The sequence below is a fragment of the Aulostomus chinensis genome, chromosome 15, assembly GCF_037954235.1.
Source record: "Aulostomus chinensis isolate RoL2024-O1b breed Wild chromosome 15, RoL_Achi_v1.0, whole genome shotgun sequence".
In the NCBI taxonomy this organism is placed as follows: Eukaryota; Metazoa; Chordata; class Actinopteri; order Syngnathiformes; family Aulostomidae; genus Aulostomus; species Aulostomus chinensis.
In genome coordinates, this window is record NC_141334.1 from 7368732 (window position 1) to 7440820 (window position 72089).

At 40.1% G+C, this 72089-nt stretch overlaps 1 protein-coding gene across 1 annotated transcript; it reads right to left on the reverse strand.

Annotated features, from left to right (window-relative positions):
• Window positions 1-1543: 1543 nt before the first annotated feature.
• Window positions 1544-58916, reverse strand: gabrb2b (gamma-aminobutyric acid type A receptor subunit beta2b). The gene is made up of 10 exons (XM_086227123.1): window positions 58718-58916; window positions 58462-58559; window positions 57775-57842; window positions 32602-32822; window positions 23299-23381; window positions 13160-13297; window positions 11376-11528; window positions 8361-8605; window positions 7126-7266; window positions 1544-6904 (listed from the first exon to the last, which is right to left on the reverse strand). Exons 1-10 carry the CDS (start codon window positions 58798-58800, stop codon window positions 6557-6559), a joined length of 1578 nt encoding a protein of 525 aa, XP_086083249.1. The 5' UTR covers window positions 58801-58916; the 3' UTR covers window positions 1544-6556.
• Between the last annotated feature and the right edge of the window lie 13173 nt (window positions 58917-72089).

Sequence of the window (72089 nt, forward strand, 5' to 3'; positions counted from 1 at the left end):
CCGATGTCTTTGTTGTATTGCCAGGGTTGCCTACGGTTCTGCATCATGACTCATGTCGCCCGATCCAGAGCCACACAAAGTCTATTTCTAAACCACCTTGGCTCAATGTCAAGTCTCAGCATCACACAGCGCTTGCATGAAAAAGACAAGGCAGTGAAAAGCATTGGATGCAGATTCTTTTGATGAGGCAAGCTTACACTGTGCTATGTATGCATTTTTAGCTCTCACATGTAAAGCTGGAGATGGCAAATTCTCTGCCAACAAACATCTTCCAATTGAACTTTTGGACTGTTTCAGTACCCTGCCGAAGGGCAACACAATCTTCGCATCTCATTCATCCTGGCTCTTTTTTTTTTCAGAAACGATATTCTGTAAGATATTTTCCACGATGCAGTCATGTGGCAAGGCTTCATATCAGCAGTCAGCAGTGACAGCTGTCTTCCAGAAATAAACCACATTCTCTCATTAACAGCTTCCTAGGCTCTCGAGAATATCAGTGAAAGGATTTGAACCAGGCACACACTCAGGGCATGTTTGTATGCCTCTCCCACCACATGATTTGCAGGGTGGTGATCACACACGACACATTTAGAACCAAAAACAGACACAGTTGACGCTGATACAGAATTCTGTTATTTCTATTTTCTGAGCTGCCAATTGTTTCTGCATGATTTAGAGAAAGAGAACAAGGAGTGTGAAATCTATTTTGCAGTTGTGTTTCTTAGGTTTGAAATTAACACAGCATGAACATCAAGCTCAATGCCGTGGATTTCTACGAAGTAAAAAGGATTCGTTTTGGTCAAGTCTTCAGTCAAGTTGTGAAGCCTTAAGTTCATCTTGCATTCTCAAATGGGCCGTAAGCCTCCAAGAGAAGAGGAGACAGCATCTGGATTGTGTGAGGGACTGAAAGTAGGAAAATGATAAAATGAATTAAGAGCGAATAGAAAATAGGCAACCTTGAAGGAAGTAGGTAGAAATTACTGCTGTTTCACCGTCACTGTTTTGGTTACCTTCAGAAAGCACTAATGCAACCTAGCACACATTGCACAATCTTTTCTAGTATATTTGGATGTCTTGTTAAGATGTTTTTTACTTGCAGTTACTCAGAAGTTTTTTTCAGCTAAACAAAAAAAAAATTACCTGTTTTTAAATAATTTAGCCTAAAACCAAACACTTTCTTGCTTTTTTGTCATCACCCAGGTTTTGCTGAGATTATAAATGGACTTCCAAGCACTTATTCAGGAACTCTTGTTCACAGCTCGAGTTCTCAGCGTATTTTGTTATAAGCTACACCTTGCAGATCCTTACTTAAGGCAATGACCTCTACTGATAATAAACTACTTTCAATAAATCACTTTTACCTACGATGAAGGAAATTGGACAACTAAAAACTGATTGCACCATGAGATGATGAAATATATGGATGTATACATGCATCAAGTATACATCAGCATGGCTGGTTTGACACACGTCCTTCAAGTTTTCCTTTGTCTTGGTTACAAAAGAATACAAAAATGAAGACTCAGGGATGTAGAACTGTATACAATATTTATTGATGATGTATTCATTTCCATTGGTTTTTCATTGTAAAGACAGACACTGACTATTACAGGGCTTATCTTTGAGCAGGGTACAGCTCTGGGTTTCTGGGAATGTTCTTGTGAGTGGCACATACAAAGATTTTTTTTTCCGAGGTGGAAAGTGTTCGAGGGTAGGAAGGATTGATGCTGCTTGGAGTGAAGTCCAGGGCAGCAGGAGGCTAAGGCTTCTTCTGTGAGTGTGTGCAAACTTACACTGTTACCAAGTTGTGTTATTTAGGCTTTTAGGATATCAGTCCTTGTTCATGCTCTCCAGAGAAGACTCTGCTGTCTGATGAAAACCTTGCATTTCCAAAAAAAGAAAAAAAAATATCCAAGAATCAAGGAGGAAAAAAAAAAGACATTTCCAAACAATTTACAACAGTGTATTTCTAAACTTTATACAAGGGTTTCTGAAAAGAGCTCATGGGCATACATGTCATTACGTTTCCAGAGCCTCAAAGGGCAACATAATAATCCTGTATAGTATAAATGTGCCAAAATTGGATTTACAAGGTTCTGCTGAACAACAGTGATTGGAGGGTTTTTTCACAAGTATAAAAATATATGAAACAAAAATGCTGTGAAGCACAAATACATATTAAAAGTGTAGAACTTATGAAGCAGACCTTTCTCGCCAGTAACCATTGTGCTTTGGAAACACTTGGCCAACATACATTACACTCAAGTGCTCTGGGTGATACTACCTACAATAATCATTATTCTGATATAAATAAATATATTTATATTGGGTATATTGAGACTGTATAGCTGAGGTGAATTTTTTAAGACTTTTTTGTGTGTTTGTAGATTGAGTGTATGACAGAAATGTACCATACTGTTGGTCTTGTATACAGTATCATGGGATTAAACAGAAAACAAAGAGCCAACTACTTTCAGATAGAACAACTTGAACAAGTTCTTTAAATACAATTCTGGGTTTTTGTGAGTGTATTGTTGTCAGATGTGTGTTTTGTGCTGACCTGAGATGGTTATATTTTGGGCTGATACAGAGGCATTTCTGTCATTTTACCCTTGGTGGTTGTGTGTGGGTGTGTGGATTATGTATGTCGTCACCTTCTTAAAAATAATTGCCTAAGTCTTTTTTTTTTTAACTAAATCAACTCCTTATGATGTTTTGTCTCCAGTTTTTTGTGTTTTCTGAAAAACTTTTAGATTTGATTTAGGGGATTATTTTAAGAAGACGGCGATGTGCATGTTTTTCTATTCTTGTGTGAACCAACCCTTGACAAAACACTACACTGTGGGGACATTTTGGCCAGTCCTCAAAAATGTAACAGGCTGTTTGAAGGTTAAGACTTAGTTTTAGGGTCAGGTTGAATTAGTTCAGGGTTAGGGTTAGGCATTTAGTTGTGATGGTCAAGGCTGAAGGTAAGGAGCTATGCAGTGTCAATGACAGTCTTCACAAAGATAGAAATATATGTGTGTGTGTGTGTGTGTGCATGTGTTTAGAAATGTATATGTAAAAGATGCTGTATCGAGTTAATCATTGGTCCAAGAGATTCATATACTTTTGCTGACACATTACAGCAAATACGTGCTGCAAAGGAATATCAACTACATTCATGAATACATATAAAGTTTTGGCAAAACCAAAGAAGTGACAAAAAAAGCCCAAAGGAAACTAAAAGTGATCAAGTGACACTCTAAAATAGACTATTTACACTGTTGCACATCAGCCGTTGCATTCTCTTTACATTACAGTATAAATACTATTGAAAATGTGTGGTTTTTTTTTTAAATCTTTTCCCAGTAGAAAGCTCATTTGTATTTATTTACAGAGATAGTATGTTCCAGTGTATGTCTCATAATATTCTGTCTGATATATACATCCTTATTTCAATATGCTTTGGGGATACGATCCCAAATTAGTGTTCAAATCTTCCTAATCTATATAGATATATATGTCTAAGAAAAATGGACTTACAAAATAGGTACATTTGTATGGAAAAAAAAGTATATTCAACAACACGCCTTCCTCAAAACAAATGAAACTAAAGAACACATCTTACAATGTGCAATTTTTAAATAAATTGAACACTATATAAGATGAATATTTGTATTGATTAATGTGTAAACACCAGGTAAAAGTCCAAGGCTCAAAGCTCTATAGGCATAAACTGAACTGGACTTATTGTAAGGTAAAAATGTGCTCAGGATACAGTTGTCGGGCAGTGTTTTCGAGAATGCATGTTGTATAACTCTTACATACAATAAATGCTTTTTCAACAAGAAAACTAATACCATCATCACAATTTGCAACACCAATCTACATACATTTAAATGATAATGTTATTAGGTATTTATGTAGCTTGTGTGTGTGAATAAAGCACAAAAAATGAAATGCAACAATTCAGTGAGAAATGAGAAAGGGATTAAAACTGAATATTAAAGATTTTCTATATAATAGAGCATGCAGTATGTCATGGTTACTATTTAAGTCGACAGAATATTATTATGTGTTCTCACACACACAAACACGCACACACACAATCAAAATGAATGATCAACCAGGAGAAGTAGACCCTTGTTGTTGTCTGTGAATTCAAATGACTTATGTGAGTCAGAAGAGACAAAGGTCTATTTACACCTGCTGCTGACTTGGGATCTGTAACTGGAAAATTACATTTTTTCCAAGAGTTTTTTGCATTTCTGCTTTTGGACTGATTATTGAATTGTGATTTGAGTTCAATATGCAAACTATAAAGGGACTCAAAAGTGTACACCTTCTGTAAAGTCGATGGCACACTTGTGCTGCTATGTATGCAAAATTGCGACTGAAAGCTGTGAGAGAAGAAAAAGCCCGATCGGAATCGTTTTCTCTCCTGTCTTCAAGACTTTAAAAAAGAAGTTTTTGTGAGTGACTTTTTTTCCCAATTTATTTTTTTCCCCCCATGAGGTAAAATCTCCACGTTTACTTTGAGAGTGGAAACTTCCACAAAGGTCCATGCCTTATTTCCTGAGAAATTAATGAAATGGACAATAATGACCACACATTAGTATGTAATGACATTTTTAACGCGGAATATAAAATCATCAGATTACGTTTTTCCTCAGTGTGACTTTTTGGGACCTTATACACATCAGGGTATATGTCCAATTGAAACATTTTATTTTGTGGCAGTTACAGATTTCATTCCCTAATTATTAATTTAAAATTAGGTAAAAAAAACAAAACAAAACAATACAATCCTGGATGTGGCTCTATTCCCATGGCACTGGCTCCATCCCTCCACAGAGCTTCATGAAAATCAGCCTGCTGGTTTTATGTCGGGATAACATCAAATCTGGGCCTTTAACAACCAAACACACTGGATCCTCCCACTTGGATTCCAAGACAGTGTGTATGAAACTTGTATGAGTGATGCTTGTTAGGTCTATAAGGAGGGATACATAGCAGGATATGGCACATTTGTTCTGCAGCCTCAGATGTATATGAGTTCATTTTTGTAAAAACTGGGGGGGAAAAAATTCAATTAACTGTTTTATCAGTCTATATTGGTGTTTTTTTAGTCACATTTACAACTAAACTTGATGGAACATAAGAATGGTCATGTTTATATCCATGAATATCATTTGATACAGTCCCATGAGCACCAGGCAGTAGAAGAACTATGATACAGCCTCTATGGCTTTTAAGATTGTGTGTGCAAAATGTTTTAAAAAATCTACCTTGTTTAACTGCAGTCAGTACAGTTAATACAATAGTATTGTCTGTAAATATTCTGCCATTGTCTGCAACAATTTCATTTCCTAAGTTAATGTTATATGCCCTTTTGGTCATCAACCCATTTGTTATTGTGGGACAAAAAATAAGTTCTTATGAATATGATGATCGGACTTTGTTATTAGACACAAAATGGCAAAAAATGAAATGATATTTCAAAAAAATATACACAATATTCAAACAATAATGCCAGTAGCTGATTTGTGTGCTTTTTTTTGTAGTCCTTTTCCCTCTCTGTAAAGTTAATTCTTTCTTGAACCAAAAGCCAGTTTTCATTTTTATACTGATCTTTTAAACATGTATGAAAGAATCAAAACAGAGAGCTGAAAAGGTACAATGTGCATTAGCTTAAGTCAACTCGTCCCTTCAGACACAGTCCTACTAACAGGCTTACCACATACATGTGACATAAGGTGAAATTTTAAAAAGTTAAAATGTTTTACAACAGTATAATCATAACTGAGGCCATTTATGCTTCGTATGTACTTCTTACATGTTTAACTTCCCCACCTTCTTTAACTCTTTAATTAGTGTGACAGTGGGAGGAAAAAAAAAAATTAAAATGCCACTGACAGATGTCTGGGCATCGATTTTAAGGTAGAAAAAGACTGATTTGAGACTTCTACATTATCGTTAAATTGTAAAATGTAAACTGCAGCCCTGCAGCGTGAAATTAATTCTATTAGTAATAAATTGTTTCTCAATTTTATCTTAAAAAACTTGACCTGAATAGTCTCAGTAAAAGTAAATGGTACTTCATTGCTTAATTCAATATCTATGTCTCTATGTGTATGTAACTAATATTTGGAATTCTGGTTCATATATATACATATAGATCTATATCTATATATCGATATAGATATATCGATATATAGATATAGATCTATATCTATATATCGATATAGATATATCGATATATAGATATCGATCTCAACATAACAAAAACATAAAAATATGCAAAGAAACACAACTCACAAAATGTGTAAAATCAAAACAAATACTTAGGAACAGGCACCTTATATGTTTGTAATCTCTCCTCTATAAGGTTTTTACGTGTTAACCAGCAAAATGTGGTACTCCAAGATATGATGGATTCAGTCCTGAATATTAAGTCCGATGTTACAAGATCACAAAAAAATAAAACAAACCAGATATAAACAAGATATGCGAAACATATTTTGCTGTTTGTTTTTGTTGTTGTTGTTTTTTTATCTGATGTCCTTTTTTTATTTTAATTGACATAGTAAAGCCAATAAACGATGTTGAAGAAGGAAAAGACAGTTGGGAAGATCATTCTTGACCATTTGTCTATAGAGTTTACATCAGTCAAGTCAGGTATGGTGATCTTTAGCTGTGAGGCGCGCCGCCGTAGTCGGCTCTTCTTTTGAGTCATGTGGCGCTCCAGCGTGTTGTGACCAAAGTTGTGCCTGGCCAGCCCTGCTTTACGGTACTGCAGAGTGGAGCTGTCATATGTCAGCATGGTATTCCGTGGGTCATTGAGACCCAAAGCCAGCTCTGAAATTCCCATTTCATTCTTGAGATCTAGGGTGCCCAACAAGATGTTTTCATGTGGGTCCATCTGTCAGAGGGAAAGAGTGTCAACATAATGCTCCAGCAGTGATTCGCCAATAAAACACAGTTTGTCTTATTCATGTATTTGGTTCAATCTTATTGTTTCCAGTGGCCAAAAACACACCTCTTTCCTTTTGAATGTTAAATAAGCAATTGTTGCCAATCTTATAAGGTGCCAGTATGACAATATAGTATGAAAAAAGCTCCCTCATAATGACGTTTGTTTACCTTATTCTTTTGGTCGCCAAGTCCAATTGCTGCATCATCCACAAAGATAGGTTCCCACATTGAGTCATGACCATCCAGATCTCTTTGTTTCATTCTTGCATACAGAGTATCATCTCTGCCAACTACATTGCCCACCAGCCACTGCAAGCAAATAAAATCACCATGGTTATTTGAGCACGTGAAGAGTAGCGGGGGGAGAGTCAGTGGGTGGGTGTACAAATGAGAGTCCATGTGAATCACACACTTTAGCTCCTTGCTAAAGAATATTTGAAGATATATCAATTTCAATCCCATTTTACATCCCTCCATTTCCTCCATATTACACGTTTCTGCAGAGGTCTCTGCAGTCATTGTATTCAATAAATATCATCAGACATTTAAAAACTCGTTTCCACATACAGATGTCTGGCATCAGTTATTTCATATACAGCGTATAATACCCCCAGAAGGTGTTAGAAATACCCGCTGATTAGCACAGGGCAAAAGGCTAATTTTGTCTATTTACATCATCTAGACATGTGAAATATCACTCCTAGAACTGCACTGCTGACATAGATGCAGATCAAGTTATCTACCTGACTTGGAGCCTGTAGGCTCACTCATAGCCTTTTAGCTTGTTCTTGCTACAACACTGTCCACGGTCTACTCAAAACCAGAGGCAAACGTTACATTTTTATAACATGCCTGAGACAAATATCGCACTGAAAATTAATGTAGGGAGGAGCTTCACAAACTCTGGAGATCAGAGATTTGCATAAAAAACAAATGGACTTTAAAAAGTCTAATTGGACTTAAGGACACGAGTGCGGAAATGAGGCGTTATGGTGCCTCTTTCGTATCCCTGCTGAGTATTTGTTTTAAGTCAGCAAGGAACATAAAAGTTAAGACAGCTCTGACGATCCACATGGCTCTGAAACATTCTTTTCCCTCTGTTTCAGCTGGAAACACGTCTCATTTCAAACCGGGAGAGTACAAGCTCATTAGGCTGGTTTTTCTGTGCAATTCGAGTAACATTAGGTCGGTCCTTCATTTGAAGTGGTGACGTTTCTTTGCTTGTAATTATTCTGAGCTCCTCAGACAGCTTTATGAATAATTAAACATTTCACTGCAAAGTACAGCAAGTAAAGTATATGATTCCAAGAATTCAGAACAAAGACAACTGTTTTCTCTTGGGAGATCAGTCCTTTGTAAATTCAAATAAACCTTCTATAAATTACCGAGGAGCTCTACGCTACCTTGTTGGGATCCATCCTCATTTTTTCATTGTTGGCTATTGCGATCTTCTCAGCAGCCTTTTTCTGACGCTGGGGGCCACGTCCAAAGAAGATGTAGTTTACCAGCGCATACTCCAGCAGAGCCAGGAAGACGAAGACAAAACAGCCCATCAGGTACATGTCTATAGCCTTGACGTAGGGGATTTTGGGGAGGGTCTCTCTCAGATGGGTGTTAATGGTAGTCATGGTGAGCACCGTAGTAATACCTGGCGGGGGAAGACCAAAAGAGGTCAGAGTGGTGAGAATCAAAAACGTGTTTTCTAAAGAAAGTGATTCTTTAAAACCAGTGGTTCTCGATAGATCTGAGAAGTCAACCCCAAAATAATGGGGTTGGTGTCCCACCCACTTCCTGCACTTTCTGTCCAGATTAACTAATGACTTTCATTTTGGCTTTAGTGTTAATCCCACCTGTTGTATCAGGTCTGAATAGGTTAAGAAGAGGTCATGGATCACAGTTTTCTAGTACAGGCACCTTTTGACCCTCGTGCACTCAATAAAATCTAGGTGAAAACAAAAAATAGTGTAAAAAAAAACAAACTGTTTCTAATCTAAAAAAAAAAAATTTTATTTTGTCACACAAACATATGCAACCCCCAAGTTGAAAACCACTGCCTTAAACTACATATTCGCAGTTGAAATTACTTGCTGTTTTCTTCTTACCAGATTTTATTACATTAGATTTTATTAGGTATTGCATGTACTATCCACCTGACTGCACAGCATCTTTTTGATGGTCTTCATACCATGTCTCTGGGTTATTGAACCTGTCAAACTGAGGGGCTTAATTCAGTGACTTCCAGCTTCACTCTGAGAGACAAACAAAAAAGAGCTGCACCTGAGGTGGTGCAGGGATTTGAAATTCAAATGTCAACCTTGGTCTTGTTCATTAGCAGTGAACCAGGGCTGCTGAGACAAGTTGGAGACGGTTCCACAGGCCTCACTCTGCAACTGCAATATTGGACTGATGTGCATCCGTGTCTTGACTTTGAGAGTGACATGCTAACTCTTGATAACAGTGAGTAATTCCATTTAATCTCTTTTGTGTTTGTGTGTGTGTGTGTGTGTTTAATAATGCTCAGTCTTGAATGTAGTGGCTTACAATAGTGTGTATCAGTGTTATTATCTTTATGCAGGAATTATAAATTGCATGAGATGCCCGATTTTAAAGCTTAAATACGAGTTTACGTGCATGATTAAATAATTCTCAGCCCCCATGCATACCTCTCGTGAATCCACCCTCACGCACCTGTGTTTTACTTTGAACACACTTACACACACACACACACACACACACGGTGTGAAAAGATTTCTATTGAGAGTAAACAATTACTCAAATTATTATACATCTGTCACAAAGCTGTCAGGTGACCACTGCTCAAAATAGGATTCAGGCAATTTTCAAAAGCTGTTGCAGCAAAAGCTTAACAACAACAACAAAGGATTTTTGCAGCACAGTGGCCATGTGATTCAGCCATTACGGGTCCATTTAATGCCTAAAACCAGGTCACAGAGGAGTAGTTCCTGTATCTGGTGTAGATTGGGGGGGTGACCGAACATTTCCCAACTCTGTTAACCCACCTCCATTATAGAGCATTACCTTTTTTCCATTAAATCCCATGGATACCCCCGCCCCCCCCCCTACCGCTCACTAAATGCAGCTCAGTCTTCAATCAGCGAAATTGCCTTGTCGACTAACGTGAGGGATGGGTAGAAGGATGGATGAAGCTGGCTGGATGGAGTGGGGTAAAAAAGAAGACAGAGAGCTTCCCAGTACGCTAGACGTGCTGTAGAAACCTCCCAGGCTATACGGGTTTACATAATCGAGGATGACGGGAGAAAATTTGGGCTTCCAGAGAAGCACAGAGGCTCTCAAACAAGAGAGGAAACAAATCAACCTGGTCATCCATCATAATGCATCTGTGAGCTAAAGCTGAGCGCTTATAAGTCCTGGTGCATGTAGACTACTGCCGCATCATAACATGAACATAAAACATTATTGAGTTGGTGAATGCAATGCTTCCAATTAGCAAAACGGAAATGAGCATTAAGATACTTAGGAATTTGTATTTCAGTGTCACAAAGGTCATAGTAAACATTCTGGGACATTTTGCCTGTCAGTTCGTTGGTGTGCTGTCAGTCCATGATGTTTCTCCCAACAGAAACATCTCAATAACTCTGGGAAAGAGCCCCGTTACTCTTGATATAGTGACATTCATTGTCTCTAGAGGCAATGAGTGAATTGTGTTAAATCATTTTTCCTACAGCGCTGCTATGAGGGAAGTCGTGGTTTTAGAGTAAAACATCAGCTGAAGTTGCATTTATAGAGCATAGCAAGGCTCTTAGGAGGCCAGTTTAGACCAAAGTCTCACAACAAGACAGAGCAGTTGCAGGAAAGTTTCCTCAGTGTAAACGGTTTTTTTCCCAGCTCGGGAGAAACAATCTAAAGATGTCTCAGCACAAATTGCAGATTTGTCTTGTTTTTTTTATGAATTCTACTTTTCTCATTGCAATCTGTGAACTGGTCTTAAGGTTCCAATCTTATCACCAAATTTTTATGCTGAGCCGGTAGCTGATCGAAGTTTCTGCTTACTGAGTAAAATATGGCCACACTTACTTCACGGCCAAAAGTTTTTAAGAGTCATGCTAAAATCCTATTGTATTATGTTTTGTCAAAGTTAATGACACTCTCATCAATCCCAGATGCATTGTGTGCTAATTGGTGCTAATTAGCTTCTACAAACACGCTGAATTAAGATAGTTAACTTCACTCTTGTTAAACATCTACATGGCAATATTCAGCTTTAAAACACACTCACAGAGCTGCCGCCAGTGTTTCTTTCACTTGTGTCTATTTCAAATGAATGCTGTGAATGTAATGAGGGTAAAAAAAAAAAAACACTCATAGTTGTCCCTCTTCTTCATCAAGTGTCCCACTTTGGGTCAATGCGTCCCACCAATTTGTACTACAGGCCTCACCTAGAGCCACTCTGGCAGCCGAGGCATCATAGTTGATCCAGAAGGAGACCCAGGATAGAATGGTGATAAGAATTGAAGGCATGTACGTCTGCAGGATGAAGTAGCCGATGTTTCTCTTCAGCTTAAAACTCAGGGACAGGCGAGGGTAAGCACCTGCCGACAGCGGACAAAGAGAGGAATAAATTACAGTATTTGAGTGTGGAACTGTCTGTTATTTTCATGATGATTAACTTTTCTCCTTACAGTGTTACTTAGACATCAGCATGATCTAAATTCCATACATTTTTTTAGATGCTTTAGACCAAATTTATGCCATGTAGGCTTCACTCCTTCACAAGCTTTTGCTGCAGGTTTCCATGCAATTATTTGCTAGAACAATAATGAGGATGCCAGTCGCAGCCTGAAGACACTCTGATTCACTGCAGAAGAGCTTGGAACACTTCAGCCTTAACTGAATCGAAGCATCAATGTCCACAATTACCTGCTCTTCCTTTCCTTTTTTTGTTGCTTTTTTTTCCCCCTGAACTAGCCTGCAGCAGAGTTTTAGTGAGGGTAAATTGTGTCAGCATGCACTCTCTTTCGGGAACTACTGGATATATTTTGGCCGGGGGGGGGGGGGGGGGGGTCTATAACCAAGTTATAACTGAATGAGGGAATGTGCCACACGAGGAATTGCAATACATTTGAAAGGCATGAAGAAAGAGAAGAGGGGCAAAGGGTTGAGTATTAAGAGATGAAAACACCAACAACACATCAGGCCTAGGCCTTCTTCTGTCACTACTTTGATTGGCTGTTTCAGTTAGCTAATTTCCTCCTGCTCCACCGAGAGAATCTGATTTATAACTTCATGAGGTGAGGAAACACTGTAAAAGTCAGGATGAGGTGCAAGTATCTATTATTCATAAATGCAACAATGACATTGCCTATCCTTGTACTCAAACTTGACACTTGTATTGGATAAATGCCCAGGCACTTGTGCTGACGTTAGCATGTATGAGTGATCCCAGGGTCACGCTTTCCATTTTGCTATTGACATCCTGTTAAAAGGGAATCCCCACCCCCATCCCCCTTATCTCTGTATTAGCTAATACAATCAGGCAAATTTTAGGGATACACTTGAGTTGACTTCCTTGTATTCTAAACACAAAAACATACGCCTGATAGAGTTGCGTGGACCATAATGTAGACAGCACATCCCTGTCACCACTGGAGTCTACATTCTTATTGTAATAGTGTTACTCCCTTATTCCTCATAATAGCTACCCGAGAAACGGTATTCAGCAGAACCACTGCCCTGCTTACAGCTGCTTGCTTGCATGACAAATTCATGAATATGAAAATGCTGAAGAGATTAATAATTCATTGTATCAGACAGCATTCTTTTGGAGTATTGCTTTTAAATAAGTCATAGTGTCTTTCTTCTCAGGGGGCAGCGTGTGATACGAATGTTTGTATACTGTATGTGTGGTATTACATTTACATCATATTTTGAATTTTGGGCAATTAGTGGATGCAATTTCTTATATCAATACGTGCAACCACTTATAATGAGTCAACATTTATGAACCGCCACACTGCCCTTTTTGCATATTAATAAGAGAGCTTACAACTCCAGGGCCCAGGAGATGATTAAATAACTTTTTAATATGTAAAGGCGAAGTATGATAATTATTTCAAGTTTTATTATATTTTACTGCATTGTAACGAACTAATGTTGGTGTAACACTCAGAAAACCATCAAGTATTTATGGTGTAATTCATTCCATTCAAGTTTAGAACATCACCTGTGGAGAAGACAACATTCTTTGAGATGAGTTTATGATCCACGATGGAGAACTGGGGCAGTTCAATCTTGTCCACCCCTGTCACAGCGTTGTCTCCTCCACGCCAGTAGAACTCAATGTCATCTGTAGTGTAGCCATCTGAGGTGAGATACAGAACACAGGAATGACTGAGGATTGTTGATGGCCTGCATGTATGTTTAGAATCATATAACATCTGGGTTTCAGTTGAGATCACGTTGTATGATCAGTTTTGCATGGTGCACTCATACTTCCATGCATCCGTACATCTACTAGCGGGCATTTCAGAGTCTCACATGACCTCCACTTCTCATTTGTAATCATCAAACTGCCCCAGCGAGGTAACATTATTGGTGAATTTTCATACACACTCACACTTTAATTAAAGAAGTTGTTTAAGGTATATGAGTTTTTAGGAAATCTGCACAAAAAAAAAGTACAAAACTAAACCAGTGAGAATTCGTGAACTTGTCACCTAGTTGCCAACATGTAGATGTAGATTCGATATTGAATTTTGCAGCACGAATTTATTTCACAAAACTCAAATTGTAGACTAAAAAAAAGCGGACAAAATACAACTTGCAATGAGCAGTGGTTCTACAGAATCAACCTCTTTGTGTGTGCATGCATACTTGAATGAAGGTCATGTGCAAACAAGTATTATAACACAATGATCCATTAAAAACTCACACATGACTCAGCTGCCCAGTGCAACCATCGGCTGCAGTAGGCCACAAAGCTGCACACAACAGCCAGACGCCGTGTACAAGCTAATGTCTTGATGCTGTATTCCTGACTGAATTATAGAAAAGCCTGTTAACCATAAATTATGAAATGCCGTTAAACATATAACGTTACTTGAGAAAACCCCCAGTCCCTATATATGGGATTAAATATATGAGGCAACTTTATTATGTTTAATCCCATGTGCTACTAAATTATTAACACCTAAGGCAAGAATGATTAAATAACGAAGCTTGGTCTTCATTTTTATCGCTAAAACCCAGCAGAATGACAAGAAAGAAGTCCATTAATATTAATCTGAAGCACAGCTACTCCCTCTTTTGCTCTCATTTTGGCCAAATCAGTGGAGACATGGACAGCAAAGCGGCCAGTGGCATGAGTAATAAATCATTGAGTAACATGGTACTCTGTAGTTACAGCTGAAGACAAGTGGTGATGAAAAAGGCAGAAAGAAAAGTACAAAATTTTCATTAGACCGTGAAACTTGGCCCTTGTATAAACCACCGCGTGCCGCCTGCTCTGGTGCAGATGAAATGTTGGCTAACCTCACAACAATTTTGCCCATTCTGAAAGTTCTTCTAATTGTACTGAAGTTTTTGGTTGTATTTTCATAAATTAACCAATGAGGAATGCCCCAAACAGGAGATTTCCCACCTTGATATACTTGAGAATGAATAAGTGGCACAGTGCTACATTTAATATATCTATTTTATGTACATTCTCAATATTCCATTTAAAATAACAGCAGGAAAATAATCAGTGTCTCAACATACAACATAATAATAACCATTTGTGCAACAATTGTTAAGACTGCCAGGGGGATTTGCAAGAATGTGTTCAATTGAGCAATTATTGTGATTTCATTTTTATGTCACACTTGGATCTAGAACGTCTTGAATGTATGTCTGTGTGACCATTACTTCCTTGAATGTTTCTGATGGGATTTAGCAGCTAAAATCATATTTCCTTTGTGTGTGTGTGTGTGTGTGTGTGGGGGGGGGGGGGGGTAGCAGTAGTGCTAGGCTGGATGATGAATGACATCCAGTTTGACAGAACCAGTTAGATGGAACTCCCACACTGTGCCATGTCTTAAAATACAGACCTTTATACCAAACCTCCTATTTCCTCTTTTTCCCTCTTGTATCATTTTCTCTCCCACACTTCTCTAACTTTTACCACCATATTTTCCATTTGATTACTCTCCTCTCCTCCTCTCAGTCTTCGATCGGTAAGGTCTGTCACAACTACCATTGTGTGTCCATGTATCTTTCAGTCTCCTACCTTGTCTCCCTCCTCCATATTCTGCTCTCCTTAATTAATACTTGTGTGACCTATTTAGTTGCAATGCATTATTAAAACAGACTCCTCAGTGGCTGCACTCAACACACTAACATTCTGACATTTCTTGTCCTTCTTCGGGAAAATAGTTAAAAAATAATTCTCACTCCATTCACATAATACCATCCATCCATTTTCCATCACTTATCCTGTGTAGGGTCACAGGGGGCTGGAGCCTATCCCAGCAGCCTTCAGGCGAGAGGCGGGGTTCACCCTGGACAGGTCACCAGTCCATCACAGGTCCAACACATAGAGACAGACAACCATTCACACTCACAGTCACACCTACGGTCAATTTAGAGTATCAATCAGCCTCGTCCCCTCTTGATGTCTTTGGACTGTGGGAGGAAGCTGGAGTACCAGAGAGAACCCACACAGGAACAGAGAGAACATGGAGACTCCACACAGACAGATCCATACTGGAGTCAGGGCTTGAACCCGGAACCTTCTTGCTGTGAGGCGACAGTGCTGACCACTGCACCACCGTACCGCCCTCACATAATAACATTGTTCAAAATATATGTACAGTGTGGTATGTGGCCGTTTTGCTTATCAGTAAAATCTCAAACTATTCCAAAAGACATATGTTGCCACTGGAGCCAGTGGCCTTGTCCAAGTACCATTGAGCAAGATACTGAACCCCTTATAGCTCCTGATGGCCCTGCGACAGACTGGCAACCAATCCAGGGTGAACCCCACCTCTTGCCCAATGTCAGCTGAGATAGGCTCCAACTCTAGCTACAGCTGGACAAATCAAACCCCACTTAGCTTAACCTTAAAAAGGTCTTTACTCCTCTACCTACAATTTGACAATGTACTTACAGATTTATGTCTCCCCAACATGAGATGTGGCAGGCACACACAGAAACATTTCAGTAAAAGAGCAGCTTGTGATGCATATTCATGATCGTAATGTACAGTGCATCATGTTTTGACTGGCGTCAGAGGCTTGTGTCGTAGGAAGTGCATGAGAGTATGAGAAAAAAAGGAAGAACAAACTGAAGAAAAGGGAGTACATGTGTTCTTGATGAAATATAGAAATAAGAAAAATAGAGGAAGCTTCTGGATTCCTCAATGGTATGAGATGCAAACACATTACTATGGGAAAAAAAAATCTTAAGGTGGTGTTGGATAAAATGAATTTTACACCAGCACAAAGGATTCTTCCATGGTTTCCTAAGTCTGGAAGTGTAGGCAGGCCAAAATAAATGAAATTGTTCCCGATAGTATCGCAACAGATAGCAATACAATACTAAAGCCATTTAACGGGGACTCTGGCGTATCTTCCTGACCAAATCTGACTCCAGGCCTTTTTTATCAAGCTTATGAAATGTCTCAGTTTTAATGGGCAAAGAAGGATTTTGGCTGGAGATGAATTACTGGCTGAGATCGAGCTTTGGGAAAAAACAAAATCAAGGACAACAAAAGGTTTTTATTTAGCTTCTTCTCCTACGCTGCAATGAAAATCCATATATCTGTGTAATAAATTAGATATGGAGCACAGTTAGTTGACACTGTTGTCAGTCCCTAACATCTAATTTTCTTCAGAATCTCATAAAAAGATTGTTTTTCAAATGACCTTTTAGAACAAGATTCGAATTTATGTGTGCTGTCAACATGCCGTTCACTGTCAGCAGTAACAATAGCTAATGCTAGCTAGCTCACCTCTATAATTCACGTCTGCCAAACAGATAACGCAAATGTTGTTAGTGGGTTTTTAAGATACTACCATTGTTCGTCTTTGTCATTGAAGAAAAAAGCCCTCCAAACATACAATGGTCCAGAAATATAGTTTTCTAGGGTGTTTGGTTGGCCATCTTTGTTTATCTAAGCTATGCGACTCAAGTTAGAATGCTTTTGCACAGATTTGTAGGTACAGTAATGCGCTGCATTACAAGTCCAATGCTGCCTTCAAAAATGTACATTCCTGGGGAAGACTGAACACATTTCAGCAGATATTTGAGGTTTGATCAGTTTTAAATGATCCTTCATGCCTCGCTGCTATTGACAAACTCCCGAGACATTAATCTGAACCATTTTGAATTCCCAACTTCAACTTCCATTGAAACCCTTCACCATTTGCAGTAGAAGCTTTTCCAGAGTTGACAGCGTGTTTTCCTGCTGCTTCCAAACACGTTTCAAATACGCATTAATTTCTGATGACTGATGAACGCATTTACAAACACACGCAAACATGCTTGCACATAACTGCACAAACGCTTTGCACTGACACACAAACGCCTTCGCATACAAACACATCACAGCAAACCACCTGAACTACTTCTCGCACTGAGGTGGCTTCTCCACTCTCGAATGTGTCTCAGATTAATTTTTGATTGCACACAGTTCAAAGTGACTTTAATGTTAATCCTGGTGTCCAATTAAAAAATGTCTTCAAACTTTTCCAGTACACAGGCAGTTGCAGCTGACTGCATGCCTGGACAGGGATGGAACATCTAACGATAAGATATAAATAAGCCATGCAAGCCCCAGACTAGAAACTACTCACAGCCAAGAGGAAGTGTGTGGCATCTAAAACAGGGCTCTGATGAGCAGAGATAGCAATGGCGAGTGAAAGTGGCTCTGTCCATATGATGTGGGTCGCTGGTGCAGAAAATATAGGTATTACTTGGTAGAAACACTGTAATGAAATGATCGTTCCATTGCAACAGCACAGTAACTGTGTGAAAGACCAGCCTTAATATGCTTTTCAGCCTCTTCTCAGTGAACGCCACTAACAGGGATACGTCCGTTTGTCTTGAATGCTCATTCACAGTTCTGAACGAATCAATGAATACAAGTTTGTCTCTATTTTCTTTCTGTCAGGGGTGTTTTGGCAGCTGTACTCACAGTATATTTCCTATTTCACTGTCTCCTGAGGAGCCATCTGCACTCACACAAGGTTCAAGCATCTGATCAAGAAGACAAATATGCTTAGCATTCTGTGTTTAACGGATGCGTGACCCCCCCCCCCCCCCCACACACACACACACACACACACACACACACACACAGACTCCTTATAATTTATTGACAAGGTGCACAGATGCTCTACATGTGAAGTCAATGTAACATCTTTTGCTGGAATCTGCTTTTGTGAGGGTAGGGCTGCTTTATAGAGCCTACCACTGTGCTGGCAGGGTATTCTGTCACAGTGACCCACACCATTCATGCTTTAACCCTTTTGAATAATAGAAGGAATGGTATTTCCTTGCACTGATGGGGAATCTCGTGTGGTGTACTACACGAGAGTAAGTCCTGAATTTCACATGCATAATAGAGATGCTGAGCAGGTGGCAACCTCCTAACGTAGGGTGACAGTGTGTGGCGTTCAGGGTTAAAAAAACAAACCTTTATCCATTATGTTAAACTTGAGGTTCTGGTGGTTCAGTATGGTATGAAAGCCAGTGGTCCAGCCTTTTTTATTTCTTTCATTATAATAGTAAAATAACCAAGACCATAAACAACAATAAAATATCATCAGTGCTTGCTATAGTGCATTCTATGTAATAGTTCCTCACTTCTAAACAGAACTCCACCTGAGCTTATTGTTGAATGGTTCTCCTGGGATGATGAATCTAATGGTATTGGAGCTTGATAATATATGTAAGCATTTATTACCCTGCAACATAACCAGACCATTAAATGCTTCATGTCACAGTTCAGAACAAATAGGTAGTTATATGGGTTGGAGGACTGTTGTCACACATCTGTGCTACGTCTGTGTCACATTTGTTAATGAGAGCCGATCCAATTCAACACAAAGCTACTGAGAGGATGACTTACCATTGCACAGGTGCTCTTAGTGTCAAGGTTTGCTTTCTTCTAATTCTTTAGTTTAAGAAATATACTGCATCCATTTTGGTATGTTGTTAAGACTGAGATAAAGGCTGACGGGGGTTTTGCAGCGCTCATATCCTTCCCTAGAATTTTTAAATTGCTGCCCCACCTTTGGGAATCAACACAATCAGTTGTGAACACCACCTCCATACGCAAAGGTCAGGAGTCCTCATACTCAAGAAAATGCAGTACTACAGGGTATGAAAAAAGGCTGCTCTCCCCTACTGGACTTTCACCGTATATATTTTGTTGGTCTGATTTCTTATGAGTCAGGTAATATCAATGACAGAACACAAGCTTATTGTTTGAGTGTGTAAACTGTCTCTTTTACTGTCTGGACTGAGATGTGGATGATCATCTGCCCTGTCACGGCTGGCGTTAGCGGTTGGGATCATGACCCACAAAATTATGAGAATTCGGGTCAGTTTGTGCCTGTTGGTAAACTATGATGAGTATGTTCAAAGTGTCATTGTGACCAACCCTTTGCTTCTTTTTTAAAGAAGATGGTAGTAAACAGTCTTTGGTATCACTTGTAAAACAGATCACAATGTTGTCCAGTGTTATTTATTTTTTCTTATTAATTGATTTGTGAATCTTATTTACAAGCTATTGGTTAAAACCCCCCCCCCCCCCCCCCCCCCCATCACTGGCCAACCAGGGTGAAGGATTTATTAGTCTCAAATCCATCGTGTTAACATTATTATCTTCGTTTAATTTTCCTCCTCAGTGTTTAGCTGTTATTCATGGCAAAATACACCACAAATGATGGTCTAACAGTTTAACCCATTCCCAGCGCACGCAAGGCTATTTGTGACTGGACATAAAATCATAAATAAGAATAAAATCTCACTGTTACAAAGGAGAATTCATTGGCAGCTGGTATAATGTACATAAATAGAACAGAATGTTTTACAATGGAAACTAGCCAGCGAATTATTAAATGTGTTGTTTTCTTAAGGTTCAGTGTATTCGTAATTTCCTGTATACAGGAATCAATCGAATCAGTCAAGAATATCGGGAAACAAGGAGAAAAAAATACATTATTGATGTGGTATTCCTGTACCTCGGTATGAAATCACATATTTGTGGGGAGGTCATTACGTACAGTTGCTCCATCTTAGATTGTACAAAAGAACCATGAAAAAACAGCATTAGCTTGTGTGACTTAAAACAATGCCAGCCATTTCATTTTTGCCTAAAATAAGAAGAAAAGGTCTGCATGAAGGAATGAAAGCCCGATTTTATAATTCAAAAGTTGCCGGACATTAAATTCATCTTGTCAGAGCTGATTTCATCACGCTCATCACTCAGTGGCTCATTACCAAGGATATTAGGAACTCCCTGGAAACAAGCCAACTGATGGAAAAGGACCAAAGAATCCGATTATGACAGTACACTGTGGGAAAGAAGAAATGTGAGACAACAACTAATGCAGGAACATGAGGTAGCAAGACGAACAGTCACAAAACCAAACAACCACCTGGATCAGATGAATCACTGAAGACGACACAGATTCAAAACAGCTGCTATTCAATCTAAAAATGCATATACTTGAGATGGAGGTGTGGACTTGTGCACCAGTGCGTGTGCAGTTACTACACACCAGACTGTCTTGGCAGGAAAAGACATGTAGCTAAATCAGAAGAGGAAGCATGTGCTTTGGGTGCCGATGCCCCTCCCTCCTCACACATGTATACCATCATTCTTGCAAAAATCATTAAAAAATAAAAGTTAAGGCGCTCCTCTCAACAAACAGCGCTACCTCACAGCTGCTTCAACATTTCCTGAATTTCTATCTGGTGTGTGACCTCAGGTGCAGCAATGGTGTTGCTGAATGTGAGAAATGAAGAAACATGTTTGCTTTTTTTTCCCCACAGAGGTGAGAAGAGTTTTGTTCACCCCCCCCCCCCACACACACACACACACAGAAAACTAACAGAAAAACTGAAAAAACAAAAGTGAAAAAAAACAACATAATGAATTTAGGTTACTGTGACTGTTTTTTTTTCACTCTTTTTTTGTTTTGATTTGTTTGCTTTTTTAACTTCCCTGAATTCATCATGAGTAAGCTAATTTTCAATTTGCACTCAAAACTTATTACAGTAACAAAGGCAGCGACAAGTCAAATTGCTATATTACTAGAATTGATTACCTTGCAAACCAGTTTCCATTCTATTCAAATTGGGTTTCATACTTTACACCAATTAATAAAAACCCAGAGGAAGGGAGGACAGCACATTTATCTCTTTTCTGTTGGGAATAAATACTGTGCAGGATATAGCCAAAAGCCATCTCATCAGCATTCTGAAATATTCAAGGAGAATAAAAAGAAAACAATTCATGACAAACATATGTTTTGACACGTTTTCATTGAGGTTAGTGAAACTGTCGGGATTGCATGCATTTATCTACCATGCCTCCATCTCGCCCCCAGATAGAAAGGGAAAGAAACCTCATGGGAAATCAAAGACAACCATTTTAACCAGAGAAATCTCCAGATAGGGGAAAGAAAAAGACCTTCCATGGAACAAGCGTGTGACTATTATTTGTCAATCTGTGTTGACAGTACTATTAAATGCATAAAGACCATCATGTAACACCATGATTCCAGAAACTGAGGAAGATGCACCTCATGGGTGTACGCACAGTCACATCACTGGCGATCTGTAGTGTCTCAGAAACATCCATCAAAAATACAGCAGTATTCCATGTCTTTAGAACCACTCCTTGTTTTCCTTTAATTGGATCAGACCCTGATCCATCTCACCCAACACACCCAATGGCACCAATGACTGGCCAATAAGAGTTGTAGGCGGGTCTTCTGCGGATGCAGCCCCCCATAGGTCCAAGTCATTTTCTCCTAGAAACGCAGGACTTTCCAACACTCAATCTGTTGCCTTAAATGCTGAAATGCAGGTTTCGGGGTGCCTGCCAGTGATGAGACTGTCTTTGATGAGCAGTTGATGCTAACTGCTTTGTCATCACTATAAAGGGGGGCACGTGTAGCTGCCTGAAGTCACGTTGTCAAACCTGTCAAACACAGGTTTAATTGGTTTGCCCCTTCTGGTTCCCTGAAGAATATTTCTTTTCACATTTATCTGCAACAGAGTTACTTAAGTTCTCCTTGCTGATAATATTTTTCTTTTTCATTTTCCTTCACATTTCTTGAGAGCAGCCCACCTCTTCAGCGCAGACGACCCACAATTTGTCACATAGGGAAGCGGGAGATAATCTGGGTTTTGAGCCACTGTTTTACATCAACAAACTATTTCCATGGGAAATGAAGTGTACATAGAATTTGGGGCAATCTAGAGTACAGATGGAGAGCCTGATGGGTGCATTATGAAGCAGAGAAAACACATACTTGTCCATTAGTGAAGTAGAGCCTTCATGCATTCCTCCAACCACACTCTCACAGACCACATTGTAACAAGATGCTGACAGACAAATGGTGGGCTGCGTCTCGGAACAGCACAGCTTGTTAAGTGGCTATGGACCAGGCTATGCCCATAGCATTCAATTGTAGAAAGTATTCTCCAAATCTATGTAGCTGTCAAATTTGGACCGGAGAGACAGTCGCTAGGGAATGTGACAATGGGTGCACTTGAATAATACATTTGTAATTGTGTGACGACAGAGATGAAGTGATGTTATTTGAAGAGTATAAATTATATCAGGGGTGATAACAGATTAGAACTCATTTATGCAGAAAGGGACTGAGTCTTCTGTCCTTCTCTGCATTAACATCACCCATATTTGTGCATGTTTCCTGAAAGCGCACAGCCCAAACGTTGTAGTTCCAGCAGAGGAGTGTTGAAAAAAATGGAAAACATGTAAGAGCAAACGCAGCTCACAGTGTTTATTAAGTAGGGTGAAACTGGGTCTACATTTACTGAGGGAATACTGAAAATTGGATGGGAAGGATTATGTTGAAATTTGGGTTAAATCCCTCTACTACAGTAGAGCACAATTTGTAGGAATTCACTGCAGTTCCAGTTATTCAAACTTCTTAATTGAAAATATATCAGTTCAGAAAGGTGCGGACGGAAAAGAAAAGGCGAATTATTTTATTTCATCTGCAGCTGAGACAAATGTGGATCTCACTGACAACATTTTGTTTTGTAATTCAACACTGAAAAGGTTAAAAATACCAATAAATAGCAGCGACTGATTTAGGAATTGAGGAAACAGTTACTCACAACTCTCTATCTCCAGAGTGCAGTTTTGCTCATCCAGTGGATACCTTCTAAGATCCATCATACAAGCAGCAGTCGTAGTGATCCTGAAAAGACACACAATAATATGTTCCATTCAGTACCAGTTTTGACTAATTTGTTTGTGCGTTTTGTTGTTTTCAGTAGGAGAATCATATTATTAGATCTGTTTTTGGTACACGTGGATGTTAATAACATTAACTGATAATGCAGCATGATCAGAACATAAACAACCCTGGATTGAGGCTGAACAGAGAGGTTTTCTTCAGTCATGACATTGAGAACCCCAAACCTTTAAGAGTCACTTCACCCAGCCGGTGTTTTCTGTCCATCCTGGTAGAAAACTTTAAGCCTGTTTTAACCTCTGACCACTCTCTCCAGCGTGGATGGCCTAAAAGCAATTTTCGGGAGGTTTTTAAGTTTCTTTTAAGAGGACCAAACCTCCAAAGCCTCTTTGGTTTTCCCTTGAGTGATAAGTGACAGCTGTCACACACATATTCACCATGGACCCTGCACTGGTCCCCCATGCCGCTGGGCCCGTGTCTTTACACCAGCACAGTGAAAGCTAGAGTAGAGAATCTGATGAATACTTACTATTCACTTAAACTTAATAGGCCTAATTACATAAAACTTAAGACTAAATTCAGGCTCCTGTGGGCGTTCGGGGTGGTGATGGTGGTGGTGGTGGTGTGGCTTTACGTGGGAACACTATGGAGGATTATAGTCCCACAGCTAATCCTTATGTCCCACTTTTAGCATTGTTAAATAATACTGTCCACTTCTGTCAGGCCACTACCTGGAATGCGAATCACTGGAGGGATCAAATATTCTGGGAGAGCAATGGGCCAGAGATAAACTATATGATATATATATACTGTAGGCATATATATAGGCATATATACACATATCATCTATCATCTTTCAGCCCTCTATTTGGAGAAGGAGAAATGCATGATGCATGAGTGGGCAATAGAAAGATGAAATCCTCAGTGATGAAAACAGGTGGAATATGTCATATGTCTAGTTTAAAGTGGGTGTATTCTAACATCGTATCTATAACATTTCAAATCAGCACTGCTGCTAGCATCAGTACTTTCCATCTTAAGAGCACTTCAAAAGTAAGACCAAGACGCGGCTTTACAATGCAAAATAACATTTCTTCAACACGTTTGTGATAACAAATATTACATAATATCTTATATCTTCACGTTTCAGTTTTACAATACATATGAACTTTACTCATTCTTGCAAACAACTTTATTTTACTAAAGGTTTCAAAAAAGTAGTAGAAATACATAAAAAATGTGATTTTGGAATGTATTTAATTCTTCAACGATAATTTTACATCTGAGAGGGAGCAGTAGAAGACGTTCAGCCAAAGCTCTATAAGAAAACAAACACTGATTTCAAGACACCAATGAAGTGTAATAGCCCACAAATGACTTTTGTATCATACACATAAACCAGTGAATGCTCCTCTCAGAATATTGTGTGAGTCAAGGGAATTGTTTTTATTGGGGTTGCTGGAATAAGCTTCTACCCTACGGGTATATATATCTCATTCTGACATTATTCATTAACTAAAGGTCTTAGAGTCAACAGGTTTCATTTAAAAAAAACTTTAAGTGACACTTGTAAATCATATTAGCCATATAAAAGCTGAATATTATCTTGCTGTAATCTCCAGTACTTGAGGGCTCAGAAATCAATGGTTCCTGACCCGAAAGAAAATCGTGAGAAAAAAACAATCTACGAATGAGGTTGATTATTGTCTTTGTTTCACCTGGGATGTAGGTGGATAGATACCAAAGCTTGAGGCAAAAGGGGACAATGGAACATAAAACTTACACCCGAGGCTCAACTCTTGTGCTATGTCTTGAAAATAATCCAGTTTTGACATTAAAAACGTCAACAGCCTTATGGCCAAATCAATGCTGAGATCATCAGTGATGAGATCTTGATGGAATCTGAATTACTGTGTAAAAAGAGAGCTTCTATAACTGCATGCAGCAGTGTTGCTAATCCATCCCTTTACTATTCTACCCCTATCATACATGTACAAATGTCAGTTTAATGGCTCTCTCATCACTATCAACATACATAGACAGGGATGGGTAGGATAATAACTGCAGCCAACCACAAGTCAGGAGATAAGGTTATGCTGTCCATCAGACTTTGTGAAGAGAACATAAGGATGCAGCTGTGAGTAATAGGTTGCCATTCTTTCCCTGGCTTTGGTCTTCTGTGAGAGCTTGACTCCCACTGAGGGAGTTGCAACAGAGCAGCACAGCATGGTGGGTAATCGTCTAGGCACACCTGACAACATAGATACATTTGTGCCAGAGGAGCAGCTCATCTTGAGTCCAATCCTCTGCGTTACACTGCCCAGATAATCACCCTGTGTGTGTCTCTCTCTCTCTGTCCTGCTCGTCACTGTCTCACTCTTCCATTATTCAGACCAAAAGCTACCGATCTTTGTTACATCTTATAAACTTTGCATCTTGAGAATCCAAGGCATTTTCAATTTTTTCGTTTGCATTTAGCCCAGCAAAAAAACAGTATTGAAATTTGAAATGATCAAAACTTTCAGAAATTGTTTCTGGTCAGTTTTCTAATATTTGTTCAAGATCCTTACAGACTAGTGCTATAATCATCTGTGTCCATGAAAGCGTCCATATCGCCACAGGCACCATATGGTGAACAGGTGGGACCCACCTACCCCTTCAAAACAGTCCATGTTGGCTACTCAATTATGTGAAGGTCAGCACATGAAATTCCAGGGAAAATCTGATTTCTCTGTTTACTGTGCTTGAAAGCCTTTTTTTTAAGAGTACACTACTTTGAATCTGCAAATTATAATCAAACTAGCAAAGATTCTCATTTGGTTCTGACCTTTGCTGCTCTGTGTGATGCATGTATGTTTGGATGTAGTATGATTGTCTTTTCCATTTGGTTGCCTTTGTTTGTTGCTCCCGTTTTCCATCCATCCATTCATTTCCTTCCACTGAACCTGTTAAGCGTTGCGGGGGGGCTGGAGCCTATCCCAGCAGCCTTTGGGCAACAGGTGGGGTTCACCCTGGGCCATTGCAGGGCCAACACATACAGACAGACAACCATTCACACTCACAGTCACACCTACGGTCAATTTAGAGTATCAATCAGCCTCGTCCCCTCTTGATGTCTTTGGACTGTGGGAGGAAGCTGGAGTACCAGAGAGAACCCACACAGGAACAGGGAGAACATGCAGACTCCACACAGAAAGATCCCATGCCTGAGCTGGGACCCCTCTTGCTGTGAGGCGACAGTGCTGACCACTGCACCACCGTGCTGCTCTGCTCTCGTTTTAAAGCAGTCAAATTGTTTCAAATGAGAAACTTCAAATGGGAATCAAATGCCCGTCTTCTCCTGCAGAATCCTGATTGTTTGATCCATCCATCTCCCCTCATCCCCATCATGGACTTCACACTTTTAAAGACAAATTCTGAGTGTAGTATCACCACAACTGTTATGTCTTTAACTAAACCTTAATCAACGCTAACTAATCTTTGACAATACTTTCTTGTTTACCTTTGGTAACAGGAGTGAAAAAATTTGAAGAAAAGAGAATTTTGGAGGCCAGATGACTGCAGGTGAAACAGACAGGAGACCTTCATGACGAAGCATTTTCTATCAATAAATACGTTCAAAGGAAAGATTTCTAGCATGCTGTTTCATATTACACACTTCAGGGGTTTCCACCTTCCAGAGCGAGACAGGAATGTTGTTTGAGCCTAAGAGGGTTAGATGGATGCTCCTTTTCTTTCTCTCGTGTCCCCTGTCTTTGTCAGCATTTATTTCTTTCTGAAGGATTTGCCGCTGGCGATGAGCCTCTGTGGCTTCCAAGTGTTTAACCAAGGAGTAAATTGCCGGTTACTTTCTGGCAACTTTCTGATCTCTGTGTCAAGATGGAGTCAGCGGTGTAGAACCGAGAGCAAACGCCTCTAGCAGAGTCTTTGACAAGACTAGGTGGGAAAGGTAAAGGTTATACACGTTTGTGTGGGGTTATTTGTGTTCATGTATGCTGCTGTGCATGCTTGTTATGTTGCTGTCACTCTGTGAATGTGTGTGTTTGCAAGTGCCTGACTGTGTAGCTGTCTCACTCTCCATTTACCCCCACTTACTTTCTCTCTTGTCTCGTCCATTAAATGATGTGCAGCAGCATTTCTCGCTCAGTCTTATTACGGTCCTTGGTTGCTTGGTAACTGCCTGAGGACATTGCCAACCACACCAACCGAGCTCCATATGTTTCATCACCTGCAGTGGCCCTCCATATTTACCCAGACTGCATGTGCACAAAGACTGGAGATGGAGGAAACTCGTGAGGTCAAATCAGGGCCAAGTATCCTTAAAGGTTTCCAGCCGTCAGCGAGATTCCAGCCAAGTAGATGCACAGTCACACATTCAGGATCCATAAGTTGACCAAATCAAGATTAAAAAGAGTCCTTTGGTTTGTGATTGCATCTGTGAAAGACAAGTTTCTTTATCCTTAAGAGTCCCACATATTTGTATTTAAATTCACTTCCCTTTTCTTGGTTGAATTGCTCAAAAAGTACAATGTTGTTTCCATGCTTTGCAGTACTGGTGAGAGAGATATTTTGGAATGGAAATCAATTAGTTACAGCTCTGAATCTCCTCCTAAATAAGGACCTTCTCACTGAGGGTGATCCATGCTGTGCCAAAGCATGTTTGCCCCCCAAAGTCCAGCTCATTTGACTTGTGTGATCACTCTGTAACACACCCTGGTGTGATACACTTTCTTGGCCCTGGCACGGTTGGAACAAACCGGCTTCAGCATGAGATAGTCGCACGGGCAGGGAACACAGACATGACATAATCTGGCAGCTCAGTGGACGTAATGGATACATTCCAGTGGTCGAGAAAATAATCTGCGAGTAGCAAACCAACAGTTTCAGAATGCCATTCTCCCTCTCCCTCTTACAATACAGAAGACCAGAGATCCCATTAATCACTGGGTAATGTTAGCCTATGCTAGCTTTTACTGACAGCAAAGCTCCAGGAATGCAAACTTCTATCCTTCAACTGCAGTGAGGGTGCATGTGTGCTCAGGCCAGGAGAGACACAGAGCAAAGTAAGCCCATCATATCTGTAGAAGAATAGCGAGGAAGGACAAAAGTGCTTTACAATGGTATCTTTAAGGCAACTGGCTAAAGTGTGAGCGGGCCCTGAGTCATCATGTCCTGATTGTCCGGATATTTCTGCATCGTTTTCAACAGGTGGACTTTATATCTTGCATTATATAAGAAATAACATTTAATTAAGACTTGGGAGAGCTGAACTGAGGACAGAAAACAGCTTAGACAATGGGGGTGGGGGTGGGGGGTTTGATATGCATCAAATGACCGCAGGCTAAAATCAAAACCCACAAACACAGCAGAGGACTTGCAGCTGAATCAAGCACTGGCAGTCATGGAAAGCGATTGTGTATATTTTCCCCCAATAATGAAGCTGATTGAAAAGCAAATCTGTTTCTTTCATTTTTTTAGGGTGTTAGTCTTGCACACTCACCACAGGGGTATCAGTGGTTGTGGGTTAACCACTGGAGCAAAAGAGGATGGGTGTGGTCTGGGTATTAATGTAGCTTTTATTTCTAAAGGGGGCATGATATTGCTGCATTAGCTATTTACTGTCAATGTTTATTCAACCTTGCATTGACAATCTACATCTAATAGCGCACATTTCTGCAGTCTCCCCTGCGTCCTCACATCAGTGTAACAAAGACTATCCAGGCCTGTCTCGGAGCAAATAATTCTGCTGAGGAGGAAAACAGCAAGACGTTCCTTTAGATGTTCCTCTCAGGCCCAACCTGCCTGAGAAATACAGAGAGGCAAATAACTATTGTTTATCATTTGCTTTTATACTTTCAGAAGTCAATACCTGCTATTTTCCCTCAAGTGAAAGACTACCCAGCTGATTGTGGTTTTGTTTGAAAGATCAATGTGGGACTGGAACAAGTCCTGCTTGTCAGATGAAGGAATATGAATTTTTATCAGCCCACAGAAAGGCAAGGTGCTATTTGCCATTTATCTACCTTAATGAATCCCTGATATGAATGTGCTGTTCAATGGCAATGTCAGTGGCTCCCACAAAATTGTAGATCGTTGAGGGAATGATTTTTTTGGGTTTGCGGACATCCGTCACCACGGTTACATTAATAACCACTCAGGTATCAAACGTGATATTGGTTAAACAAAAGAAAGATATCCGAGCATCACATATCCAACGACTCCGTGTGAGTTTTGTTGATTAAATCTGAACAGACATTTGTTTTGTTGCAACCAATGATGTTGTTTTTCTCTTCTCTATTATATCATTGTTTGGTTTGCAGATAACTTAGCCTGCCATTTGTTGACGCATTGCTTTTCTATTTGGCTTACTCACACTGAGTTTCTGGATGAGAAACATTTTATTGATTAACCCAGTATCTTTGCCCAACATCTGGTGGTTGCCTGGTAACATGACACAGCAAGGAGAAGAGTGTCATTCAAATCACAATGTCTCATGTCACTGACAAACGGTAAATGGACAAGTTTTCTACCTTTGTTGTAACAAAGAGCAAAAGAGAGGAAAAGCTGGGGCTTTTTGGCCAACAGCACTGCCATATTTTAGGCTCAACATGTCAATGAAAACAGTATAAGATAACTTCTCCAGAACAACAGACAAGATGTCCAAGAAGAAAGTTTTGCATCTACAGTGTCGTCATTAAGTTCTTTGAAAAGTTACTGCATAATTGCCCTGTTGTCTACTCAGCTCTTTACAGTCTGAAATGGCAGAGAACGTTGCAATGGAGCGATACCTTCACTTTCTCCTTTGTGTCAATGTAAGATGCTTGAATGGTTTGGGGTGAATAAACTAGGTCACAAAATGTGTATTTTCATCAGAAGAGGGTGGTTAAGGCAACACCATGCAAGGTTGTAAGAAAGAGAATAAGAAGCTGCAATCTCAGGAGCTTGTCATTTGTCATCGTTCTTTGGTGACCTCTGGTATCAGCCTTGATATCCAGGAATGAAGACAAAGTTTTCGGAATATTCAGGAAGACACTGGCAGCAGAAGCGGCCGGTATGTCATGTGAGTTAAAGATTCACTATGTCAGAGGTAAAGGAGTTTCAAAAAAGTGGTTGCTATTCCCCATTTTGCACATTTTGTCTTTAGAAAAAAAGCACACAAAAAAAAAAAAATCCCAAAACATCAACTCTAAGCTAATCGGCTACCGGCTTCATGCGCAAACACAGAAGAATTTGTATTAATAATGTCAAATATTGGTATTCATAGTATTCATCTATACTATCCAGGAGTATAGGAATTATTATAATTAATGTAACACTTATTAATGTTCCTATCAGATTTTCTTCAGTTTTACTGCTGCCTTATGCAAATGCCCAATTTTCATTATATGGATCATTAAATTTTCATGTGGTCTAATATAATTCATTGGCATAATAAATTAAACAACTGTATAAAGGCTTTTAGGGGACAGTAATATGCTGTATCTGCATGTGCTGCCTGGGTACGTGTGCACTCACTGACATGCACAAGATCCCATGACCCATTTCAGGATTTGTCAAATCTGGTCATCCTACTTACATGATATTGAGTGTCAGGGGTGACGGATTTCTTCTCCCAGTTTCAGTCTAATCCCACTTCATCCAAAGTAATATTTGCTTTTGCCCTGACTTTTGTCACAAGTTCTGCTGTCCATGGGAAATAGCTGATAACTCCCATTGCTAGTGATTATGCTTTTTTCATTTGCGTATTGAATTCAACGATGGGTTTGATACTGTAGGTTATCCGTTTTAACCCAAATGACATGACACAGGGATAACTTGTGCTATTTTGTGTTCTATTTCGGTATAATCTGACCCTTGCACGCTGCTGGTGCCTCTCCAGCTTTATTTTGTAGGCTTTCATGCACATTTCAAGTCCTGGTTGATGAGCAAATTCACTCTCAAGGCAGATATGATATATCTAATCATCGTGTTTTGTAACGAAATATAGGTTTCCAATCAACTAAATCCCCAAGGAAGTCTCTCCAACACACTTAGTAACGTGCTGTATTTATACAGTACAGTGAAGGTATCTTGATGGGAGAAAAGCACACAGAACGGTGGACAGAGGGTGACTAATTGTTTTTTTTTTCCCAATATTCTCATTAATACTTGTCTCTCATTTTTTCTTGCCATCTCTCTCTCTCTCTCTCTCTCTCTCTCTCTCTCTCTCTCTCTATCTATCTTACTATTTAATTTCACTCTCCATCAGAAGTGGCAATGTGCTGCCATAATAGCCAATAAGAGGTTATCGGTTTCAATAAGTTTTTATAGAGTTTGGGCATTGGAGACCTATTTGGGAAATTAACAGATGAGATATCAGTGAGGTTTGAGAAGTGCACTGTCATCATGTTAACTATGAGAGGTTGGAACCCAGTGGAATAAGTCAATCAATTTATATGGCACATTAGGGCTTTCGGAAGATATGTGGGACATGTCATATTAAAACATCAAATATGCAAGTGTCAGCTTGGGGCAAACCCTCTGAATAAAGCGGCGTCCCTGAAAAGTAATGTTTGCAATGAAAAGATCAAACCTGAAGCCGCATGATGCGTAAAAGTAGTTTGTCTGATTATTTTTTTTTTTACACCGTTTAATGGGCAGATGCTGACAAGCTAATTAGCAATGTAGCCTGCAAATTGAGGTTAGCAGAGCACTTCTCCCTTGTGTGTGTGTGTGTGTGTGTGTGTGTGTGTGTGTGTTGTGTGTGTGTGTGTGTGTGGTCGCTCATTCAGCAACCCAAGATGCAACACAAATATGTCCTCGTTTGCTAGTCAGAAGAGGAGGGAGAGAGGTAAAGTCTGTTTATGCACGCAAAAGAGTCACATGTGAGAGGCGCATTTAGTTGGTGATGTGCACGTCCTGTCAGCGGGGACACAAGTAGGTCACTGCATCATCACTTCATCAACACTATAAGGTTCGCTTGGGGGCAATATTGCACCTTACATAAATGGCTTTCTTCATGGAGCTCTAATAAACTAATTACAGACTCATTGTTATGTTAAAACTGGGAGATTAAAAAGAGAGGGTGCACTGACAAAAGATGAGGTGTTTTAGAACATTGTGAAGTGGAAATTACCACCATTTTGATAGTCTATTATTAGTTGGTACTTCTGTGTGTGAGAATGTGTGTGTGGGGACCCAGCAGAAAAAGGAAAGAAAGTGTTTAAAGAGATAATAATCTCACCTCAAACCGTACAATACGGTACCGTCCGGGTGCAGTCGAATCATTCTGTTTTTCACTGTAACCCCGTGGACAAATGATTTCTTGTCATTGAGGAAGTAGGTGTCAGGGACCCAGAGCTGATCAGCCACCCGGTTATCTAAGGTCAGGTTGAGGGGAATCTCAGAATAAGACAGACGCTTGTCTCGCCAGGCCTGTTGGAAGTACATCGTCAACGTGTAGTCCTGTAAGTGCATTGAGAGGGAGCAAAGGAGGACAGAGTGGGGCAGAGTGAGGAAAAAAACAGAGGGGAGGGGAGGAAAGTGGCCAGGAGAGGGAGGAAGAGAGACAGATAAAATGGAGGAGAGACACAAAGAAAAGGCGGGGGGGAAAGGGAGAGAGAGAGAGAGTTAAAAAGCATCCATTTGACACAGCGGCTCTGTACTACTTTCCTACCGCAAACTCTCAGATTAGAGCAGACTATGTTTAAATATTGGATGAGGCTCACTTAAAAAAAGCAAACGTAACAGTCGAAGTAGACACCAAAACAACTCTGAGTACAAAGAAATGGGAAAGTCCTCCTGTTCATACAGTGCAATAACCACAAAATTGTATCACTAGATGTGTTAAAATTAGGTGCCATCATTTTCTTTTTCAGTTGAGAGCACTTTCTTTTATTTTCATCTTTTATTGTTTTTAACAGATAACAACTCCCTCGAATTGAATTTAGTGTTTACTGAAGTGTAAATACAGTTAAGGTCTGGCTGCTTTAGAGCATATGCATGTCGTGTTCCAGACAATAAAAGGTCTGTTGCCTGAAACGTTGTGAAAAACCCACATAAAGTGAAGAAGCAAGAATGCCAGTGTGCTTGAGTAACTCTTTTTTTTTCATTTGGAGATGAAGTAGCTACTCTGAGAACCAGGAATAAAGGGAGGTGTGTGATATTTTCAAGTGTCCCCGAGAAATGGCAACAGCAACCTCAATAAAACTCTTCCTCTTTGGATGAAGACTCGATTGTGAAACAGGCTCACAACATTTGCGTTTACACAACACATTCACGTATTCTTTTGTATTTCTTCCTCCCAGAAGCCCCCTAAAGAAGATATGGTCCTCCCACGTTCCTCTATACGTCTCCTGTAATCAGGGACATGTCAAGTACACGTACTTAGAGGAAAACTTTTGCAGGATCCCCCCCCCCCCCAAAAAATACAATTTATTTTGACCATGTATTCTCTCACCTTTTCATGTCCTCTCTAGGGCTCCATAACACTGAGAAAGTCCTTTTATATTGATTTCTAAAGGCACATGTGGATGTAAACAGTGCAGGCTCCAATTAATTGAACTAAATGAGCTTTCAAAGTGAGTCATGATGAAATAAGTGAATTTCACGAGTAACTAAAACGAAACGAGATGATACATCCTGCCGATACTGTGTACACGCAAAATTCCACAAAATTTGAAAACTCAGCAGTTTTTTTTTAACTTAATCTTTGCTTTTTTTTTCACTCTCGTGAAGTTCCCTCAAATCTAGGACGCGACAGAACAGCCAAAGCTCACGTAGCTCACTGAAGGAAGGAGCCTATCATTCATGAAAAATATAAGTTAATAAACTTGCTGTCTCAAGGAACTTTTTGTCATGACTGGCACATTCACCAGCCGGCAAAGAGGCTGAACATGCATTTTTGAACATGCCTGTCGGATAAAAATCTGACATCGCACAGCACCTTGGGGACTGAAGTCTTAGATATTGCCTGGAGGAGTCGAACAGGAGCATCGTGGCAATAAAGCTCGTCTTTGACCTAAATGGGTTTTGTCATGTTGTTGTTTGTTTGGGTGCTGACAACCACACCTTTGAAAGTTAAGTTTTTCAACAGCATTTTTGGTTATATTGGCGATTCTACAGCATTTGGCACAATGATTAAACATGAAATGAAAAAAAAAAAAAAAAGAGTGAATCCAAGATGAAAAAGTTTGGGGTGTGTTACAGGCTGCCATAAAATGAGGCAGTCGGTGCCCGCATGAACTGATAGGAATAGAAGAATGTATCCTCTATCTTTGATAACTCGATATTTCCTCTCTTATTTAGAAAAAGAATAGAGGTCTAATATTGGGTGTTTTTTCACTTGCATCAACTTATTCTGGGGCTGCACGTGCAGCCTTTGCAACACTTCCATCCCTGGTTGATGGTTATGTAACCGCTCACACTCCGCTCTTTCTGGCATGCAGTGTACCACAGCACGTGTGGCTGAAGAGATGCTTTTTGCCATGCAGTCGTACTCTGCACTCATTAATACAGACAATCAAACAGAAGGGTTAAACATCAGGGAGGCTTCTTGAATTCACTTTCTTGTAGGCGTATACACACACACACACACACACACGCACGTGCACACACACATTTTTCTCTCCCTGCCTTGTTAGTTGTGTGGGCATTGAAACCGACATTCACAATCTGTCTCATCTAATTCTTGGAAGCTGCAGTTCAGGATGATGTGCACTACATATCTGAACAATATGGCTGTTACACAAATGTGGAAAAACAATGTCGCAATGGCAACATATATTCAGAAAAAAAATACATCTTACAAAATGTCATGCACAATTCTTCATGCATGGTCCTATGAACTTCCTCTAACTGAGTAATCTGTGCGGCTGCAAACCTCAAGTTAAAGATTACTTCAGTGAGGTCTGCTTAGATTTAGGCCCAAAATAACTGTTGGTTACGGAAAGGTCATGCAAATGTTCAGATGTCTCACAGAAAAAAAAGCAAAACAAAAAAACACCCGGTTTTGTAGCCACAATGACAAATGTTGCAACATCTTGCTAAAAACACCCAGCTTTTTGGCCAGAATGATGGCTGCAAATGCAAATTTGCACAAATTATCTGTACAAATTACGGCGCAGCCTAAGCTTTGAGCTACACCTGCTGTCTCAGTATCACTAAACCATTTGCAAGATAACGGATTGGAAAACAAGAGTCGTCATCTTCAGTATTACATCATCTGCAGTTGTAGGACTCATTTGTAAAAGCCCTCAGCCATACTAGCATATGCACAGTTCTCCTTACCAGAGTCCTCTTTTTAAATATGACCTCATCTCAATTAGACGTGACAGACTGGCATTCGTGGAGGGGTAAGGAGGGTGTTGTGTGACGTGAAGCACAGTTATTAAGCTGAGTTAATGTTGCCTGTGTCATCCTCGTGAAGCTATTATTTCAGAGCCATTGTCTTGAGGAAGTTGTGGTTTGCTTTGTGGGACAGGCCCTGTGGAGGTGTCACTGTGGCTAGTTTCCTCTGATCATAAAACTTTCCTCAAAGACAGCTATAGTGTGTGCCCCCCCTCCTCCTCTCTGTGAGGAGGAGATTGTAAATTACCAGAATAACTGCAGTGGCTGTGTGCATGTAAGTGCAAGGGAGGCTGTCATAATAACAGTCATAATGAGCATCACTACATAAACTGTGTTGGGTAGCGAAAGAGAGTGGGAGAGAGATGGAAAGAGAAAGGAATGAAGACAGAGAGCAATGCAGGGAGAACAATGTTAATTTATGAGTGCAGAATATGCTGCGCTGCCAAGCTGCCAAGGAAAGGACAATACAAAGTGATCATTGTATTCTCACACTTGAAGCTACTACAGAATGTGAGAATCTGTTATAAATAATCACTAATTCCCCATTCCACAGCTTGCTTCCAACTGTATTGTCCTGATTTTTATGATGTGTTATTGTTAAATACACTTCTTACTGATTTTGTGAAGCAGAAATTATATTCAGCATTAGTGAGTCAATTCACACTTTGTATCGATTTTGTGCACATCTGCTTCTATTATTTTGTCTCCTAAATTATCTGAAAAGTAGAGTTTATATAACTGAAATTACCATTTCAATTTGGTTCACACTTCTGAGAATTGAATCAACCAAAAAATTTAATCAATAACTATCCTGACAAGCATGGTGTTTAATACTAGACACTTTCTCTTTCATTTCTATGCGCTTTCGTTCGAAGTGGCTTTTAATAAATGTGACAAATACAAATCTTAGTGCTTTTAAACACACAAAAATGCAACTTTCTCATTCAAAACCCTCCAGGACATTTCCAGAAAAATACTGATAGTATATATTGTTCCTTGCCATAGTTCCACCGCATTTCATCAGTTTCAGGTTTTGAGATATCCTACTTAAGCACGGAAACACCGGTGACCTCATTAACTACCACGACCATGTCCCTGTGATGGGATTTTCTGGTGTCCTGTTTTAATTTGAGAGTTCGGCCCTCATGTGAGTTTACTTCCAATCACTGTTACATTTTCCCCGCTCTTTTTGATTATCTGGTCCCTCCTAACGTGTCTCAGATGAGTCTTGTGACTTAAATGGCAGACGAAGGCTTCAAACGTCTCCCCCTAGTAGCCTAGTTCAAAAACGTACCCTGAAATCAGAATTTGAATAATGTTACTTTTTTTCTGAGTAATGCACTTTGGGTGAGGGAAGCTTTCAGAACAACTAAGTATTTGGCTCATATTCGTTTCTGTTTACATTCAGTTTCACAAAAATTCACTGTGTGTATCCTCACAGTCCGACAAACGCACTTTCGTCTTTGTAAAATATTTGATTATAACAATGTATGAGGTTGATTTGACCACTCAATAAACATGACCCGGTAGCTGCTTGAGATGCCACCCACATTGTTACAACGTCGGCAGGTCGATTACACCTCTCCTCCCAGCCAGAGTCGTTGCATAATCACTCTGTATCTCCATGCAAATGAATTTCAGAAGTAGTTTTGAAATGTTTGTGTGTCATCATCAAAATGGCATATTTTACAGCCACTCACTGTGTGGGCAGATTTCTAAGAAAGAGCCAAAGGTTCCAGACAAATTTGTGCAGAGTCTCATATTGGCATGTCATTCCACAGACAGAACAGTCTGAAAATGATGGGATTTGACTGTCGGGGTTTCTCCTTAAGGCCAAATCATTTTTTTTTTTTTTTTGTGAGAAGGAGTGTCTTGACTACATCTCGAGTCACATGCTGTATACTGCAGTAATGTGAATTAAAGGCACTCCCTTAGCTCGTCTGTGCCACAAAGTGACCTTGAACACACCAACCTCTTTGGGCGGCATCATTTTTTTAAGAATTATTGAAACTTTTCCAAATCCATCAGTAAAGCTCGGGACTAATGAATAAAACACACACACACACACACACACAAAACCAGAATTGTAAATCAGAACAAAACAAAAAGACATAAAACTCTCCCCAGCTGCTGACTATGACCTCATCTACCCTGCTTGTCCTCAAGTTGCTCTGTTGCCTACTCCCCACCCACACACCACATGGCTGCTCTTAGACAGAAAACAGCATGCATAGCTAATAAAAGAGTTGTTTTGCTGTGTTTTGTAGTGTTATTTTATTTAGAACTGTTAAATGTTATTTCCCACTTGCCTAGCAGGTTAAAAAAAAAAGCACTTGGTCAAAGCCTCTGCCGTAGCAATGTTGCCATGAATCACTCTGTGGTGACAAAAACAGACAATTAAAAAAAAAATATCGCTCTGTAGTGACAAAAACAGACGATTAAAAAAACAAAAAAAAGGAGAGGGAGACTGACTTGAATTCCAGTCCGTCTCACTGCAGCTTGTGTAAAAATCAGCCGGTTAATTGTGTGTAAATCGGCTGAATTCCCTTCACTGTTAGACGGTGACATTTTTATGACGTGTCAGTACAGTTAAGTTCTGGTTAGGGTCGGGTACAAGAAAACATCGTTGGTTAGGCTCCACTTGTCAAACAGACTTCTTAAGAGGACTGACACCTTTCTCCCACAGTGAGGTGGATCCAAGCACCACCCAAACCTGCCCCCTGATGTGAACATCCTGCTTGTATTTCAACTACAGTCACTGCAGCCCATCTTGGGATGTTGTTGAACCACGACTGTGATGCAGGAATGACATCCAGCTGGTATGCTTATAAAGTCCTACTGACTGGGGGAAAAAGATCAAAAAGAAAAAAGATTCAACTTTGCGTCAATGTTTGAAAATCAATCTGTCCAATTTTGCGATTGCCTGAGTTCATTCTTAGATTCATGTTTTTACTTTTACTCCTTTTGCAAACGCTTTTATCCAGAGTGACTAACAACATTCAAGTTTTAGAACAGCAGGAGACCTTTGAGTATCCGCTTGAATCAAATACACCCAACAAGACCAAGTGCAAAGACAGATCGGATAAAGAGGTGTGTGTTGGGTATGGGAGGATAGTAAAGCAGGAGGGTCCCGCTGCATTTGGTAGCCTGCTCCACCTCTGGAGGAATCGTATGTGAGAGCCAACCGGACTGAGATTTCCTTGTGTATATTGGTATATGTGTTCCTCCCCGGAGGAACACAGCAGCCGAGGAGGTACAACCTGTGTGACTTTGTTCAAGGAGATGGGTGCAGACCCTCAAGTCACTCTTCTGCAAGCACTCGTGACTAGACTTGATTCAGGGTGCCATGGGAGATCAGCGAGGGGCAGGGTGACATTTGCCCTCTTTGGTTGATCGAAACACGGACGCACTGGCCGTTTGAACCAATGACCTGTGCTGTTGATTTTCTTAAAAGGATGTTAAAGGAAACCAATAAAGGATGAGGTATATTGAAAGTAAGAGAAACTGAAAAAAGGAGGAAGATTTAGGGAGTAATGAGGCAGGGTGATAGGAGGCATGAATGTGTGTCGAGAGAGAGAGAGAGAGAGAGAGAGAGACAGAGAAAGAGAGGGAGATCAGAATGTAATAGCAGGCAGGTTATCCTTCTCCCTCTACCCTTGAAGCCACTTCTCTATTTGAGAGTTGTGGATCAGTTTGGTGGGTTTGCTAGAAGGGATGGGGGGTGTTTTCGAGGGGGGTAAATGAAAGGCGTAGAAAAACTCAGTGGAGCAGTGATGCAAATTGCTTTTATTCTCACAGCTCTTCACTTCCAGTATCTGATTTCATCACCAGCAATGACCTCCCTCTGATGCATTCTTTCTCCCCCTTTTATCCCTCTCCTCATCTGCCCCATCGCTTCCCTCTTCCTTTCGCTTTTTTTTCCTTTTTCTAACTCATGTCCTATTTTCCCCTCATTCATTTAGAAAAGCTCCTTCCATCTACTTGTCCCTATACCCCCCCCTCTTTTCTCCAATATTTCCTCATACATTTCAGTCTCAGAGGAGCTCCTGTTGCATCTATTTGCATGCTGTACAGAGGAGAAGGGAAGTGAGGACACATTGGCAGAACGAATGGTTTCGATCATTGCTGCTAAAGAGACAAAGCCTGGGGAGCTGTCTAGAGAACATGACAGGTGTTGGCGGTGTTCACCCTTGAAGGTGCGAGATGGATTCCAAAGGGCCCTTAAAAGCTCACTAACATACAGCGGGGGAGTGAATCATTTTTAAAAAATGGTATATTTTGCATGTTTAGAGCACCTTATCAACCATACCAACAGTAAAGTGTGTAGAATGATTTAGATTATTTCTCTGCCTCCATTTAGTAAACCTGAAAGTGGTATATGTTGCTTTAAATTATTCCTTTAGTGCTCTGACCTTGAAGACTTGCACTGAATTCAAAAGCACCCTGACTATATACAGCCCTCTCTGCCTACATCCTCTCTGTTTCACTTTCCCCCCTCCTCCTCTCTCTGAATTACCTCTAGTGGAAAGGAAATGTGATCCCACCACCACTCAGCCATATGTCCATACTGCACTCTATCATCCACCTACTTCAGTTCCTCCAAAATGCTCTCCAACAACAAGTGGCTTTCAATTTCCTGTCTCACAGTGTCCCGATGCCATCAGCGACAAGGTTAGGGTAGGAGGAACCTGGCACAGGGCACAGCATTTCCAAAGATGCCTAATAATAAACATGCCGATCTGCACAGAGCTGAGTGACATATACGACCCCCCCCCCCCCCGATCTCAGAATAACCGAGAGTCTGCATGATTCAGCTGCGTAGCTGGAACAGCTTGTGCGCTGCGTGTAGTAAATCTGCAACAGAAAAGCACACAGGGGGCGCTGAAGGGTTTTCATTCAGCCTATTGGTTCCACAATGAATAATGATGAGATTTTTACACAGTTTTATTGACAAAACCAATATATCACAGTCAATAAGACAGCTTGACATAAATAGAGGATTTTTAATATTAATGTGTTCACTAGTCATCACAGGCAAATTAATTTGTCAAAGACGGAATGTACCACACAGTGTGGTGATTTTTTTTTTTGAGAGAGAGAGAGAGGGCAATTTATCGCTGTGATAGCAGCAGTAAATGATATGTCACATAGGGGAGACATGGAGTGGCATGCACTGAAGGGCCATAGGAGGGAATCAAACCCACGGCTGCTGCAGAGGACCAGTAATTGCAGTACTGGGCGGATGGTCTCGCAACTGTGCTGCTGATGAAATTGGCCATCTCGCCATGGTGCAACACTGCTTAACTAAAAGTCTCAGTCAGTAACCTCTCACCGAGTTCTTAAAGCATTTCTGGTGTTTTTGAATTTGAGATGGACCTGGAGACTGTGACCTGGAGCCACTAGAGGGTGGACCTGGTCGAGCCACTTGGAGGTGTATAACAGTAGAAAAAAACAGAATTTAGGTGGCGCTATCGGTGATCTACCACAAAATTGATTGGGTTATTTGGCCTGTTTTACACCCCAACACCATGACAGCAACCATTATCTCCTCATACCAAATGAAGAGCAAACATTGCTGGATTTTCAAAAACACCACTTTGTGTTGACTTTATTTTTTCAGAAATGAATGCATGAACATAAAAATCGATTAATTTATCAAAAATATACTTGAATAAGTGAATGTATATTTGGAATAATACCAAAAATGTCATCATTTGGCAAAGTAAAGGCAGGTATTTCTGTGTGTTTGACGTGATCAAGACTGGTTTCCCACAAGGGCATTACCTTAAGAAAGACCTTAAAAACTCAGTACACGTTTTGTAATTATCTCTCCTTAAGACCATTTCCTTAGTTTATGGCATGTCTGAATCCAATTTCAATAAAAGCCCAGACTCTTCTTTGTTTACTTGTTCTTTGTCTAAATTCCCTTTCAATCACACCGCTCCTCTGCCTCTGACAAAATGCCGTAACCTCTCTCTTTATATTTATCCCCTTTTCCCAGCCTCAGCCTCAGCCTCAGTCTCAGCTCTCTCATCATTTACTTTGGCCTGGACGCAGCTTTCAAGCGAGCTTCCTGCTGAAGGTGAATCAAATTTAGAGGAACTTTTTTTTTTTTCAGTGCTCTCCCGAAGCAAAGGTTTACGGTTTTGCCAGTTGGCAGCTGTGCAGCTTAACTGACAACATACAATTTATTAGAGTCGATTGGAGCATCTGCAGGCCCTTTTGCGTCCCTGGAGTGGAGAGGCAATTCGGAGAAGGAGAAGGCAGGGAACGGAGGAGAACGCAGAGCAGGACACCGATTATTTTATTATTAAATGCTTTCAAGTCCCACTGGAAGATGTGAGGGAGGTTGACAGAGGTTTCAATCTCAGCTGTCGTTCAGATGAGACATAAGGTTAGTTGGTCATAGAGAATGACGGTGTGGAACAGTTGTCCCCCTTCCACGTGTGTCTATAGATATGCACACTACACATGTATGTATGTGTGGCTGAGGAGTTCAAGATGCACAGTTGTACTCAAAAAGGCCAAATTTCTCCCTTTCAGATGCTAAATGTTGGCCGGACTCCCCCACATGAAGCACACAAATACCACTGATCCACTGGAGGAGTCCCAAGCCTAATACATTATACACATCCAGGGGACTGTGGAGAACTGATTGGTATTCAAACAGAGTACACGGAAGTACACACTGTCAACAATGAGATAATGCAATATAGACATCGGAGGATCAATGGCATCTATAGAGCCTGAGTGAGGACAGTAAACTAATTATCAACATATATCTGAACTGCAAATCCAGTTATGTATCTACGTCCGTGTTGTGAGTCCAGATGTGATATTTTGATGGGCAGCATGTGGTATCTCCTTGAACAAGGGCACCCTTGAGGAGGCGATAGCTCCTCACTTGGACTGACCTACAAGATGCATCGATGGGAGGGCGTCAGCTTCAGTGTGTGTGTATTTTCCAGGACATATGACTGAGGTTTCATTTGCATCTTTTGCATATTTTGCATATTGCCCTGTAAACTGATGATGATACAAAATGTATAAAACATTACATTAAAAAAAAACTTGTACTTGTATTTGTGTAGCAAGGATAAAATTTCACATTTTTATAGTCAAAAGAGCCTCGGGTTGTTTTTTTTTTTAAAGTTAAAACCTTACATGTTAACAGTTTGATAAAATATTTAAGAGTGAGGCAGTGTAATCTGATTTCATGCATGCAACAATGAACAATAATAATAATAATAATAATAATAATCTGATGTGAGCATCAAGAATTCTTAATACCCATAGTACTCGGAAATGAAACTGCATCACACACAAGCCTTCACATACATGATGGTTAACACTAATCCTTACAATGTTATTTGATTTTCCAGGGCGTTGTTCCTCTCCTCGTCTAACCCTGACTGACCTCTTTAACTAGTGAGTGAGATCAAGATTTGGACTTATTTCACTGAGTTTAACATGTCCACCTCATCTATTGACCCTGTACCTCTAAGTATACGACCCACGGCATTCTGAGGGTGTGTTTTACAATGATAAATACATCTCTTTGAACGTGCATCTTCCCAGATGCCTTCTAAAATATCTGCTGTAAAACCTTTACTAAAGAGCCAAAAGAGACAGCGATGCACCGACTAGCTTAAGGCAGATATCCAACCCTCATTCATCAGTAAGATACCACGGCATTAAAAAGAGAAGTCTTTATTTCTTAAAAGTATGTCCCCGAGAAATTTCATTCAAGCTTGAGAATATGTAACTGAACGGCTCTTCCTAAAAGAATCAGCGAGCCCAGACTAAACTAAAGGTCTCAACTCTTATCCTCTTACTGCTGCATCCCTCTGGAGGAGGCTGCACCGCATTCTGGCTGATCGCAGACTGTAAAGCTGATGCCTCTTCTTGTTCAAACAGTTGCACTGCAGCAAGTTTTTGCTCACCTCGTGAAAGTATCCAGCAGTGCTTGTACGAATTTCATCATTATTACGATTCAGCTGATTTTCCATCATATTATATATATTTAAAGTATTCCGTTTTCATCTTTGTCAACACATATTGATGCAATCCTAACATTACTTACAGTGTTATTTGTCTTTGGGAGGAATCGATATTTAAGTCGGTGTTTGAAGTTTGCCCCGCCTTGAGAACAAGGCAGAACAGGAAGAGCATTTCCATGAAACACAAGTGACACAGAATCATTGCGTCTATGAATCTGAAATATTACAACGTGTAAGGTTAGAGCTTTATAGTGCTTGTACATCGCTCTGAATTCTTCCTCCAGGGCTCTCCTGCCGTTCACCAGACAATAAACAAATACAGTATTCTACTCTCAGTGCATCAACGTAGAGAAAACAAGCTCATGCGTCAATAGATCAACCGTCCCTGCGTGTCAGCTCTCTTCCTGGAGGGAGAAGTTCTAGCAATGGGTCTGATAGCCTTTAGAAACATTTACATAACTGGCTAAACTCCTGTCCTGGTTTTCTTTTTATCATTTTCTTGAATACTCTCTCCAAGCTGACGATAATAAAAAAAAAAAGAGTCTCAATAATAAAAAAAAGTTGGAAGCAATTTCAGACTTCATCTTTAGCGTAAGTGCTTATATTAGACTCCCTTGGATAGCAGCACAGACAATAGCAGTACTTGTAATTGACTTCAATTACCCAACTCCCCTGAATCAAATTAGACACGAGATACAAAAGAAGCTCTTACCTAAAACCTTCGGCAGAAAGGCTGTGGAGACAATCAGCTGCTTTCAGGTTTTCTGGTTTCGTTCAGAGAAAGGACGCACATTTTAATTAATTCAAGTTGAATTTTTTTTTTTATCTTAAATTCAATAAATAAATGGTAACGTTTTACCCTTTACCCATAGCTGCTGAAACCCTGTAGACCGACTAGGTGGACGGACTGGAAAACGTAGATTCAATACAGGAACCAGTGGAGGTCCAGTCCCAGATAGCGGAAAAAAAAAAAGGTGATTGAACCAACATTGAGATATTGTCAGGCTGAAGATTACAATCAACACCGATGTCAGATATTGAAAAAGAGAAACACCGAAAATGTTTGCTATGATCAAGAACGAAAATAACGTTGAATTTCCAATCGGTTCTGAAAATGAATCAACGTCAATCAATCAATCAATATATGCACTGCATTATACATTGAAGGAATGTTATTATTAAAGGGCCGTTTCAACATTTTGTTGTCTGTATGTTTTAAATATGCCTCATTAAAAAAATCATCCCTTTATTTCTCTGTTTATGGTACAGCTCACCGTGCAGGATGCCAAAGCAGTCTACTAGTCAGTGATATCACTGCCACATGCCTGAATGGTAGTGATGTCACTAACAGACAAGTTTGGAGCAACCCCGCAGAACTTTGAAACACCAAATAGAGTGAAATGATTATTTTTTTAAATGAGGCATATTTAAAACATTCAGACGAAGGTTAAAATGCTGTAGTGGTCCACTAAGTATGCATTACTGCAGTTAGTTCTCAACCTTTCAATACAAACACCAACACATGTTTTGGGGGACACCATACTTGATTATAATTATGTCAAAGGCGAATATTCAAAAATGTGTTGTGAGCCTGTAGATTGGCCTTTTCCATTTTTTTAAGAAAAAAAGATGGAGAACAGCTGCTTTACTGCATGTTCTATTAATAAAAAAACAAAAAACAAATCATTATTCATTGAGTTATTTATTAAAGATTCGCTTTATACACACTCAAGATACTTCTTTAGTTCAGTTTAACATTTTAACAAATGCCTCCAACTCTAAACCATTTGTCCTTTTGACTCTTCCACTTTCCTTTCCTTGGTATCCCGCCACTCCTCTCAGGTGCATAACGCAGCCACATCTGATGTCCATCCCTGTATTGAAATTCTGTAAATTGCGGTCAAACAGACGAGCAGCCACTGAAATAAAAAGAAAGAAAAAAAAAACGTCATAAAGTTGAAAAATTTAAAAATAAGAAACCTGCAGTTTCATTCCAAAGTGACTTAAATGTCCAGTGTGTCCTTTCTCGTGTACTACATTTTCAGGCAAAGCGAATTGATCCCAGTCTGCATACACTAGCTAGCGATTAGCTCCATGCCGCTAGCTTTCTTAGCTCACCATTATGAATAAACAAACTGCTTTACGGTGGCGCTGGTTACAACAATGCTTATGTAACTATTAAAAATGCTAATAATGTATAATTTTATATACACAGGTACATAAAATATGTTTTAATCATGAAACTTGCAAAATATTCCAAAAGGACTTACCAGTTTGTCTCCCACACAGAAGGACGAAGTATCTGCCGTTCTGTGCCCACTTGGGAAAATGTGCAAATGCCTACCAACAAATGCCCCCCCCCCCCCCCGTGCACCCACCCTGACCCCCTCTTCCCTGCATTTTAACATTGAAAAATTCTTACCTACACTACATTGATTCCACAGCAGTTTTTCAAGTGTTGAACTGGTACCTGTAATTAAACATTGAACCAACATAGATTTTTTTTAAACAAAAATACCCAATCTGACCAAAATCCAACAATGGATTCATGTCTTTTGCTATCTGGAGTATGTTCAGAGAGGAGGATCTTGTGTTGTAATGTGTAAAAAAAAAAAAATCCATTCAGATTGGACACAAATATTCCACTTGACTAAAGGATGAACTGAAGGGACATATTTGTAGCCACGGCACAATTCCCGTACAAGTTATGACGGTTTAGATGTGACGTCATAATATTCTAAAAAAAAAAAAAAACACTTTTCTGGTTATCATTCGCTGTCATTTTAGTCATGTCTTGAGGGAATAATGTTCAATAAATTCCATAATAGCAAGTCAAATTCTGGAAACAAAAAAAACAATACACAGCAGTACATTATGAGTCTGGATGAACGTGAATGTAGAGTGACAAGACTGTAATTCTAGTTTAAATAAGACATTTAAGACTCCAAATTCCTCAACTTTTGAAAAGAAAGATTGCGCAATTGATGATATTGTTATTGTGTTCAATTAAATTTTCCTTTTGGCTCAATTTAGACTTGAACTCATTTTCTTTCCTTTTTGGAGACCCTTCAATGCAGTGATATACGCAAAATGACACAGAGGAGGTCAATAGCCCCGTGTTACAGCCCGCACTAGAGAGTGGGATTGACATGATATTGAGGTGTTTTACAGCAGATGTTAAACTAAGTACTGGGAAAAAAAAAAAACTGATCGCAAACAAAACTACGTGTACGCACACACACACACACACACACACACCCCACACATATGCACACACACCATTTTGACCTCTGTGAGGTCACTGCAGGTGGATGAGCTGAAATGAAGCAATCTCACTCTACTCACACTTTATAGGATATCATACTAAATGTGTCAGTCGTCTGAGCATGTTACCTTGATTAACAATCTAAAAATAGGTCCCACACAATGATGAGCGTTATCCTCTTCTACACAACCCCGAACGGACGCTTACATATTCAGGGCTTCACTAGTAGAACACTCACAAGTTTTGTATTTTGTTATGCTTTGGATTTTCTGGGGGGAAAAAAAGATAAGAGTACATGAAATAAAAATAAATGAAGATAGATAAGATAAGGTGATGATACGTCATCATTTGTCACTGTTTTCAATCCTCTGATCTTTCCATAAAATGATATTGTTTTGAACTGAATAATTGGCCTTTTTCATTCCAAATGTATTGTTTTTTTCTTTTATAAAAAGTAATTCTTGTCCAGCGACACACATCTACACCGGCACTCAGAAAATACACCCCTTTAAATCCAGAACAAACCAGCCAGAAGCCTCGATTAGCCAAAATACACCAGTCCACAAACATGCAAAAGCTAAATAGTTTGCAGGTTACACTGAAACTGAACCTTTGGCCTCAGGGATTAGGAAAAGTTGCATACTCCTGAAATTGGACTTGGTACCCTTGTGCTTCTCCTTGAACATTGTTTCCAGCCAGCATGCTGCTTTCTGACATCACATGAGGTATCAGGAGTACTTGCTTTTTCCTGGAGACTGTACATGAGTCTGCCAGTGTCGATTTTAATTTCTACCCTTTATGGTACTGAACAAATTATTATATACATGAGCAAGAGAAATCATCACTTCTTAAAGCTTTGTCATTCAGACAAACTGACTGTTCTGGTTTCAGTGGTAAGTTCAGCCTGCCACTGATCCAAACTTTCACTTCAATAAAAGGACTGCACAAATCAAATGAGATTACCGGCCCCACTGTTGCCTATCGTGTTGGCCTATCTGCAACTGAGTTATCAAATTCTGATTGTGCATATTGCTGTCTTTGTCCTCTAGATAGCTTTTGGGGATGAATGAACTGTAAATGGCTGATGTTGTAAACTTTTGACAATACATTTATTTTATTGTTTTAGACTTGGGCAAACCTTGAGCAGGAGCATGTGACCGTACAAACAATCTGTGAACTGAGATGCCTTTTGAAAGAGTAAACCAGCCTAGCAAGGTACCCCCCTGCAGCAAAAACCCCAAGTTTGTGAGGGAAAAAAAAAAATTACTTTGCTTTTTACGGGCGCAGTATAAGTAACAGTGCAAGCAGAAGGAACGTAAAAGTGAGCGAGGACAAAAAGAAAGAGTGAAAACAGTGTCTGAGAATAACACCTGTTATGACACAGGGCAGGTGTGGAAATTATTGCCTTGCAACGAACAGATCTGAATACGGCGAGACTCTGTCATGCTGCACCACTGCTGTAACCACTGACAAGAAGACAAGATGATGCTGTTTAACAGTTAGACATACAGCTGCAGGGGAAGCGGCCGCTGTTTGATGGCTGAGCATCCAGCCCATCATTCACTGTCACAGGCACCAGTGAATCAGATGGCTAACTAGTTAGCTCGTTTAACCTGCAGGGATTGATTACATGCCTCCCTCCCTCTGACATTTAGAGCTGTGTTACAATCTGTAGAAGGGATGTCTGAAACACTAATAAAAATAAACTAAGCAGTGCTTTGTTGACAGTGTGTGTGTGTGTGTGTGTGTGTGTGTGCGCGCGCGCGTGCGTGCGTGCGTGCGTGTGTGCACGTGTATGTGTGTGTGTGTGTGTATGTGCATACTAGACATCCCTACGGATGTATGGAGAATGTTTATTTCCTATCGGGGATCTTCGACGTGACCTCAGACCCTACATATCATATTCAGTAAGTTTCTATGGAATCATATCAGGCTCATTTGAGGTCTTGATATGGAAATTATTATGACACAATATTTTACAAGAAAATTCTTTTATCCCTGTCCTATTTGTTTTTCAGAGACTATGTGTTTGCTCTTGGGCTGATGTTATAAAAACTAAACCAAAGCTGTTTTGTCCAATATGGTGTAGAGTGGATTATATTGTATATAATTTATCTAAAAGGAAAGATCTCTACATGTCTAGCTGAGATTTGATATTTAATGTTGAAACTGAACGATATGATCTTTAAGATGAAAAGAGGATTTGTTCAATAAATGATACAGAAAATGGGTTCCATCTGTTTTCTACTGTCCATCTGATTATGAACAATGTTTTGTTTTGCATGATAAAAAAAAGCAATTGTTTTATTGCATATGGGTGATGCATGGATGGCAATTGACATATGGAACGTAAATGAGATGAGACATCTGCGTGATGAAACAAAATGATGAACAACAGTTTTATGTGAGCAGTTAATTGGGGATTTTTTTTCACTTGTTTTAAGGTTTAACAGCTTCAATTTTCACCAAAAAAGCAGCCAATGAAACAAACATCAGTCTCATCACCGCAACATAAACTTTTACATGAATGTTCTTCCTTCATATCGACACAGTCTTATTTCCTGTGTTCCCCAGGGTCACAATGAGGCCACTGCAGCTGCTAGATGGCATCAGTCACCTCAACATCGATGGGTTACGGCTCGTTGTCATGCATTCACTCATTTGTATGTCATCCAGTGTGGTTATTTATGTTTTAACAATAGAGCTCAAAAGTGACAGCTGAACCTTCAGACAAGCTCTGGCTCAATTTCCCTTTTAGTTCCCTCATGGACATTTCAGGAAATTATTTATTCAAAGAGTTTTAAACCAGGAACAAAGTCAACTGGGAAGCACATGGCAACACAATATTTGATTATGTGCAAAAAGATATCAGAAAACTGAGAAAAGGCAAAAGTACAACTCGGTTATGTATATATATATATATATATATATATATATATATATCGTGAGTCCATGAACTACAAACCCATAGGCCATTGCAAATGATATTTCTGAACCACATTTTTGAGAAACAGTTGCCAATTGCTAGCTTGTCACTGATGATTGACTGAATGTATAATTCAAATCAAAATTATTGACGTTTCTCATCAGAGATGGAATTACATATCTGCTGCCAAGTTCCTCTCAAATAATCACAGGAATCAGTGAAAATCAATACGGCTGAGCGTAACAAATTCAGAAACTTTTTCTGTGGCAAGAGTGACACGTTGGAGTCATGGGCGGGGAAGTCATTCTCAGTGAGATCGCTAAAATCCTGTTTTTCTGGATGGTTGAGCCTTCCAGGAGAAGACTTCATCCCTTCACAACCAGCTCGCTCACGGTGAATCAAGCACAGGTGATTACGACATTATGAATGATGATCAACAAGAAGCTGACCTGGATTTACACCTCCAGAACCTCACACTAATGAGCTCTGTGAACGTCTTAAGTCATCATCTAGAATCTTGAAAGCTTGTAAGCTCAATTGCATTTGCAGCCATGGTTGGGTACCAGTCAATGTGGCAGTAGACACTAAGACAAAGAGAATTTGAGTTTCTCTGATGCACATGTACTTAACAAAACATAATCCTTAAATATTCTAGTACATCATACTGACATCTCATTTAGACACTCAGCTCTCATCCAAGTCAATGGAAAACAGATGAAATTCTAAGATGTAGATGAAATATGTCATTGGAGAAAATTATGAACACGTCACAGCAGCACAACCCAAGAAGCATTCAACAACACCACAAATTACAGCCTCCAAAATCACCTTGAGATGAATCAACACCTCTCGCACACATAAAACTGGAGCATATAATCTCATGAAGGGAGGATTTATAGCACGGTTGTTATAGTGCACTTTTTACCTCAGTGTACCAAATACTTTTTCGTACTCAGCCACATGAAGAGACAAATCCTATTATTATATCATGGCTATCACAGCGGTACACACATACTGTACAACCTTCCTTTTATTTGCATTAAATTAATTGGTTCTGCTAATCAGCAAACACCTACCCATGCCCTAATTATTCCTTCTGTTGACATTAAAATCCTCGTTTCAGTCGACCAACAATCCACGTAATGTCTGTCCATTTACTACATTAAAGTCTTTTAGCGTAATCTCAATGGATTATTAATAGTTTCTGTGCATGATGTGTTGCCAAGAGATATCTTAATCAGTGCAGTGAAGCCTCCCATGTCCCATCTTCTGCAGCATCACTTTAAACAGTGCCATCAGAAGGTAAAACTGCCATGCAAGCAGCTCAAGTCAGTGTGGTAGCTGTGACACACCAAGTCTTGGAGGTGTGAGTGAGGAGGTTCCTCTACTTTGATTTGATTATTTTAATCTACGTAAACACCATCTCACAGAGGTAAGTGGATCCAAAGTGGGCACTCAATCTCAGTGCACATGCGGTGAAAGGAGAGGAAACTTCTTCCTACTTGCACCCCCCCCCCTTTGATTTGCTTATCATTTCTGTGTCATTTTGCAAATCAACCATCTCTGTGTCAATTCTACAAGGTAAAGCAAATGGAATTACTGTAGCTGCACCCTCATCCAAGAGAGCTGAGAGAGTAATGGCATGGAATGTATTTATTGTGTTGCATACTGAGGGTTTCGCCATTTGGTCCATCAGAATCCTCAAGTCCAGCAGCTCCTTACTGAAGGTTCCTCATTCTCAGGATGTGAGACTTCAAGTTCTTGCAGAATCTGTAGGTATCGGGCAAGAATTTCACTCCATAAATTGGACTAATTGTCAGGGTAGCGACCCGTCATGTGGAGTGGGCTTTAGCTCGGTGCATAAAAGGCTTGTTGTGAATCAATCCAGGCGTATCATCTCTCAGTTGGCTAACTGAAACCTAAACTTACAAGGAAGTCTTGAGCTAATCCAATGACAGAGCTGAAGCACTTGTGCACAAATTGAATTTATCAGTTTGACCACAGGAGTTTTTACATGAGTAAAGTCCACACCCTTCCCAACAAGGCCTTTTGATGAATCACGGTGATGATTCCCCAAATCGGAAAAACCAGGATAATTAAGGTACCATGCTGTAAAATCAGTAGGTACATCAGTTACAGCCACCAGTTCATGAATTTGATCTTCCCCTTAACTGTTTTTTTTAATTCACTGTAAATACCCTTGTTTTTAAATCTTACTCCATTGTCCTCCTTTGTTACGTAATCCTGGACAGCCCTTCTGACAAATACTACAAGCTGAGCTGTGTCCAGGCAGGGATTCATTGAACTGTAGTAAAAATATTTAGACTGACAGGTCAGTTAACACTTGTCGTTCCACGTCTCCAAACGGTGAATTGAGCTTTCATGTCACTGTCACTGAGTGCAGGTTTGATGTCATTGCTTTAGAATTCAGAGAGAAGTCAAATGGCCAATGCTTCCTTGGATAAACTGCTATCAGTTAAAATGATATTTGTGTTTAGCCAAAAGGTGACTTGCAGGGGATGATGCTTCAGTAGTTATTTAGCGGCAGGATTTGTGAAACGACTGAACCATCAACCCCAATTTCAGCTTCTTCCTTGTATGCATCGCTCTCTTTGAAGGTTAGCTGTCTTAGTTTGGTGTATGGAGTTGTGGTGCAATCCCAGATTTCCTTTTATGCTGGAGTTTGATGCACCAGGGTAAAACGAAAACTCATCTTCCTCCATCTTTGTGGGTGTATTTTCAAGGTCTTTCATGGAGTCCACGCCACATTAGCTTGTCACCGTGCAGGTTATCAGCAATGCGACCCCCTTTAGCATCTCTTTCCTCACAGTCTCTTTAATGCAGCATTGCTAAAAGAGATGCGCTTGCCAACCTCGACATTAATCACGTGGATTTTTTTAAAATTTTGCTATTGTTTTATTGAGCTGCAGGAAAAAAGGCTCAAACCTACCAGTCCTTTGCAATGAAAGGATGGGTCAAGAATCGTGGCCAACCTCATATCTATATTCTATTCACTCCTGTTGTTGTAGCAGCAGCGAGTCAAATCATGGCTGAACCCTGGATGCTCTGTCCATTACGTAACCTGAACAGTGACTTTCCTGGAGGCTACGTTAACAAACCAGTTAATGAGGAGAAACTGGGGAGGAGTGGGGGGTTAGGATTTATGAATGTGTCTATGCACATGAGGGACTGACAGAGAATGCACATCTTCTCTTGACATCCTAAGTCTACAAGTAGTTTCCATGCCTGCCCCATATGTTAGGAGGCTTAATATAGACTGTGGGTAAGACGGGGACATGTCGAGACATGAGTCACTTTGAAAGACTAACTCAAACTTTTAATGCAGCCTTTTAGAGTAGTTATCCTGCATTACCAGGTTTACTTTAAAAAGCTTTTCTCCTTGTGCTACGCAATGGCAGACTCAACCACTTACAGTACTATAAATTGTCCTTTCCAACTAAATACTCAAGATATTATCAATGGACTAAGGTCAGTCCCTATTTTACCTGTGAGTCGAAATGAAGTGTAGGACTGGACATTTCAGTTTTACAATATGATAAAAAGTTAGGATGCATTCTAAGATCAGGCTGTTCTCATTCACTCTATGTTCTTATGCCTACGATAAGCAGGGAACTAAAATTTGAACATAACTGCTGTAATTATGAACAAGATGTTGGAACATTTGAAGATTATAATTTTTGTTTTTGTTTTTTTTGCTCCAACTAAATGCTTTTGTCCTTAATCTCTGACTTTAGCAACAGCAGTTTCATAACGATGTCAAAATATTGCATTTTCCACTGAGAATTAAAGGGATGTCCAGTGTTTTTCTTGAGCTTCTCACTTCGCTACACAGACACACCAATCACTTCGTATTGCTTGATGGACGTTCGTAGGATTATGCAGAAAGAAACTGTGCACAAGAAAATGTGAATGTTTCATGAGAATAAGTTGCAAATATTAACACAGTTTAATTGATTCTTTTACATTTCTTTATATTTCTTCAACCAATCCCTCATTTGACTATGCAAGCGTCCATATTTTGAGTAGAGCCAATGACTATAGACAAGTAGGGATGAAGTTAAACCACTTTGTAATATTCCTGAAACCTGGCTTGACAAAAGGGCGCGCATGCATCTTTTCAAGAAATTAAAATTGAGTTGCATTTATTATCTTGAAAGTTGAATTATCTAATCGATCTATTCTTGAGCTTGATGCAGTGAGGTTATTAAGGGTTATGTTTTGCTTATCATTGCACAAATAAACACTTAAACCCATGCATTGAAAACCTATTTAAATATTGTTATACTGACGATAACTCAGCCAATGTCAAATGATCATCAATTTTACAGTTCTGCTTCTATGAAATTGATTTTGGCCGAACCACAGTTCCGGGCTTAATATCATTTTGAAGCTCTCAGGTTCAGATGAGATATTACGCACCACCTAAGTGCTCCCACTATCTTTCATCCCTTTTACTATCATGTGGCAAGCAGCACTCTCATACCTTTTCAACCAGCATTCATGATATTGCATCTGTGTAATCTATATTATATATAGGTCTAGTTTTCAGTGCAATTTTGATGCATTTGCCTCAGACATCTCATCAGGGATATCCTCTGCTGGGCTGCTCAGGCGAAATTGTTGGCTTGGATTCCAAATGCCAGGGAGTTCAACAAAGACCCAATATTGAGACTTGAATAGCAGTAAGGGGAAAAGTAGGAACAGAGAGTTCAGAGAGAGAAAAAAATCCACCAATTCCTTTGCATTCCCATATATTTTGCATTTTTTTTTTGAGCCAGTGGATCAATCGAGGCTTGCCAGGCCACCTGCCCTGAGTTGAATGTCTAACATGACATTGGTATTCAGTGTGTGTGTCCCTCTTTTTATGTTCACCTCTGAGTCGAGCAGAATGAACCCTCAGCAGCACAAGGTACACGACCTTCCCTCCAACACCAGCTCTGCTGCTGGCTCTCCACATGGTTACTTGTTAATGCCATTGTTCTCTCTCTCTCTTATCTATCTCCCTGTCTTTCTCTCTCTGTCTGTTCTGTCATACACAGAGGTGATGAATGTGACCCCTAGGTCTCAAGCTTATATCCTATCCCTTTTCCTCCCTCAAAGGCTTTGGACTTTGGCTGCCACACCTAGAAACAAGTGACCTTTCATGGGTATGTAATGAACACCCGCCACAGCTTCCTCATTCCATGTCTGGCTCTAGGCTGAAGTGGCGTGTAATATAGTTTTCTACATGACTCCGCAAATCAGTCAGCACTTTAACTCTTTCCACTGGCTTGTCTGTGACTGCCAATTTAAGGAACTGGGGGTTTGGAGAAAGGCCCTGCAGCATGCTTGACTCTTAAGTTTTGGACATCAGAACCACTTTCATGACAAATACTGGAAAGGACTTCATCTCCTCTGGGCCAGTCAGGCTTGAAGGCTTGCGTACTTAGTTTAATGACTCATCTTGAGTGAGCTGGAGCCCTATGTGTTCGCTAAATGGATTTCTGCTCTGTGACATTGATAACAGAGTGTTAAAACAGATGGTTTAAGACAAACCTTTTCGCAGTTCCTCATTTTAATGGCCCCTCATGGTAAAATCAAATATATATAGTATTTTATCGAGTTATCACCTGTTCATTTCTCTATTCTTTCTGTGAGCAGTGGTGGGTGAAAGGATATATTATTTCACACAATGTCCCATTGCCGTAATGGCTAATAGGGCACTTTTAGATACGCCTTTCTGTGACATCTCTCTCTTATACTCATCCCTGCGCCGTATCTGTTTGCTAATGTAAGCATGCAGGGTGGTTTTCTACTACCACCAAAATAAGAACCCAAGAGCGCCAGATGGAAAAGAAAAGAAAGTGCTTCCCTGCCAGCTCCCATCTATAAAAGTGGTTTCATTTAAGGGAAAGGGGGTGGCAGATCAAAGATGTTGAAACTCACACACGTGGCCTTTTCTTCTCTTGAGACTCCAGTGGGTCAGGTGATAATGACTCTCCCTTCACATTAGAGGGTGTTTAGTAGGCCGAATCGGACAAAGGGAAAGGATGATCAAAGAGGCTACACAGCTTGTGTATTTAGATGCAGAGCAGGATTATTTGCCCATGTGTGTGTGGGTGTGAGTATAACCCCAGCTCTGATGTATTTGTGGGCAAGAGTATGAAAGCTGGGATGTCATTTTTTTCCCCCAAAGCCTCACTGAAAGTTGTAGCCCAGAGGAGAAAGCAGTGCAGCACACTGGTAAAAATAAGGATCATTAGCACTACGGCTAAAAAAAACAAAACAAAACAGAAAATAAAAAACTCTTCCCTTTTTATCTTTTGGATTCCACTTGACTACTAAATGCCTTTTTTAAAAAAAAACTTATAAATACCTCAAATATGTATGATTTGCTCAATGTGTAGCCATTTACGCGAAACAGAAAAATCCTTAGCATCCTGCATTGGTTGAGAAAATCAAATGCAATTCCTCCTGTGCATTGGATGAATAAGGTGTAGACATAAAATATACATCTGATAAAATACTTGCAGTTGATCAGAGAAAAATAAAACGACAACAACAAATGGCTCGTGTCTATATTTACTGCAGACTTTACTGACTGCACTCACAGGTACTTCAAAAAGCTTACACATGCTCAGATATTATACAGCATAGGCTACATAGAGAAATGTCTTTGATTGCCACTCTGGGGCTCTATAGATGTAAATTTTGTGTGTGTGTGTGTGTGTGTGTGTGTGTGTGTGTGTGTGTGTGAGCACGCGTGTGTGTGCGTGTGTGTGTGTGCGTGTGTGTGCGCTGATCCTCTCTATAAATACGTATAAATAGACATGGCATCATCTGTTTCCCCATCGCATCGCCACTCATCACCGTAGTCTACATGAACACAAAGATAACAACATGAGCAACTGCCTTGGGTGCTGCTGCCAAAAATATTCCACATGACATCACAACATGAGTCATATCTCAGCTAACACCGCAGCAACTTAACAGCGGGGCTCAAATGTACAAAGCTAAAACAAGTTGCAAATTAAAGGTAACTTCAAAAATAGCGATCTATCACTCCTCAGTATTGCAAAAGGGAAAATGACAAGTGGAACAATGAAAATTACATGCATATTAACAGAAGTTAACCGTATAATGTTTGTTTAGCTTCTTAACTTTAAAGTGTGGTTAGTGACCTTCCATGAAGAAATTCACTTAGAAACTGAGGTGTAGTTCTAACATCTCATCACTAGGAGGTGCGCTTGTATGAAGCAAAACTTAATCTCCACTTCTCATACCCCACTGCTCTCAAATTCTTTCACTGTCTCAATTTGTAGTCAAGCACGTACAAACCAGCTGTGACAAACAATCCAAAAAGCAATATATCTTGTGAAGAAACATATATGCCTGTCAGAAATCTTGCCAGGCTTATGACTTGGACCAGTGCAGTGATTTCCTTCAAAATCGGATAAGAGTAGATGCAAGTTTTAGTCCCGATAGTTGTAAGATTTTGTAAAATAGGTGATGCATGGTAGTCTTTAGGAAATGAAATTATGCAGCAATTACAAAAAAAAAATTACATCGATGACAATTCATGTTAAAACACCAGGGTTGTGCATTTAATTTCACATCAACCCTTAAAAAAAAGGGAAAAAATCGCTATTTTTGAGCTCTCAAACCCACAAGTCGATGCGAGTGATCGGGAGAAACACACACACACACACACACACACACACACACACACACACACACACACACACACACAGCCCAGTATTAAGAGGGGTTTCCCCGGCGGTTTGGGGAGGGGTGGTTCCCCTGGTATCCATAACAGGGATGATTATATTTCAGAATGGTCACCCGCAGTCAAAGCAGAGGTGATAACGTTCTACTCACCATATTGACTTCTGATACCATGTCTATGCTGGCTATGTCTATATTCATCCCCACTCCAACCGGTGCACCTGGGACAGATCAAAACAACTGTGAGCAATAGAAATACTGATCATCAGGTGCAGCCTGAAACCTTTTTCCCCCTATTTTTGTTTGTTTGTTTTACAAGAAACGGTTAATAATGCGTGCGTGAAGGGAAGACAGATTAACACTTATGGATTTAGCTGTTGTCAGCCGGATAATAGTTTGCAGTGTTCATTTCGGGTGGGATTAGATGCGCTTATCTGCAGTGAAAGTGCTGGCAATTCCCCTAAAAGTTGTTGACGTGAAATCATCTAGTTTTCTCTCGCACTCAACACTTGAACTGGAACACGGATACAATAGGTATCTTTGTGTTGAGATTCTAGCAGACAGCTACTGAGAGTTCATGGAGACATGTATTTTTTTTTTTTATGAAAACAAACCATCAGATGATCAGATTCATCTCTGACCGCATCATTTGAGTACTATTGTATCGATACTCGGGATTATTTTTTACACATAAACTCAATCTCACGGCAGTTGCCAGCAACAAACTAATCAGAAATCTTCCTCCACACGTCTAACTCATCATGTATCAAACAGTGTTCTATTATACAGGCTGACAAGCTGCTAAACTCGAACAGATAAATGATATGTTAGTTCATTTACCTCCGAAATCTGGCCTCAATCGTATATCATAACCTTTCAAGAGTCTATCCACCGTTTCTTTAACCAAAGACATATTGCTAGGGTCACTGACACCGGCACTATGGAAGAGAAAAAAGCAGAGAGGAGCACAGCAGATTTAAACATTCCTGGACTACAAAGTGTCCAAGTATTTTCCACGGCGTCTCTAACAGTCACACTCTAGAAAAAAAAAAAAAAAAAAAACCTGAGTGGATCATCCGCCGACCCTTTTACTTACCTTTGGGCGCACACTACGACCACCACGAAGGGGAACATCCAGGCGCAGAAACACCCCATTCTTCTTATTCTGAACACTGCCATGCTTATGTTGTGTGTATGTATGTGTGTGTGTGTGTGTGTGTGTGTGTGTGTGTGTGTGTGTGTGTCTGTGAGTGTGTGTGTGCGTGTGTGTGTGTGTGTGTGTGTGTGCGTGTGTGTGTGTGTGTGTGTGTGTGTGTGTGTGTGTGCGCGTGTGTTTTCTTTTAGTGAAGACAGACGAGGTACAACTTATTCTTGCCAGTGCAGTAATTCCAATGCCGGGCGCATGCGTATTCCCGACCACAACATGAAGAGGGAGCGCTGCTGCTGCTGCTGCCGCCGCCGCTGCTGATGGCAGAGGTAGTACCCAGCCACGGATGCGATTTAAAGGAGAATCGAGAGTACAATTCACTCGGGGGGCAACGGGGGTCTCCCAGTGTGAATGTCTGAGGAGCGGGAACTGGATGGGAAAGTCGGCGGTTCATATCTGGAGCGAGTTGGGTGGAAATGTGGGTGGGGTTGGCTCTCTCCGCTTGCTCCTCGGACACCCGTCAACTACCATTAGTTGTCCCCGAGCAAGACACTTAACCACGCAGCTCAAGCTGAAGTCCAGACCGGACAGCTCCGGTGGAGGGCGATCCACGTTGTTCACTTTAGCTGGATGTGTTTCAAACATCGCAAAGAAGAAACAAAAATTAATAATTCATTATTATATGTAATGTGAGGCAATAATGAGACCAGTGAAGAGCCTTCATTTTCAAAATATCGATAGGTTACAGATCAATATGTACTATAGTGATTAGCAGCCAGGGGAGCAGGAGACAACTTGCGCTCACTCCCTCATGAGAGGACGCTGTCCACGGTGCTGAATTTTAGTCCACCACCTCCCTTCGACCCTGTGTTTTAGCTACAAAACACAGGGGGAGGTGGTGTGTGTGTGTTTGGGGGGGGGTGGGGTGCGTGGGGGTGGGGGTCCGTGCTATAAATGCATCCCTGCACCAACAGTTGCTCACGCATCGATCTCCACTCATTCAGGCCTATGACGAGGATGTATTAAACTCAGCTTAATGCTGTGAGGCGCGGTGCCAGTGTGCAGCGCCTCGGGCTTGGGAGCAGGATATGGAGAAGAGCAGTATGCACTCAAGCCTACACTCAGCACATATCTCGCAGCCATGCACGCTTGTGGCTCCACGCACTGGTGAGCAGGACGTGCACCACTGTGTAAACTCGGACACGACTCGTCATGGATATGGTGGGATCAGAGGCGGATGCCAGGGCAGTGATCCCCGTGTAGGAGTCTATACCGCCCGGGAGAGGAGGGGAGCAGAGATGATCATGTTAAAATAAATGAAAAGAGAGCTAAATTTACACTTCTATGAGCACATTCAGAATCACCTCTACATATACTCACGCTGAGGATTTATTGATTTGTCCTCCAGCCACATCTTAGTGAATTCTAATTGATCAATAAAAAAAATGATGTTTCCCTGTGCGACCTGGTGGTGGCAGTGCCATTAAAAATCAGTGTAAAACTGAAAGATTAAAAAGTCTTAATTCACCATTCTACTTTGAATAATTAATGTTTTATATGCAGTCATGCTACACACACATACGGGGTTCATGTGGAGATGGAATCACTCTGTCTTTTTATTTGTATCTATGTTGTTGTTGTTTTTTACCCATTTCACTTTAGAGGACACACATGCACATGTGAAGTATGAAGCTAAAAACATTTAAAACATATATGTAATATATTGCATTGAGATGTTTTGTTGTTCAGGTATGGTTATTAATTTACTTGTTTATTCATTCATTCAAAGTTACCTAATTTGGACCAGTAGTAGTGGAAAGTTTGGTTTCAGTGTTGTAAGATTAAGAACTGGTAGAATGAGAGTCTGATACGTTTTGGTTTGAGCCAATGATATCAGCTGATATTGGCCAAGCATAGATGCATAAGTAATGAGATATATGTCGCTATAAGATAACTTTGTCCTTTTCTTTCCTTCTTTCTTTAACAGAAAATATTTCAGAAAAACAAAAAAAATGTTGATTTGAAATTGATAAATTTGAGGTTGTTACAACTCTATATTTTCAGCTGATATATTCAAATTGAATCTTATTACTCTCCTAATACACAGCAGGTAATATCCCTAAAAACCCCAGCATGAATCAGACCATCACCAAAATAATACAGAAGCACAAGCAAGCTTGCACTTTTTTGGAAAACAGTTTGTCTCAGGGAAAAGAAAAAAAAGTTGTCACATCAATTCTTAAGTACTGCAAACTTGTGCGATGAAGTTTTCTCGTTTCTAAATTAATAAACATACACATTTGGACACTGGATGTCTCAAAATCTCAAATTTCAGGCCACTGTTTTGTCTCAGTTAACACACGTTGTACACTCACATGAACCACTGGAAGGCAAAGGTTGTTTTTTTTGTTGTTGTTGTTTTTTAACATGCACAGATTTTGTTTCGTGACAAAGCAAGTCAATCTAAGTAATGCGCAAGTTGTGCTCGTGAGGAGATGATCGGCCAGTGGTTTACGACCTCTCTGAGCGTGCATTGCATATCTCACTCATATTCATCAGAGATTGAGCAGATGGTGCAGCCAAAGTGCCCTGCCAATCAAAATCCTGCGTGTTCAAAAAAGATTTCTGTCTTCGTTTCAATATCAATGTTGTTCCCATTCATTTGAAGCAAGCGAACAAACATTTTTGACCCGCTCCTAAGGTCTATTTCACTATTTGTTTAACATTCCCAAAAGGGCTCTCCATCTTCCTTTCAATCCCCGTCTATGTGTTTCTGCATCTTTGCACTAAGAGGAATATAATGACTGCTTTTATGAGCCCCTCAGTAAAACACTGTGCATTCCTGCCATCGCAACATTCAAGTTGTCTTGAGCTGATGAATAAAAAACAAAAAAGGATGTCCACAATGTTGGTTTGAAAAAAAAAAAAAAAAGCATTTGCATCACTTCACGTCAGTAAAATTGGTTTGTTCGCTGGCGGCAAAACACGATTGAAAACGCGTGCAGAAGAAACGTTTGATCTTGATTCTCTTGCTGTGTTTGTTTCAGATAACATCTCTGTGCGACGGCTGCTGTGACACTGGTCGTTGTTTTTGAAATAAACTGACAAAATGAAAATAAAAACAACTCAAATTCAGGCATCCAGCGTCACTCATTGAATCCTTAATTAAGCCAGTGTCAAAAGGTTTTCACTTCATAAAGCTCACTCTTTTGTTATTAAGACAGGTGAAGTGGGGCTGGAGCAGCTTTTGGATTGCAGCAAGGATGATGTGTTTTTGTAGGCCAACCTGGAAGTTAACATCACCATCACCACTAGGGGGTTGTGGGGAGGGGGGCTGGAGCCTATCCCAGCAGCCTTCGGGCGAGAGTCAGGGTTCACCCTGGATGGGTCAATTTAGAGTATCAATCAGCCTCGTCCTCTCTTGATGTCTTTGGACTGTGAAAGGAAGCTGGAGTACCAGAGAGAACCCACACAGGAACAGGGAGAACATGCAGACTCACACAGAAAGATCCTGTACCTGAGCTGGGACTCCAAACCAGGAACCCTCTTTCAGTGAGGGGATAGTAATAACCACTGCACCACCGTGCATCTCTAGGCTTAAATTTAATTGTTAAAGGTACAATGCTAAGTCACACTATGAAAAGCTACACCACAGACACATGATGACGTGTGTGGTCTCAATTAGCCAATTTTAGCAACCCAGAGTTCCTAAGAAAACAAGAACGTCATGAGTGTGGGATTTCCTGACACGTTTTACATCATAGATCAAAATATTCTACCACTGACTGTGCTTCAGATGATTAAACCCATTTAAAAATCCCTCTGACTTTGAGATGAGGGAACTGGGTGTTCAACAGTGGTAACTTAGTTACAGGTTTATATGATTTTTTCGCACAGTGTGTTCCTCTATTTGCATCACAGACAGCCCACTGAAAAAGCTCTACAGATTCAGTTTGCACTATAGTCCACTAATATTTGTCTACAAAGACCATTTTACTGCAAAAAGAGGTTTGTGTATATTACAATATGAGGCCTATCTATGTGATGATCCTGGAATTCTCTCTCTAAAGTCACATTATGCCACATTTCTGAATGTTTCCTCAATTAAATTTCATGAAACTACTGTTGAACTATTGGCAAACAACAGAGCCAGCTCAGTCTAATTTTATTTATTTACACATGTCCAGAGGGAAGGTGTTAAGGGAAGAGTGTGGATTACTATAGTGCCCAATAAACCACTACAGCTTGTGGTCTTACTGTGGAGTTTGCACCTGGTCTGTTCTCGGCAGGCGGCACCTCCCGTGGATACACCCTCTGATATCCCTCCAGCCCCGCAGAAACCGAGTGGCAGCGAGCCAGAGCACGCGGCCAGATTACCATGGCATTATTTTGCCACGTTTCTGTCACGACTGAGTCTTTGATACGGCCATCAGCCCTTTGGTTAGATATTAAATATATATAAACAATGTACACATGAATGCATTTTAGTTAAAAAAAAAATAAAAACCCACAAAGGCATATTTGAACATGGTTGTCAGATCGTAAATTACCAAACAACATGAGCTTCGACAGTTAACCAACGTAACATTTATTGTGCAATCAAACACAATTTGTCAGCAAAGCAGGAGATGAAAACTGAACTTAGTTGTGGCTCTACAATTAAAACACCTCCCAGTTTCTCTCCTGTCTACAGTTCCAGGATTGACACCAATGATTGGAGCTGGTTATCCCAGCAGGAGAGCTTCAATAATGGCCAGTGAAAGTGCTTTCTAAATGACAGCCTTCAGATTACTGACAAGTTCTTTAGGTCAAAGACACTTGAAGAATTCAGAAACCAAAAACAAACAAACAAACAAACAAACAAAAAAACAACCATTTTACCAATCAGAACTGCCTTTTTTTAAACTTTTAAACTTCCTGTTCCAGCCGGGTTTTTGGTTTTAACAGGAAACACCATGTAACTTTATGTGAAGTTGTAATGTCACAACAAGCCCAGCCGAGTGTATCGGGGTTGCAAGCCTCAGGGAAATGTCACAAATCCCTGTCACAGTGACCTTGACCTTTGACCACCAAAATTGTGTCTGTGCATCCTTGAGTTCCAGTGGATTATTGCGTAATATTTGCAGAAACTTGCTCAAGGAGTCCCTGAGATATTGTATTCGTGTGAGATATCTTTGATGACAAAAAAACCTTTTCAGTTCATCTTTGAGACCAAATGAACATTTGAGCCTAACTGACTGACTTACAGCTTAACAGATGATCTAAACATTATTATTTCCAAGTGAAAAATAAAAGTGAGTGCAAGTTTGACTGAGTAAATTACACGGAAATTCTGTAAGCAGATGTAACAAACACAAAAGCTGCTTTGTAAATTGTGGTGAATAATTTTAAAGAAGACTCATTTTGAGGGCAGCACGGTGGTACAGTGGTTAGTACTGTCGCCTCACAGGGCAGGGCACCTCTCTGTGTGGAGTCTCCATGTTCTCCCTGTTCCTGTGTGGGTTCTCTCTGTTACTCCAGCTTCCTCCCACAGTCCAAAGACATCAAGAGGGGACGAGGCTGATTGATACTCTAAATTGACCGTAGGTGTGACTGTGAGTGTGAATGGTTGTCTGTCTATACGTGTTGGCCCTGCGTTGGACTGGTGACCCGTCCAGGGCCGAAGGCTGCTGGGATAGGCTCCAGCCCCCCCTGCTAACCTTAACAGGATACGCAGTAGAATATGGATGAATGGATGGACTCATCATTTTAGAGTTTGTCCCTATTTTTTTTCAAGTGTTTGACTCATCTGTCAATTTACATCTGGGTGATTGTGTCCCAGTTGAATCTCAGCAGTTACTTTAGTGAACACATAACCTAGAGTAATAGAACTGATGGCTAGAGCCACAAAAATAAATGTAGTGAAGTATTGCAATTGAGTGCACTAGTTCAGTATATGAGTCTGCACATAAATTGACATCCTCGGGCAGAAGTCCTTTATCTGTTCTGGAAAACTAAAGATGATAGAGGATTTGCTGCCAGGCCCCTGAAGAACGGCTAAAGAAAATCTCTTTGGCATTGTGGCTTCTTTTACTATTCTTCTGAAAATGTCATTTTATCAAGGAGCCTTTTCACCTCTCCTGAATTAATTGTGTCCTTATTCCATTTCTTGTTGCATTACGTTTAACCTCTGCAGTGGAATGCAGATGTGATGAATTTGCTCTAGAAAAAGTCAAGTTGAGTATTTTTATATGTATGATTTCATGCTCACCCAAATGTAAAGCCGCTGTTGAGCCAGCCATCCTCTTTAGTTTACTCCACAGAATGATCAATGATGTGAAGTTTGTTTACTCCCCCGGAATGGTGATCTGATACTTTGTTCATGCATTGTGTTTGTGAATTTGTCATTATCAATCACATAAATCTGTACTCACTTGTTGTTTACCTCAACAGAAGGCAAATTAACATGCAAATTTTGCTTCAAATGGACCCTTGATGTGTCCTAGACTGCAGGGACTCCATGAAAGCCCTGGCACTACCACGGGTCTACTGTTGACCAGCATCTCCACCTGTCGCATGCAAAATGTCATGGTGATATTCGACCTCTCAAGTGTAGATAAGCAGGACGAACTGAGTTCATCCGCCAACCTTCACGCCTCATTACCTTCCCTCTACCAGAGGAGGTGCCACCTGCTACCTCTTCAAGGTTGTGGTGTCCTTGCCTGCCTAGCCGCTACCAAAACAGCAGACCATTGGCAAAGTCCTTGCCCACCTCTTCAATTTCCCTCCCACAAAATATGCAACAGACAGACGTTGGACTTCACTAGCAGAATGTAGGGTGAGTGTCAGCTTTAGCCACAGTTGGAGTGTGCAGGAACATGGAGAGAGTGACAGAGGGAGGGAATTATTTGAGGGCTTCTGCCAAAAGCCCCTTTTTGGGCAGGGTTGGCATCAGATTTCATGATTTCGATAGCAACAAAGGATGATGTTACATTACATTAAACAAAAGACATGACGAGTATATTTGTCTGGTTTCTAGTTGTCAAACTGAATCACATAGAAAAAAAATCTATTTTTCTAGCTGGTAAAATAATCAACCGCTGCAGTGAGCGAAATGTGCTTTTTTTTTTTTTTTTTTTACAGACAAGAAGATAAAGTATGTACTCTTCTCTCCTCTGTGTATGCAGCAGGGAGCTCAGATCCACACAGATCAGCTTACTGCTAGTTAGCTTAGCACAATGAATGGTCATGTATGGGAAGTGTTAGCATGTCTTCATCATTTTTTTTTCCGAAACAGTAATATAACTGTTCATAATATCTGTTAAGAAACAAAAATCCTAAATCACAGACCACTTTAACTGTAGAATCAGACAGACAGTGGGATCTACTTTCCTGGCTGAGTGCAGTGGTTTCAAGCAGCACCTAAAAAGCTTCATTGTAACTTCAGCAAACCTAAAAAAAAATATTTGTTGAGCACTAGAAGAAGAACTACTGCTACTTCTGGACCACTTTGTAAGAGAGGGTGATGATGATGATTGCTTCTGAACGAACCAAAATCCTGAAACTCATCTATTTGATGAGTTTTGACAGAGGAATGCCAACACTTCCTGTGCGCTATCATTCATTGTGCTAAGCTAACTGGTGGTAATTTCAGTTCTCGACTAAAAACAGAGGAAAGGAGAGTATCCACATTCTTCCCTGACTCTAGGAAGGAAATCAATTAAACATACAGTATTTTCTGAAAAAAAGTTGACGTGTTAACATTTTTAAAGCCACTTTGGCACCTGCAGATAAAAGATAAAATCATGATTTAATGATTATGATCATTAAATCATGATTTAATGATTACAATAATAAAAAAAGTCAATGTGTGAATGTACCGCTGTGTAATATGACAACAAGGAGTTACCTTGACTTTTCGTCAGATCATGTCAGTTTGAAGACGTTGCTTCATTGATTAAGTTAACCACTAACATCAGCATGCTCACAGATTTTAATTTGACACGGATTTTTCTCCATAAGAACAAACAGTAACCATAGCGACTGTCTAATGCATTTCTAATCTTGCATCAGCTAAAGACAGAGTTGCACTGTTTCAGAACCCCCTCACTAATTTAGCATCAGATGAAAGATTTGTGTATTTTACAGAATGAAAAGATGACTTCTCACCTGCTGAAAATGAACGGTCTGCTATGTGTCACTGTTTCATTGCATCACCTTTCAGACTTAAAGGGGAGGACATGTTTTCATCAAGTGGTCCTTTCTGAGGTCTGTGTCTGAATACAGTTTTGCTTTTTTGTTTTTTCGTAACTGGCACAATATTCAAATTGTAATAATGATTCTCACTTATAAACAACGTGTGAAATCCACAAATTGGAAGATAATTTTCTCACAGCATGGAAAAGCACAAAACTCAAATAGCTTCAGCTGTCAGCGGTGAATTGAGTAGGTGATTAAAATGGATAACGCCGCTTTCCTACAAGCCTTTAAGTTGTTCATTGTTTGCTTTAAAGTCTTTCTCAAACGTAACTTAATGCAGATTCTTACACGTCATTTTCAGTTCCTTTCTCAAACAAGATGCGTGACTGAGATTCTGAATATAGGTCAGGCAGATGTACCCTCTATGTATTCAGATGAAACAGGGAAAACAGCCCCTCAGTAGAGATGTGGCAGGGACTAAACTAAACTGTTTGTGGTTTTGCTGTGAGGGGAGAAGATGGAGAGAAATCAAGGGATTTTTTGAAAATATATATTTCAGAATTCATTGTAAATAAGTGCTGAGGTTGTTTTTTTCTGCAATGGGTTTCCCGTATGTTACAGGAAGTCCTCTTGTGGGATGTTTAACATGGCGGACCGACTCTCCATGCTGCAAATATCACGGTGCAAAGTTTCTCAAAGTTTGCGTGAACTTGTGAAAAGTCTTTCTTTACCATAAAACCCTTTTCCAGTTTGATATTTTTACTTGACTTTAATGCTGAAGAAAGGTGCTTGAATTAAATGTACATGTCCACTGTAATGTCTCCATGAAGGTTACTGAGTCAATGTTACCCAGAAAAGAGCTGTTTACATCGTACATACTTAGAAAGATGCCCTGATTGTCCCCAAAAAAACCAACTTAAATCTCGACGTATATTTACTGATTACATTAAAATCTGTAAAACCGTACACTTCTCACATCCTCACAAAATTGCCCTCTTCCCACTTTTCAAGGCTACACAGGTCAAAGCCCAACAAAACTGTCACAGCACGAACCTAAATATGTACAACAATTACCTAACACGAGTGAAATATTACAATAGTTCAAGAAAAGAAAAAGAACTCCTACTATTCCATTACTCCGTTCAGCTTTTGCTCTGACATCTCTGAGTTATACTGTGGGCTGTTGGCAAAGTTTTATTCTGCTTAAGTTGTTTTTTTTTTTCTTTTCTGCATTTTTATTTCCTTCCTGCAGTTTACAGGTCAGCGAAGACTGTCCAACATCAAGTTTTCTTCAGATTGATCTCACAATGAATATTGATCAGTTATCTGGAATCATAATCGTTTTTGTAGTCATGCAACACGCTCTTGTATGTATTCCATTGAACCATACACGCGCGATCAAATTTATTTACGCTGTTTGTGAGCTTCTATGAATGTGTGCGAAAGATCAACATTAACAGAAAGATGAACCCCTGGCTTTAAGTTACCAAAAACAAAATATCAACCTTTGCATCACAATTATAACCCTTGAGGCAATGAGGTGCTCTGAGCTTCTGAACCTCAGTCCGTTGACAGGTGTCCAGCTCATTGGCAAACTTTTCGCCGCAGTCAGGCAAGGGGTCAGCTGAGGCAGTATTTTCTCAAAAATCAACATTTATTTTATCTTACGATGATATGATCCTGTCTCCATGGAAACTGCAGTGCAATTCTTTCTTTCCTTTTTTTTTTTTTTTTTTTTTCCTGATGTAGAAGCCACTGGAGGTGGTGCAGCACATCATGTCTAAGGAGGAGAGATTTTAAAGAACTACTGCTTGTGTGTGGCTGTGGGGGATGAGAGAGAGAGAGAGAGAGCGTGCGGTGTGGTGGTGGTGGTGGTGGGGGGGGGGGGGGCAGCTAGGCTGAGTTCCAAACTTTTCACACCACTAAGTTTAGGTCCTAATCGTCACCACTCCTAATCCTAAAACAAAGATCATCCCTGAACTGAAGCTTAACTATAGACCTTTTTAACCACTTGTCTGACATGTTGCCTCCACAGCAGATTCTCTTTGAACACTCGTATGATATCCCATGAAAGGTTGCGCGTCCTTTTGTGTGTATAATCTTACAAAGGTCCACCGACATGAGTGATCAGTGCATGCTGTGCAAACCCCTGCTGTAAGAACCTCAAACAAAATGCCAGACATTCCTTTTATTTTCCGTGGAAAATGCAGTGTGTTAAGATCGTTATGACAATAGTGTGGTTCAGGTCTGGGGAGGGTTAGGCACTAAAACTGCTTGATGAGGGTTTTCAGAAAGGCCGTGGTATGAATTATAATGATAATAAATGAATACATTTAAAAACTGGCCAAAAATGTCATTAGATCTTATTTCTGGTTTAGATGACATGAGAACGTTACTTTCCAAAGGTGTGAAGAGAGAAGGAGAAAAGCCTGGACTAAACTCAGCCTTAACCTAACTTTAGTCAAAACTTAAGCTGTGATCAGTTCCCTTTTTAAAAGCAATGACCAGAAATTCTTCACGTTTCTATTCTTGTAAACATTGTTGGTATTTCTGGACTTTTCTTTACAAGCACACTCACAGACACACACTTAAGCACGCACATACACACACACACACACACACACATAAAACACACACATTCCATCACACTTGCCGAGTTTCTCCTACTGTAAGTGGTTTCCATAGAAACCACGTGGTGAGGCTCATGAAGTACAGTGGGTCCATCTCACGTGGGAGATATTGTGTATTTATAGAAGCACTGTGGTGTGGTCAGAGATGAGTTTAGACAATACACTTTTTGGGTAATAGTGAGCCACTAAGTGTTGCAGTGTGGAAGATAATGTACTTGTGAGTCAGAGCTGACTTTGAATTTTACTCTATTTCTTCAGCTGAATAAAAACAAGGTGCATGTCGGATCTAAATCTAGAGTAAGAAGTTCTTCATTTGAGGTCTTGAGCCAGAGGCGTGTTTTCCCTCCTCTTGAGCATGTCAGTGTCAGCCCATTGTCTCAAGAAACATTTGAATGACGAGCTATGAGCATGCAGCTTAACAAAAACCCTTCTCCAATTCTGTCATGAGCTCCTTTTCTCTCAAAAAGGTCATGGAGTTTTGAAAAAAGTTCCTCGCAATAATCTGCTAGCGTAGCACCCAGCTCTTTGAGAGGCTCTGATATGTGTTATGTGGAATGAAATACAGAGTACATATCATGACACATTTAATTAAGCCCCATTTTGCTGAATAATGAACTAATTAAACTCCCATCGAAGGCTTTTATTCCCCTCTTCCTTCATCAAAACATGTTGGATATGGAAGAATGTCCTCTTATCTTTCCAAAGTAATTGTATTTCGTAAATTGACATAATTGAATTGCTACCCAGTTTGGCGTGCGAGGTGTATTGTTCTCACGGAGGGAAGCACACCTCATCGCAATGCATCATTATCACTGTGCTGTTTTCATCTCAATTCAAGTCTAATGAATAGTTTAGACACTGTATTTTATGGAAATGTTGTCAATTAGGTATAATGACCTCTCCTTAATTGTTCACTTAAGATGGGCTTTACACAGCTAATGAGCAATTACAGAGAATGTTTGACTTAGTGTTGTCAGAATATGCAGGCTATCAGAAAGGTAATCAATAAGGGATCTGGAGAAGCCGCATGATTATTATTTCCAAATACTGTCAGATTTGATTAATAACTGTTTTTCTCGATAATGATATGCATTTACACAGCTCGCACCATTTGCTTCTAGACTGTCTGCAGCGCTGTGGATGTTTGGCTGGGTGATGGAGCACACTTGCCAGATAGACAGCGATCCAGCCGGGAGGACAGGCATCACATTTTAATTGCTGTCAGTCAGTCGTTTCACCATTTAAAAGACACATTTAGCAACTAAGTGAAGGATTCTATCGATCACCGTTTACAACAGTACAGTCAGTTAAGCAGCCAATGAGTTTGTAGCAAAAACATTCACCCTGCAGAGAGGAATAAGGCTGCCAACAAAAAGATAAACGCAAAGACGCATCGTCAGCTCTAATTTGAACGATGTTAGCGTACAGACTTTCCTGTATAAAATAGTGTGGCATTCGGTTTTCATGTTAATATAGTATGCATGTTATGCATTGAATGCCTAAAAGCAGAGATTAATAATGTCTGTGTGGGTGTGACCTGTGTATGATACTGAGAGCTACCGGCCTCGGCGGTGGATTATGGAGTAATGCCCTTGTCTGTGTCATGTGAGTGTGTATGTACATCACACAGGAGCGACGGTTATTTGTTCATGATTTCACAAAACGTTGCATGTTGAGCAAATGAGGAAAAAAATAAAATAAACAGAGCAGAAAGAATCCCGTTATTTTGTCTTGTGGGTTAGACAAAAGTGCACATTCCTGACTGAACCGTTACTTTTATTACGACTTTTGAAATATATCCATTCTAACCAAACATTTTCAGTGAAAAGAAAACCACTGAGGAATTGTTTCCATTCATCCGATACATTACAGTAACATCTTGTTTTCTTAAAGGACTAACTCCACACGCACTTGATCTACATTGTTGTCTGCAAATTATTTAAATCAATTTTCAGATCATTATATAACTTGTGTTTCGAGCACAAAGAGACTGGAGTTGAAGGATTATGTTGCATAATCAGTCTCCACATTTAATGGTGTCAGAAAAATACCCTATATTTCTCTTCCCTCCCTTGAATTATTGATAGAATGATGATGATACCACTTATAATGAAAAAGTAATGCTGTGCTGCTGTAAAGTACTCTCACTGATCAATCAAATCATAAAGCAGCGGGGACGCTCCCGGAAGTCAGTAAACAGTGGAGATTTTTTTTTTGGGGGGGGGGGGGGGGGTTATTTCTTCTTCTTTTTTCCCAGCACAGGGAATCTTGTTTTTGTTTTGTTTTGTTTTGTTTTTCCACAGTTGAGAGGCCAGATTTGGCTTCATTTACTCACGTTCATTGTCACAGTGAGCTCACAAATGACGTCAAGTTAACACGGTTCTGAAAAATTTTGATCCACAAATATTGTCTGAAATTAACTAAATACAGCAATAAAGTACATGACATACTTCCAGTTTATCACCTGACAGGCACCACTGTCCTGACTGTGCTGTTACTCCTCTGTTTGTGGA

Bases quoted from the DNA above. Each gene is read 5' to 3' on its own strand.
- gabrb2b (XM_086227123.1), bottom strand. From the start codon at position 58,800: ATGGCAGTGTTCAGAATAAGAAGAATGGGGTGTTTCTGCGCCTGGATG. The intron at 13,298-23,298 runs GTGAGTAACTGT...ATCTCACCTCAG, and splicing joins CACTCTGGAGATAGAGAGTT to ATGGCTACACTACAGATGAC. The intron at 7,267-8,360 runs GTAGCGTAGAGC...ATTTGCTTGCAG, and splicing joins TGAGGATGGATCCCAACAAG to TGGCTGGTGGGCAATGTAGT.